This window comes from Microtus pennsylvanicus, chromosome 9, assembly GCF_037038515.1.
Source record: "Microtus pennsylvanicus isolate mMicPen1 chromosome 9, mMicPen1.hap1, whole genome shotgun sequence".
NCBI lineage: Eukaryota > Metazoa > Chordata > Mammalia > Rodentia > Cricetidae > Microtus > Microtus pennsylvanicus.
This window is the reverse complement of record NC_134587.1, coordinates 15,797,108-15,858,055: the sequence shown is the minus strand read 5'-3', so window position 1 is coordinate 15,858,055 and position 60,948 is coordinate 15,797,108. Positions and strand designations below refer to the sequence as shown.

At 41.9% G+C, this 60,948-nt stretch overlaps 1 protein-coding gene across 2 annotated transcripts; it reads right to left on the bottom strand.

Annotated features, from left to right (window-relative positions):
• Positions 1–5,438: 5,438 nt before the first annotated feature.
• On the bottom strand, positions 5,439–39,779 carry Galnt3 (polypeptide N-acetylgalactosaminyltransferase 3). Of its 2 annotated transcripts, none has more exons than XM_075985000.1 (11): positions 39,646–39,779; positions 25,679–26,301; positions 21,713–21,885; positions 17,530–17,679; positions 15,639–15,873; positions 15,084–15,201; positions 13,434–13,634; positions 12,308–12,439; positions 12,028–12,129; positions 7,498–7,650; positions 5,439–6,515 (listed from the first exon to the last, which is right to left on the bottom strand). In XM_075985000.1, exons 2-11 carry the CDS (start codon positions 26,191–26,193, stop codon positions 6,393–6,395), a joined length of 1,902 nt encoding a protein of 633 aa, XP_075841115.1. In that variant the 5' UTR covers positions 26,194–26,301; positions 39,646–39,779; the 3' UTR covers positions 5,439–6,392. The 2 variants fall into 2 exon arrangements, with proteins under 2 accessions (XP_075841115.1, XP_075841116.1); XM_075985001.1 differs by lacking the exon at positions 39,646–39,779 and adding an exon at positions 37,650–38,925.
• Between the last annotated feature and the right edge of the window lie 21,169 nt (positions 39,780–60,948).

Below are 60,948 nucleotides of genomic sequence, written 5' to 3'. Positions count from 1 at the left end.
CTGTCCTGTTTCAGAGTTCGGGGTAAAAGTTGACTAGATGCCGGGGCAGCTTTCTGGACGCTGACTGACACTGGCTCCATGAAGTTAGTGCTCATGAGAACGAACTATTGTCTAGAGAACAGGACGGTCCCTGAATCCCACCCAGGTCTCCTCTTCTTACCCTGTGCTCTGTTCTGCACCCAGAAGTTCCTTCTCATTTTTTTTCCTTCACGTTGTGACCCAGTTACAGGGGACCTCATGGGTGACTGAACAGATACTGACAGCTGATCTTCGTTCAGCCTCCGAAACTGCTCAGCCTTTCTGTTCATCTGGAACCTAGCGAGAAAACAAGGAGACCGTAGGGAACAGCTTCTGGCAACAGTTAACTCCAGGATTCAGTCACAGTTGACATGGGCTTGGAGACAACACTCAGGAGCCGTCGACCACTGGGCAACACCCAGGAACGAGCCAGAGCCAGGTGGAGCCCAACCGTTGAGCGTTTGATGGCAGCTGACACTACATCCTCACCAGCTAAGACTGACTGCTCAGCTTTATTCCGTCTGTCCATCCGTTTTGTTCTTCCCTCCGGGGTTCCAGATTATTGTGTGAACAACTCAGTTCCTTTCAGCGAACTCTTTTCTCCTCGTAAATCACCCAGAGTTAATTTTGATGCTGGCGGTGAGAACTCTGACGGAACACTAACATAACAAGCATGCTAACACAGAGAAACAGGCATGGTGTCCCTCCTCGTTAACCAGACTCCACAGCTAAGTAAAAGGTTCTGGACTTCCTGTGGGGAAAATAAGGAGCTCTTTTGTAACATCCTGGATTCTAGTCATACTTTCAAAGACGGATACTTTTATGATGAATATCATATTTTAATGAGGAGATATTTTTGAAAGACTTACTGGAAAATCGGACCTAGTAATAATTTACATAATAGACGGCTGAGATTTTAGAGGGATGCCTTAAATCACATTATAAAGTAGCGACAGGCATTCGTGACTGACCATGGGAGAGCACATTGTGCCTGGTTTGTAATGAAGGAAATGGTGGCATTTGCTACATCATTACCTGAAAAGTGTGAAGACGTGCTCCCAACTTTTTCTCTTTAGAACTTTGTATTATACATGTTTATTGCAGTGTGTGTGTGCACGCGTGTGCATGTGTGTGCGTGGCATGGTGCTGGAGTGGGGGCCAGAAGACAGCTGGGAGTCAGTTCTCGCTTTCTGCCACATAGGTTCTGGGAGAACAAATTCACATCTTCAGACTTGGTGGTCGGTACTTGTACTTGCTGAGGCCTCTTCCTAGGTGGGACCACAGGGTTTCTCACCTCATCTTCATGGAGATGACTTTTCCGTGAATACAAAGGCATGTTCCCACACAGAGTAAGGCAACGATTTCAGGTGGCAGTGAGGTTAACACAGGACTAAGCGTGATAACCGAATGCTTGTACCACAGAGTCATCTGTTCAGACGTGTGTTGTTTTAGAACTAAAAGATGCACAGGATGCTGTTATGAAGACAATCCAGGGAAAAGGACAATTTCAGAAACATCACAGTGGTTTTCATAGGAAGGAGCCCACTGCTGAGCCTGGAGCACAAGCTGAGGAAAATGAATGCAGAGGAGGTAGAGTTATAGCAAGCGCTGACTGACCACACCCAGGCCAGGCAGGCCATAGACAGGACAGTGAACTGTCTCTTAGAATGTTTGGGAGCCACTGGAAGCTTACAAAAGCAGCTAGCCAATGTGTTTGTCTTTAAAAGGTAACTTAAGTTGCTGTGAAAAAAAAATCAACTGGAGAATGGTCAAAAGTCAGAAAAATAATTATAAAAGCACCAGAGATCATCTCCATGTATGGTTTGAAGCAGGGCATCAGGGTTACACAGAGAAGCTCTTGGTGCTGTAGATGCCAGAAATGAGTTTCTTTCTTTTCTTTTTCTTTATTTTTTTTTTATTGAAATGATCATAGGTTCACGACTGATAGTAGCACAAAGAAGGAAAGGATGAAATGTCCAGATGGCATGGCTTCAAATAAGGAAAGATGTTGTGGGATATTTGCACGCTGTGTGAAGATGTATTTCTGTGATTGTTATAATAAAAAGCTAATCAGCCAATAGCTAGGCAGAAGGAAGTTATTCCCAAGCCTAGTAATAAAACTGAAAGAGAAGGACAGTAAACAAAAACAAAATATTCCTTTCTTTCTAGAAGTTGAAGATGTATATTTAGCAGATGTTCAAGACAAGATAAGGCATACGGTTTTCATAGAAATGAGTTTCCTGAACAAGGAACAAGAGTAGGAGTTGGCAGAGTCAAGGGTCCCTGGAGGGAGCTCCCTGGAGGGAGCGCTTTATCAAATCAGTACAGAAAAGGGAGGTAGAAACTGCCAGGAAGCCATGGTGGTAGTAACAGAGGTAGACAGAGATTAGTGTCTTCTGATGCCTGCATTAGGATGAGAAGAGATTATCTTGATTGACAGGGGAGTGGAAAGTCCACAGTGGGTGGCGGGCCTGGGCTGTAGAAGGAAGCTACCTGAGCAAGCCAGTGAGAAAGCCCCAAGCTGAGGTCTTCTGTGGTTCCCACGTCCAAGCTTCTGTCTTGAGTTTCTACCCAGATGGGTTGCGATCTGCAAGTGTAAACCAAACAAACCCTTTCCTGCCCTCGTTGCTTTGGTCAGAGTGATTTTATCACAATAATAGACAAAGCAACCTGAGCACAGGCCTACAGGCCAACACAGTGTAGAGAGTTCTGCATTGAGGCTACCTTCCCAGGTAATTCTACGTTGTATTAAGTTGGCAATTAAACTAATGCCATTTAATTATCATGAAAATTTGGAGCCTATTTTCTGATGAAGCCATCAGCTTCTCCTAGAACTTTTATTCTCTGTAATATCATTGTAACATAATTATGGGATGTCTTCATTACTAGATTATGATCTTCATGGGACAGGGATTATTATTGTACATTACTAGGATTTAAAGCTTAATATGGTCAGTAAAACATAAAAGATATCTCATAAGCAATATTGAAAAGCAGAGAGCACAGTGCCACTATGTGTTTCCCTGTGGTAAAATCCTGAGAAGACCAACTTAAAGGCGGAAAGCTTTATTCTGACTCATACTTCAGAGGCTTCAGATCATGGGTGTTGACTCTTGCTTTGGGTGTGTAGTTACCACATTTTGGAACATAGATACTTACCTCAAAGCATCCAGGAAGCAAGGTGGGGAACTGAGGGGACCAAAACCCCTTCCGAGGGCACACACAACCTTAGTAACGTCACTTTCTCTCATCACACCACACCTCTGAACAATTCAACTACCTTCTAATAACGGTATAAGTCGGTGACGATGCCTGTTAACCCATGACCCTTGGGAGTTTCCAACCCAAACCCTGGTACTCAGTGTGCAAGGGAAGGGGAATCACGTGTCAGTGCAACGGTGCTGATTAGAGAAAAGGAGTGAAGACATAAATTCATTTTAAAAAGCTGTATGAAATATTTTAATTGAAAAAGGCATGCATATTTACATACATACACTTGTTCATTTTCTGCCTACCAACTCCCTCAAACACATGCCGCTGTAGAGTCAAGGCATTAATCGGAGTATGACTCAGTTCCCCGGAGCTCTAAGCATCTTTCACACAAGTCACACTACAATCACAGTGTCTTCGGGTATTTATTTCTGTTGTCAATAAAATGAATTGTAAGTTCGCAACTCACTTTAAAGACAATGAAATGAAATTCTCCTAAGAATTTAAACTTATTTTCCCAGAAATAATGATTTTCCCATTTATGTTTATGTTAATATTTATATTGTTTTATTGACCAGGGTCTCCTTTAAGATAGGCTGTCTTTAAATTCTCTATGTAGCTAAGGATGACTTTGAACTTCTGATCAGCCTGCCTCTGTCTCTCAAATGCTGGGATTATAGGCAGGTGCTACCGTTCCTGTTTTTAATGCAGTGCTGGGATTTAATCCAGAGCAGGCTAGGCAAGCATTCTTCCAACTGAGCTACAGCATTACCCTTCATATATGTTTTGATGACTATATATGTGCATTCTCTGGTAATATAGTGATGTAAAATTCGTCCCAACCAGCAGTTTTAATGCATTGTTTTCTCCTATGGCTAACTAAGTAGGCACCTCTCAAATTTTAGTGAGCCTGACCATGGAATTGACCCTGAGCCGGGCAGGATACTGGACTCAGCTATGGTGGCCTCTGGAATGGTCCTCTGGAATGATGGCAGCATGCCAGGTCTTCAGCCGAAACCAGACCATTTGTCCTGTCAGCTTCAAATTGAGCAAGAGTTCCCCAATTTTACACTTGAGTGCAGGCAAGTCATGCAAGTGGATGGCAGCCAGACTCTCTGAATTACTGCTAACACAGGTCTGGCAGTCAGGGCACTTTCGGAGGGACTCTCTCCACAAAGGGCCAGTCCCCAATCGAATTGCTGATAGGACACTCGAGTGGCAGCCTGAGGTAGCTGTGTCAGGTAAGGATCTTTCCTGTGGATATATTTAATACGGCCACAATGCGATCAACCCAATTTAAGTGACTTGACTTGGACCACGAGACATCAACGTATGATTCTTTGTGAACACCAGCGTATTGGTTTCATTTTTAAAAACAGGTTTTCCTCAAGATCATTCATAAAATTTCATTGAGAAACTGCTCCGCTTTGTATTGTTTTTAGGGATAAAATAAGTGTTGAGAGCATCCTTGGCTCATGAGTCTAGTGGAACAAGCTGAGGAAGAGAAATTGCACACCCAAGAAGCAACATACAGTATGCTTACTACTTCATGGCATTATTAGCTATAATAATAGAGAAGCGTTTATATATTAATGGGCTGCCAAAGCTAAAAGGTAGGAAGTCATATCAGTCATACAGTGCAACATGGTGGCATACTGCTTCATTCAGAATTGTGACCTTTCTCTCTACCTTAAAAGAGACAGCCGAACGGCAAAGTCTTACACTCCCTCTAGCTTTTGATATAGTTAGGAAAATGGTAGACGTTCCTTTAACTGAAATCTCTGCAAAGTAACTGGTTAGAGAAGGTGGAATTTTTAATCCAACTTTTTAAAACTTAATTAATATTTTATTATTTAATTAAAGCTATATAGTAAGAAGTGTTTTCTGTTGCACAACTGAGACCCTACTGGTTTTAAAGCAAATTCTATTTTGCTTCTGAAATAATACAAGACCTCTCTCTATATGATGGCCAAATAGGAAACGGTGACTTCCCAATATAATTTTATGGGAACATTAAAGAAAGCTACCAGGAATTCATAAATCTACCAGCACCTTCAATCCTGTTTTCATGCTACTGTCTCAGCTGGAGTGTTCCTTAGAAGAATCTGGGTCTCCACAAAGAGCGGGCAATTAATACGTACCATAAAACAATGATCCATTACAGATTCCGCCCACCCCAAATTGGACAGAACAGAAACAAAAGTTTGCACTAGTGTTCAGGGTTCTTTTTTATTGTCTTTTTCACATAGATAAAAGTAAGGCTACTTTTTATGGGAAAGATCCATTGCAAATCCACTCTGTATAATGAATCAACAACGACATTTAGAATTGAGTCAAGTAGACTGCATTTGAAATCCAGCATTATAAATATTCGGGATTAGTAAGTTGAGCTAAGAAAATAAGTCTACTAGAAAGGAAGAAGGAACCCCTGTAGCAACAGCTAATAATTTATAAATTTTTTTTTAAAAGTGCTCTGGGAAAACACACAGTGTAGCCGCTTCAAAAAAGCCATCTGGGGAAGACTCCCGTGCATCGAGTGCAGTGGGCTTCAGACTAAAAAATATCTGTAAATTTTCCAAAAATTGAAGTGTTAAAAATAGTCCTCTCCTTATTCAACTTCATGTTTATGGAAATATGTGACAGACAAGTAAACGAAGACAACAAAAGTTTACCTGGATTTTGGAACAGTAAATTCTAGATCTGTAAAAATTTCCTGGTTTGTACAGAAAGGCCAATGACTGACCTTCATTGATCGATTTCTACATAGCTATAAAAATACAGTATCAAATCTTTTTCCAGTTCCCCTACAACTGGGGGAAATATTCTAAGTGGCGAATGTGCGGATGTAGCTGTGCATACCCCCAAGGGTACAAGCACAGGTCACTTCTCTAGGAAAATTACTGTCTTTGTAAACATCTCTCTTCTACATCTGGACATTTCAGAATCGTCTTTGGTATTTCTAGGTGCTGAGCTTTCAGACAGAAACCCACAGGGTCTCTGCCGCGGAACTACGTAGACATCTTAAGACATAAATAAGGAAAATGCACTTGGAATAAGTTACAATTAGCTGCTTTTGCATAATTTTCAATAACTACAGTGTACGCCTCGTCACAGTTTTATGAGGAAGAATATGTCCTTTTCAACTCCTTAGCTTTAAGGAACACTTAATCATTTTGGCTGAAAATCCATTTCTGGAGTAGGTCTGTTGGGTTGCACGGCACTAGGTTTGGATGCTCTCCATTTGCTGAAAGGCACATCTTAAACAACGGGTTATACAGAAGTTGGTCCTGGAAAAAAGGAAACATACAACATACATTAAGTTTTAATGATTTACAGCTAAAAGTTAGATATGAAAATGACTTTACGGTTTCTCTAAAGGTGAAGGGAGATTTGCATAACAAATGTGTCCAATTCTCAACCTTAAGTCTAAGATCAACTAGAGCTGGTAAAGTATTGATGACTTTTGTTCATAACTCTACAGTTCACTTTACTGCTGTCTAGTCAATGTGAGTCACTTCAAAAACCAAGAGGAAAGTAGAGAGCGAACCCGAAATACATTTCAGGTATTTCAAATGGGCAACTTCAAAATCAGAAAAGCCAGTCTTATGGTATGCTATTATTACACAAAACTAGTTTTTGATAAAAAGTACTATCGTCAAGCTAAATCTTAAACATTTTTGAGAACAGGCGATCGGCCATACATTCTTTTGATTCCAGATTAATTTAAAATGTACTAAAATGGGGGAAGACATAACAATTCTATGTGAAAAGCACACTTTTTGTCCCTTTAAGGAATAAACATAGTTTTCAAAGTCTATTGTAAAAACTCTTTGAAAGTCAAGGATAAGGAACTAATTAATAGTTTATAGCCAGGCAGTGGTGGCATATGCCTTCAATCCCAGCACTCGGGGGTGGGGGGGGGCAGAGGCAGGTGAATCTCTGTGAGTTCGAGGCCAGTCTGGTCTTACAGAGTGAGTTCCATGATAGCCAGGACTGTTTTACAGAGAAACCCTGTCTCAAAAAACCAAAAATAAATAAATAAATAGATAAAAATTATAGAAGTTTTTCACCTGCTTAAGACAGGCTTCAGCTTTACGATTAGTAGCTCCCACAGGTACTAAATCCCTAGATATATTCTCTTATCACCGAGGGAGCACATAAAAATAGCGGAACTATTGAAGGTGAAGTAATTTGATATATGGCACAGTAAAGCAATTAGAGCTATTCAAAATAATCTAGTGAATGGCTAAATGAGCCACAGTCAGTCACCTTCTGAATCTCCCATATCTGTTCTCCGGGGGCGATTGTCCTGTGACCTTTATAGACACACGCCTTCAGCTGGACGACCCCCGGAGCGGCATGAAGACATAACTCCTTCTGGATGTTGTGCCGGATTTCACGCTGAGCGGAGTACTCAAAGTACTGTGGGAAGGAGAGTGACATTGTTGACAAAGGTACCTGTGTGAAAACCAACCAGCTCCCTACTAAACGGTAAGCTCCTGAGGTCTTCAACAACCACGATACAGAGGTCAGAAGTGTAAGCAGGGTCCTTGTGACAGAAGACAACAAGTTCTTGATATTGTCCATTGCCCTCAGGGATTACTCCCTAAATATGGGAACCCTTCCTTTCCAAACTAGAAACTGCAAATTCCATGGCAGAATGGAGGCCGGCAGAAAGCAGCCCGCAAAGTTCTAGAGAGCAGTTAAGTGGCTGCTGCTTCTCTCTCCCCCACAACAATCCTTCTCTCATGCATCTCAACTGAGTCATTTGCACTAATCCACAAGCTATCATGGACTCTCAGAGATGCTTCTGTCTCTGTGAGATGGGTATCAAGCGTCCCTGCCCATAGCATTCCTGAAATCACTAATCCAATGGGTTGATAGGCGTCGAGCACTTTCAGCAAAGACGAACACGCACGGGTCAGCACTTGGTACATTGTAGCTTTTTTTTTTTTTTACATTGTAGCTTTTTTAACTAATGTGTATCTCCACAACCAATTAACAGTCTCTTAAGCTCTGCTGAATTTTCTTCTCGGATGTCATTTCATTCATGCTTACTCCTCCTCCGTCTTCACTTCTCTGACACGGATCACCTCTTAATTTATCCTGCAGTGCCAACCTCTGACCCAAGGATGCATCGATCCTGTCAGCTGCTTGGAAGCCCTTTAAAGCTCTGGCTTGATAAATTGGCTTCACGAAAATCACCTGTGTTGCTCAAGGCTCCTCCCCACCCCTGCCCGCTATTTGACACGCGCAGTGTTCAGGACTTACTCTCACGGCAGCCACTGCCTCAGCTGTAGCAGACCGTGCTCATTTAATATAAACCAACCTCTAAAGAATAACCCAAGAGTTCGCTCTATTGCCAGGCTGTTGCTTGGAAATCCTTGACCCTTTCCTGGTTTGCTAACTCGTTTTCATTCCTTAGGGACTAGATGAAGTCCTATTTTACCTCTTTGTTTCTCTTCAGTTTTTCCCTTGGTGGAAAACTGTAACTTTCAAGACTCCCACAAGACACCAGAGCTAGCCTGTCCTATGCTACTAGAATTACATGCGTGGCTAGTTGGATTCTCTGTGAGCCAAGGCTAAGCATTGTATTATCTAGTGACAGTCACTGTCGTGGAAGACACTTTACTGTCTGAACTATTGTCCCAGCCCCATAATAAATCAAATATTTAATAATGTTGGCGGTTCTAAGGATGAAATGTGTTAACATAATTGATTATCAATAATGCAATAATGCCTGTTAGCACTAATATTTATAGAGTCCTTGTTGTATGCTAGGCAGGCACTGTGCTAGAGGAAACACTCCACAAACATGAGCAGAACCCAGAGCCTCCACCCCAGCTCCTTGTCTCAGTCTCACACTTAATTTCTCTCTCTCCTACAAGTAAAACATTAAATTGGTTTTATAACCAACTTTTCAGGGGGAAGCACTGTAGAAAGTAACTTAAGAAGGAGAAAGAAACAACACTCTAACTATTCCTGACTAAGTAATTTAAACTAAGATAAGCCTTAAGAACTCAAACACAAGAAGAAAGGCTATTACATATTATTATTTAAGGGTCACTAAGACGAAACTTGGAAGGAAAGGAAAACAGTTAAAAATAATTTGGTAGCAAGGACAAAGTAAATAAGTAACCAGCTGGAATTATGGGAGGCATGCTCTAGTGGAGAATGTGCATGAAATATTAACTGTCATAAGGCTGCAATGACATAACGGCGCTGGGCCAGAACAGTTTCCAATCCAGCCACAGAACAAAAAGAGTTTCTTTGCTTTGCATTCAGAAATACTGTTATATAAGGATTACAAGTCATAAAACACTATTAAATGATCAAAATGGGAGAAAAGGAGAAAATGCTCAAATTAAATGAGACATCTGAATTTTAGTTCTCAAGGAACTAAAATTTGCTAAATAGTTGAGGGAAATAATTGATTAAAATAAAACAGGACTGAAAGTGAGTTGAACACGGACACCAATAGACATGCCAGAGTGGACAGGGAAAAGCCCACTGAGGCCTCAGCCCTGCTGAAAGAACCATAGGCGACAGAGGGAAGCTGGGAGCCGGTAAGTGGTTGTGTTCCCAGTGCCAAGCATATGTACAAGTAACATTATGCAGAGCAAACAGGTTATATTTAGGAATTTGTATGTATACACATATATGCATGCAATGGCAATTAGGGAAAAAAGAGCCCATGAATCTGAGGGAGTGTGTGTGTGGGGGGGGTTATATGAGAGGGTAGAAAGGGAAGGGGGAAATGTTAAAATTTTATTAAATCTCAAAAATAAAAAATAAACACATAAAAGATATAAGTGCGTTAGGATGACAGAAGCCAGAGCCATCTTAAAATACAAGCCAGATCACATTATTCGCCCACTCAAAAACCTCTTGATGGCTTCTGTTGAGTTCAGAATCAAATCCATCTTCCTTAATAGGTTTGCAGAGCTCCATACAACCAGGTTCCTTATCAGCATCTCTGACCTCATTTCCCTCACTCCTTGCCTAGACCACTGCGTGCTGGCCATGCTGGCCGGCTGTGTTCTCTGAACCTCCTCTACATGGCTGCTCTCACCCAGACCTCCTTCAAGATGCTCTTCTCCCCGAATGCTTGACTCCATCTCAGATGACTGCTCCACAACGATCTTCTTTAACTCCAAGTCCAACCTCTGAATCCATCACTCACATTATCTCTTCCTGCTCTATCTCTGTTAGCACCACAAACTACATTATAGTTTTCACTTCTTATGAAAAAAAAGCTTCTCTGACACAGGTTTCACAAGGTCAGTCATGACTTTCAAATCTTGCAACAGGACAAGGTGTATGATGAAGTTATACAAATATTTTTAATAACTGAATTTCCTCCTCATATTTATTAAAGACAGCCTGTTCTATTGATAATTTAGAATTAATTTTATAATTCGCTATAAAAGTATCTACACAGAAAAAGATAATAGAAAAGCATAAAACTAACACTCACACACTATATTTTTAAGATAGTACCCTGCAGCAAATTATTACAAAAATAGTAGTAATAATGCATTTTAAGATAATTGTTATTCTGGAGAGACCTTGAGAGAAATGCCTAAGTATTTACAATCATGATAATATATTTACAAATGAGGAAATAAGCAAATTGTTATTTACAAAATAACAATTATTTCTATAACTATTCTTATGTAGAAAGAAAGGAAAAAAATTAAAAGATTGTATATGGTCAAATAAAGACTGAAACCAATTAAGCTGAATTTAATGAATAGGAAGATGTGCAGAAACAGACTTGCCAGGAGACACACTGATCCTTTCTTCCTAACACTGATACTTTCTTTCAAAGCCCTGTAGAAGTACGTACACAGTAGCACAAACATGTAAGCCTGTGAAAATCCTGTGCCAACACACAGACAATTCCCAGAAAAGAAAAAGTTCTAGATGTTTTTATTTGTATATCCTTCCTTATACTCTGCCTATTTCCTTACCATTCCACTAAACACCTCTCAATAGAAAGCCTCAGATGTTATCTTTCTCAGAAAAGTCCATGGGCCCCTCATCTAATCCTGAGGCGGTTTGATACATCCACAAAGTCCCTGGATTCCTTACTCCTGACCTGATGTTACTGACTGCAGATGCTGGTCCTACAGATTGGGTTCCTAATGGAGCTAGGAGCCAATGGATGAAGCTCACCCAGGGCTCACTTGGGGAACTAGCTGACTGACTGTGCAGAAAAACAAATCTTTCTCTGAGCTAAATTGCTAAGGATAAGGTCAAAATAAGCTAAAAGCTAGAAACTTAATAATTTCTACATCTTTAGTAGGCTAGGTAGTAACAGATCACATTTGCTCTTAATAGAAAAAATTGAGTGGAAACAAGGATGTCAGTAATCAAAGAGAAAAAAATGGGGGTCAGTGAGAAACAGCATTTAGATTCAGTGTCTGAAACAGTATCTCTGCCCTCAAAGGACTTTATAGTGCAGCTGTGCCAGCATTATCACTGGAAGCAATTTGCTATTACTGTATTAGTTGATACTGCCTTCCCCGGATGACTCCCAAAGCCTCCATACCGACAGTCACACAAGGTTGAAAGCTACATTAGACATACACAACATCAAATAACAATTTTCTGCTTTGTTTTTGGTCCTTTCTGTTGATCAAGTGGGTAACTCCAGATTACTTTCCCAGCCAATGGAAATACCCTACAACGTCATGCTTAGTTTGAAAACATCCGCACGGCCATGTGCCTTAGTGTCAAGCTGAGCTGCGACTTCTGAGGAACACCCAGCACCTGACTGTGTCCGGAAGCGCTCACCTGGTTTCCGCCGAGTCCATGGCACGTGTACAAAATCAACGGTTTGCCTCCCTGGTTATTTTCACCAACATCCAGACACAGAGGTTGACCGACACTCTTAATCTAAGTAAAAGATTTAAATTATATATATATATATATATATATAAATGCAACTGCACAGTTTCTATTTTTCAATTAATTTCAGGGAAGTGGCATTAATAATGGAAAACTCCAAAAGCAGTAAGTTAAAAGGTATGGGAGGGAATTTATCAAGGAAAAGGGGGAACATAAAAATACTCACATATCCAGATATAACAGGATTAAGGTCTGGTACATACACTTCTGGGTAAATGGTATTCAGGTACCATGTAAAATTTTTACACTGAAGGCGCTTCTTTATCTCAAATCTTTTTGAAAGGTCACCAAATGATTTCTGGAAACAGATGAGAGCATGAAGGGAGTTCTCAATCAAATCGGCTCTGATGAATCCTTCATACGGTCCTATTTGCATTGACATTTAGGTATTCGGTAAAACTCTGGATGCAGGATGAACAATAAATGGACCATTCGTTCAAGCAACGGGTGTGCTGCCTGCCTGGTCCCTGGTGGTTAAAAGAATCAAGTCCCCTGGAGGGCTGTAATACACTTTGCTTGTGGACAGGATGTCTAAAGAACAAAGGTCTCCCAAAAATGCTGAGGATGTGGGGCTGATTGTGGGAGAATTCTGAGCTCATCCCACCTCTTTACTTAAAAATGACCCGGAGAGCGAGGTGTGAGGAAACACGTGCAGGCAAACAGTGCTAAGACCCAGTGAGATCAATATCTCTTTATAGTCAAATGCAAAAAAATAATCCCCAAACCGCACAGTCGGGTGTTTTCTAATTTAAGTGTTTTAATCTCAACAAAATTCCCAACTGGAACTTGAGTTGAAAAAGGCAATTTTGAGTTAATTGTATTTTATTTTCCTTTATTTTCAGGGGCAAGGGAAACAATTAAAAATGCCGGAATTTTATAACACTGTTTAATCTTATTCTATTAGGAGAACATGAATAAGTTATATACACATTTATTATTACTATTTTATAATTATTATTATTATTACTATCATTTGTGTGTGTGTGTGTGTATACATGTGCCATGGCACATACATGTAAAGTCAAATGACAACTTAGAGGAATCAGTTCTCTCCTTCCATGGTGTCAGTCCCAGGGATTGAATTTAGGCTATCAGGGTTGGTGACAAGCTCCTGCACCAGCTTGATGGCCCTAAGCTATTTATTTTAAGGTTTAAAGTTTAAAGGCCTACCTTCAAAAATACTTTTTAAATGCCCCCCCCCCGGCAAGGTAATTCAAGCAAAAAAAAAAGTTTATGGACTATGGACAGTTAAAAGTCTTTAACTGTCGTTTCATTATTTGGCCCTCACTTACTTGCTTAACGATTTTTGCTGCATCTGTGTTTCTCCTATAAAATATTTCCTTGTATTCATCCATCCAGACTTCTGCAAGGCGAACTTGGTTGCGAGCAATCACCTGCGTGCCTTTTGGGAAGGTATGAGGGCTTTTGCTGCGAAAAACATGTCCAACAACAGAGCAAGGCATAATCTCCAACTGCCCACCACATTGCCACACCTGATAATTAATGATATTTGTTTAAATTTACAGTATTTGGGGAAAAAACTGTTGCTTTAAGTTTACCTTTAAAATATCAATAAATACAAAATAGATTTATTAGCGTGTTATAAAGTCTCTATGCCAGTTCAATTTATGCTCTATAGATGTAAGCAATGGTTTTAATAAACGAAATGAGAGATACAAAGAACAAACGCACATCTTCAGAAAGTAGGTTTACAAGAGCATGAGTTCTGAGTCCTTCATAAAAACTAATTCCAAGTTTTCTTTTTGGCCAATAATTATGCAAGTGTTCTAATATGCAGAGAAAAACAAGGTTCTCTGGTGTAGCTGACGTCCCCCTTAAACACATGGCCACTTACTGAAACTACACACTTTTTCCTAAGAAATGAACTAGCTGTCTGGGTACAAAAGAACCCAGACTCTATTTCCTCTTTGGATATTCAATTTGGTATTAAAGAAAACCATTCGAGAAAGCTATCATTGCTAGAATATAACCCAATATATTTTCAAGGGAGTTTATCATATTGAAAAGCCCACGTCTATGTAGAATGTGTCTAAAATTCGCGGTAGTTCTAAGTAAAATGTCCTACTGGTTGGCGCCGCCATCAACAATCAGTAAGAGAAAAAAAACTAAAATGAAGCCATGCTCAAAAGTGGACGCTAGAACTGAGACAAGTGGTCGAAATCTCTTTCTTACCCCATTAAAATAAATCAGATGGCTCAGTGACATGTTCAGTTCAACAAGCTGCACTGAGACTCAGCCTGGGCTAGGGCTGGAAGCAGAGTCAGTTTTAAAAAGACCCTTGCCCTTCAGCAGTTCAGATGTGGCAGGGCCCACTACTGCCGGTGTGCAATGGAGCCAGAGCCAACACATAAACCCAACTCCCAGGGCTTTCCCCCACCACATTCCCACCTAAAGGACAAAAAGTGAGTGGCACGGTTGCCACAAACATGAGGTCATGAAGTCGAATATATGAAGCACATGTCATGACTACTAAAAGCCTGTTTGGTTTATATTAATTTATGACATGCATTATGAAAAGAACAGTTCATATGATGCAAAGAGTTAAGCCTAGTGTCCTTTACGGTTATAAATAAATGTTTTCCATACTGACTCCCTTGATAATCAACTCATTTCCTGAAGCACTAGGTTTAATTATATTTATCTTGGCTGGAATTCAGTAGCTACAAGTGCATTAATTGGTGTTATTGCCTGGACACAGGAGTTTAACTGATTCCTCTTGTTACACTGGCAACCATGAATAAATATATCAAGTTACAACTTAAATGGAAATAGCCTCATTGCCAATTTTCCAGCAATTACATTATAGAAAGCACTAAATGCATAAAGACAGCATACATCTGCAACGGTCTGTATGAGCCGATCCGAACACAATACATCACACTGTTTGACATGTATGCGATGTTTAATCTCCATAAACTTACTCTGAATGACATTTCTATATTTTCACCTCCCCAGATTTCCATTTCTTCATCGTAACTTCCAATATGCTCAAAATATTCTTTAGATATAGAAAATAGGCCTCCTGCGAAGGTGGGGGTCCTGAAAAGAAACACATCGGCAAAGTTTGATACGGAAATTGAACAGGCTGAAAGGCTGTTTCAAGAACCAAACTGACACTAGAGGTGAAGAGAGATTACATTTTATCTCTTTTATGTAGATATAGAATAGCTGAAATTTTTTTCCTCACAGTTAAGGTTGTGGGGGAAGTAAGAACTTTAAAAATGTCATCTTTCATATTACCATTTCCATCCTTAACCTGCTTTAATATTCTTAAACTATAATTTATGAGGACATGAGAATTCACCTAATCTCAATGGTTTCTCCTATTGTGCAAAAGAGCCTCGTACATTACTAGTCTACAGATAGAATGTTTTTTTTTTCTGTTATTCAGGATTATCACACAAACAAAAGACATATGCACATGCAGCGTTCGGTGCTCCTGGCGTGAAGGTAAGACGTGGCGGCAAGCAGCTTACTTGATTGGGTAGGTTTCGTCTTTCCTCCTTTGCTTCTCATGATCAGGAAGCGATTCCCAGCCGAAGGAGAGGCTCCAGTCAAAGTTTCCACGGTTATGGTTGCTTCCATACGGAGAAGGCTTGTTGAACTCAAATGTGTTTAGATCTATGGATGCAATGTCTGGACTCACCACGGCAGTGTAGTTCTCGGCTATTCTGGCCAGCAGAGGCTCCAACCAACCATAGAAGCACTCACCTGCCCAAAACAGAAGCTATGGTCAAGTTCATGGAAATGGTGAAAGAGTTTCCTTTGATATTACAGGAAAGTTTATAGAGAAATTAGAAAGAAAAGATCATCTGTGTTCTGAATATACACGCATGGGTGATTTCTTTCATCTTAATTATAATAGGTGAAATGATGTAATTAAGAGTATATGGTGTGTTTTGATACACACACGCTTGTAACATATTGTTAAAAGTTTACTATTATCAAGCCAATTAAGCTATCTACCCATCACCTCACGTGGGGGGGGGGCGTTAGGGAAGAGAAGGGGGAATACGTGAGACCTACTTCTAACCATTTTAAAGTACGCAACACAGTATTAACTATAGACACCACGCTGTACAATAGACCTCTATAAGCAGGGACTTCTCAAGGGCTCTTATTGTGAGAATAGGATTAAAGAGGAAAAACAAAATCAGGAAAATTCTCCTAAAAGATGAGATTTTCCTCCTGGCATAGCAGATGGGCTCTAATGTATTTACCATCCTTATTATGGGAGCCCTTTTCCTTTAAGATAAACTTTCCATTTAACCCTTAAAATTATTCTAGCTTATTTAAATTTTTTGTCCCTTTGACCCAGTAAGGCATAGTAACTGAAAGCTTAATTTTTCTTCCTGGGTCTTAGGAGAAAGTAAGTCAGGATGTTAGGATATTTTGAATTCAGTGACTAGAGAAAATCACCCAAAGCTACTATAGTCCTGATGGAAGGGGGAAAGGAGCAGAGAGTCCCACGAAGGTCAGAATTATGCTCTTGGTCCACACTGCACCAGATCACTCTCCTTCCTAAGCTAAATTTGTCAGCCGTGGCCTGAAAGGATCACTGTCTAGCAGGGGAGAACGCCAAGTCAGATCTTACCGCATTTTGGATTGGAAAAGGAAATACCAGAGAGTGCCATTGTCCTTTGAGAAACTTCCAGATCTCTATTCAATTTCCAAAGGCTGGATTAAGAGCCTATCAGATGCAATGGCTCTCAACAGAAACCAACCCCAAAGCCTTTCTGTAACAGTCAGTGTACCCTTCAACCCGTTCTTGGGTGGCGAGTTATCTACGAGCTAGGCAGTTCAAGTTTAAGCATTCATAGGAAGAGCAAAACTCCCCAAACTTATAGCTCCAGGGACCAAGCAGCATTTGTTAATACCTAGCATATCCATTGTACATGGATGAGATAGCAGGATAGCCCTTGCTGGGCAGAACAGATTCAACACATCTTTAATAGAAAAAAAAAACCCTATAAACATTACAAGTGGCAGTATTGAGACAAAGTTCAATGATAGTACTGATCATGAATACTTAGGTAAAAAATTAATCTCACAGTGTAGGAATGAAAAACTGCAAGGAGAAATTCCTTTTGCTGTTCCTTTTTCTTAGGGCAGAATGAACACCTGGGGTGAGGGAGGAGCCCTAAGTAAGAATCACCTGCAAGGAAAGCTGGGCATTAAAAACACTGAGGTGGTAAGGGCTCTATATGTGAAGTTTGTATACAGAGTCGTTAGCCGTTAGGCCTGCCAGAGCTAACATCAGTAACATATGCTATTCAGAAGAATACCACGAGACATCTAAAGAAAAGTAACTTTGAGATGAAGGGGCAGAGGGAGAAGGTTACGAGCCTGCTATGCACAGGCACTTACAGTGAGCATCCAAAAACGTGAGCGTCTCCGCAGTTGCTACTGCTGCCCCTAGCAACCGAGCAGTGATGAGGCCTTTTCTTTCTTGCTGTCTGACTATTTTCACTATAGAAAATTGTTTGATATACTCCTCTAGTTTTTCATGTAAGTAGTCTGTAAAGAAGAAAAAAAATTCCAGTTAACTATTTTTTTTAAAAAAACATGTTTATTTTTATATCTAACACCTGAGAGGTAATGAAATCATGAGGCAGTGACCCTTCTAAATCTATGTCAACATTTGCTCATTCTGCCAGTAAAAGCATCATGACATTACCCTTTAAGTCTTTGAGGAAAATGAGACTATGTATACCAATTATAACTCACGTCATGCCTACGGTTATAATTTGTACTTATTCTGTCCACTTTGTAGGAAATCCATGCACTATGTTAGGGACAAGTGAGAGGCCGACACGGAGAGGACCCCAGGAGTTCAGAAAGCTCGCAGGAAGAGCTGAGCCGAGTGGCTTTCAGAGTCAGAGAAACAGATTTTAATAAAAAATATTCAACCAATATTTAAACTGGCACTAAAGTTTGAGAACCATGACAAGGAATGCCAGGCAATCAATACGGTTCACTAGCGGTGAGACAGTGGTCAGAGCAGCTCACTACCCACATGCCAAGCAAAGGGCAAGCAGGGGTAGGTTGGGGACACTTCACCGTCAGCACAAACTTGAAGAGGCATGCAAGGTTGCTAAAAACAGACAAAGCTATATAACATAAATATCTCAGAATACTAAACATCTGAGGTTGGATAAGATAAGTAAGGAGCAAACGTGGAGGCAAAAAGGTAAAAGGAAACCGGAATCAAATCCATCTAGTGCTGTTTAGACTTGTGGGCATCTTCAGGCAACCCTTTCACCATCAGATAGATTGTCTTTGTCGCTGTGGGCCTTTTGTTTGCTCCAGAAATGGTCTTGCCAGACGTGGACAGGGTGGTCCTTGGGCCTCAGCTTGCAGATTCCTGGCATGACAGCCTTATACCAAGGCATCTAGCTTGCCATTACATCCTTCAGTTCTTGTTAATATGTAATTTAGCTTAAGCGACCTAAGCTACAGAGGACCCAAGTTCAATTCCCAGCATCCACATGCTGGCTCACAACTGTCTGTATCTCTGCTCTCGGGGGATCTGACCCTCTCTTCTGGCCTCCTTGCACTGCATGCATGTGACGTACAAACATACATGAGGGCAAAACACCCCCATTAAAAAAATGGGAATTTTTTTTTAAACCAAATATCTGAAATATGTTCAAATTCTTATCTGCCCCCTAAATTTTATCTAACCTGTATTCCGTTTGGGAAAGCACAAAACTATATCAAATCAGAAGTCCTGGGTTAGAGGACTATTCCTTTGAACCGTTTGACTTTGGAAAAGTTGTTTTACCTTTTCTGTACTTAGATCTCTTATTTGTAGGGGGCATGTGACATACACAGCACAGGTGACAGCTGGGAGGAAGAGAGGGACCCAAGGGGACAGCAGAACACAGGCTCTATCAGGAGCATGCCAGCGCTGGTTTCCGCCTTCACTAGGATTTAACTACCTTGTTGGTACCCAAATATCCTCATCTTGACTCTGTTTTTCCTCCAATAAACTGCTATCAGGGACTAGTTTTTACTTCACAGATATGCGGGTGGGGGCGGGGAGTGTGGGTATGTATGTGCGTATGCGCGTGCGTGTATGCATGTGCGCGCATCTTTTTCGAAGACAGGCTAGCATCCTAGGTTAGCTCTGAACACCGGAGCCTCTTGCCTCAGTCTCTGAGTGCTGGGCTCACAGGCGTGCAGCACCCTCCTAGCTGTTCCGTTTCCACACAGTCATATTTTCCAAGTGGGTGCTCGGTGAGTAGGTTTCAGATGGAGTCTATGAGACAAACTACAAGAGCACCAAAGCATACATTTTGTTAGGAAAATGGCTCGAGTTTATTGTCAAGTACTTATCACTATTACGAAAGGGAGCAGGCCTTTTCGGCAAGCAGATGTCCTTCTCTAACCTCCTCTAGAGGTGAAGGGCCGAGCAAGCTGAGGGACTCAAGCTCCTCCAGTCCCTGCTACACGACAGGCAATGATGCTGTGGGGGAAAAGACACCATGAGCCATGGGGGGAAAATGTGTCTGGCTCATTAAAGAGAATTTTCTGAAGGCCAAAACAGGGGAGCTAATCATGGTGTTACGTGAGAATGTTAAATGTTAAATCGGTATGAGTCTAATGTAATTAGGTAAGCCTCATGCTTACATTGAAAGTGATTAGGAAAGAAAGCAAACAAGAAATGGTTGAAACAGAAAGACAATGAACGGGTGTGTCTTCGTTCCCACGTCCTTTGCTTCAATGGTTGTTTGAGCTTTCAAATAAAGATGCATGTTTCCACTGAAGGCCCTGCTGGAAGTCAATCTGCCATGCCTCCATTGTCTCACACTGGGACAATCAAGCAAAATAAAAACCATCTCCGAAAAGGCATTCAAAAATTCAAAGGGGAGAAAACATTTCCAAGACTATGTTAGTGCTGTGTTTTCTGTTTTTTTTTTTCTTTCAGGTAAACTTATAGGGGATGAAAACCTTAATCAAGCATGACTTAAGACCCACTGGCCGCTGTCCAACCAGACAGGAAGAACCACAAAATCGGATTATAGAGCAAAATACCAGTTAGTTACAATTAAGTGGTAAGGTAATAGCAAAGGGTATTGGAAATCCACAGATCTCTAGAGTGTGTAACTTCATTTCCTTTTCCTCCTCTTGCTCCATCCTGCTTTTTTCTATCTGATTGTTTGCTGCAGCTGCAGGCAGCAGCTGGCACTGTAGGCATGCGGCACCACATCCAATTGGTGGAGTCTAACTTGAATCCAGGAGACATGAATCATAAGACTTCTTCATTTGGAGACCTGGTCTCTCGTTCATGTAAAAATCTCTGGAACTGAACAATTTTTTTTTCTTCTGCACAAATGTTTCTCTCTGTTGAGAATATAACTCACTCTATTCAGAGTGAATTTAGCTGGATGCCATAGAAATACACAGAATTGAATGTAGACGTGATGAGCGAATAGTTTCATTTTATGGCCACTGATGACCGTGTTTGGACTATGGATACAAGCAATGTGACCTGATGAGTACCTGCTTTTCCTTTCCTCATGTACAGAAATGATGGTATATGTAACAGCACTTTGGATTTGGTGGGGGCGTGCTGTACCCATTTTACAAATGAAGGAACCACGAGGAGCTGGGATTCAGCCTCTGGGAATCTAACTCCAAACCTGGCTTTATACAGGAGTCAAATTTCATAATCACTGAAATAAATTGTTTTTTACTTAAAGGAATTGTAACTTTAAAAAAGTAGAGATGGGAATATTTATAGACTTATGATTCCAATTTAAGATACTTAACTTAGTATCTCATTATGATTAGAAACAAACATTCAAAGACCATTGCAAATTTTGAAAGCAATGCTAAATTAATTTTTCAAAAGCCCAGGTCTACAGACACACTTCCCACACAGCGGTTGCCTGCCATGCCTGAGGCCTGTACTGGATCCTCAGCAATACAACGGGGAAATGCTCAAATAAAACAGAAGGGAGTGACGGTGTGGCGTCAGGTGCTCACACCATTACCTGTGAATTACGGTACTCACATCAACTCCTTCATATTAAAAAACCCAGTTAGGCTCCAGTTCTAAATCACACCGTGGGACGCATCATATAATCAATTGCATATTCATTAAATTCGCTGCTGTTTTCCCTTTCGGTGGTTTAAGGTAATGCCATTACTTAAATTTGATATAGCATGATAATATCTCCATTTTATGAATAAAGAAACCGGGGCCGAAGAGTAGACGTGACAAATTCACGCAGCTGGTTGGGACCAGAGGTGGGGCTCCAGCCCAGACAGCTTTACTTCAAGCTCACATCTGGGCCCCTCGCCACCCGTTCTCTATAGTGAAAGCCATGTCCCCTGGGGGGGGGGGGACACTGACGAAGGTCGCTGCTCAGAGAGTCCTACAACCCACAATGTCCCCACGTGGTGTCCTGGAGCTCAAACTTCACCATTCGCCATGCCACCCAACCCGTCCAGGTTCCGAGACGTTCCCCAGGGAGTACAACGCACACCAGGCACGCTTTGACCGTGAGCACAAGGATTTACTGGTAAGCATCCACTCTCTTACCGTCTACGCTGGCGTCGTCCACCAGGATGATCTCCTTCAGCAGTATTGCAGGCGAAGAATAGAGCACGCTGTGGACGGTGCGGAGCAGCGTGGACCACGCTTCGTTATGAAAGACTATTATGACGCTGGTGGTAGGCAGGGGAGGGCAGCGCTTAAATTTCTGCTCAATACATCTAGGAGAAGTTAAGGAAGCGGGAGAGCAATGATGACTTCTCCTGATTTACTTCACCATTTCTATACCATCGCTAAGTTATCGTTATTTAATCATTATCACCCGAAATGATGGCAACTCAAATAAATAAACATAAATAAATAAAGCAACTCACATAAACAAATAGAACCAGACAGCAATGCTTATTCAAATAGGACAGTCTCTTAATGGCACATAAGTATAACTAGGTTGAAGCAAAATTCTAGAAGCAGCTTCTTCCTCCTAATCACGCTCACTGATACATCCTCCTAATCACGCTCATTGATACAGGCGACATAGGTCAGGTTTTCTACACTGTCCAGTTTTAGAGAGAGACCTAACCCACAAATGAATCAATGTGCAAAAATCAAAATGTCTAACTATTGTTCAATACAAATTTTTTCTTGCTTAAGTCACACATTTTTCTTAATGATTTCAGCTGTATAACTTCATTTCCCAAGTTAATTTAATCAAATTTAGTTTATATATGGAATCAAAACAAGAAGTAAGCTCATCCACTAAACCTAGGTTCTTATCATCAAATGCTTAGGACCATTTGACTATCTGTGTTAAGGAATTCACTCTGAAAATGTGCTTTGCTATTTTATTAAGACCTATCACTTTCAAATTATCTTTTAACGGGACATACTTAGAAATTTAAAGGTCTATATATCCGCGTTCAAAGGTTTATGCTGGGCCAGTCATGATGGTACATGACTTGAGTACCAGCATTTGGAGCAAGAGGCAGGTGAATCTTTGTGAGCTTGAGGTGATTCTGGTCTACATAGCAAATTCCAGGCCAGCCAAGTCTACATACTTAGACCCTATCTTTAGGGAAAAAAAAAGTCTTATGCATATTACCATCTGTTACATTGATATACACAGGGAAAGGATTCCTAAGCGGTCTTGATTTGATTAATTAGTGCTAGTATCAATTACCTAAAAGTATCACAGATTGTTATCCAATTCACTTTTGCAACATTGTCTTCCTCATAGAAACATTATTTACAAACTAATTTGGACAGAAAGGCAACTGTGGCTCGGTACAGCCTCCAGCCCTTGAGAGGAGATGCCATGCTGAACACAGGCACCAATCTTTGGAACGGAGGTGAGGACAGAGCGGGGGCATTTACAACCCAGGGCACGACATTAACTGTGCAGAAGATAAGCTGACAAGACAGCAGTGTCTGTAAGGTCATTGAAATGTCATGCAGGACTGCTCCATTGGAGGCCGTAGACTATACCATTCCCCCACCCTATAAAAATAGCACGCAAACAATCAAAGATTGCTGCTCAGACTCAAAGGGAAGGAGGTAAATGATTCACTCGTAGAGATAAGATCCAGCACACTTCAGTTGCTTTGAGTGGCCAGTGGGCCTTCTCCAGCGTGGCAGCTGAGCCTACAAACAAACCAGCAGGTCCTCTCATGAAAACCTTCATTAACCATACCTTGGTAGAAATGTGCTTGGGATGCTTTCCCAAAAGCAGGTCAGTAGGGTGAGATGTTTATGGAAGAAAAAAGGAATTAGTCAGAGGTAGCTGTGAAGCGGACCTATCAAGAAAAGTGGACAGGGAAAAGAGAGGACAGGGAAAAAAGCGTAGAATGTCACACACAACTACAGCAAGTTACTTTTCGTAAATTGAATTTTGAATAAACTACCGAGTAAAAATAAAACGCAAACATACATATTCATTTTATCATAATGATACAGAAATAGATTCCTAAATATAAGTTTATATTTTAATACATAAAGGTTTATAAACTAACGTACAGTTCTGGAAAATCCCACAGTATGACATTTTCTCATGTTATAAGGAAGGAAGAGAATTTGGGGATTAAGGATTTTTACTTACCTTTATTTGCTATATAGTCAATTAATACAATAACAATTAAGAATTACATGACATTAAAGATGCAACAGACAAAACTGCACACACACACAAACACACATATGTGTCCCTAGTAAAATGTTACCAATTTAATTGTGGGAGGCAATCCCTCTGCTTAAGTAAGCTAGAATTTATTTGCCTGGCAAGTAACTATTAATGAGAATTAGTAAAAATGAAAGCGAGAGGGTCACAGGCCAAGTGTTGATTCCATCATTAATGCAAGCGATAAAATTTCTCAGTATGACTTTATAAACTGCAATCATTCTGAAATAATGTGCACAGTAAATTTATGCTACAAACCGTTTCATATCATTTAAACTAGCGCAATCAAATAACCTGCTGCAGAGACTCTACATTTACTGTAAGACAATTTGTAAAATTCAGCATTTAGAAATCGCTTGAATTATAAATCAGGTCATCATCTGGCTTTAGGAGACACTAGATCCATCCACATGGCTGCTGAGCCTTGAATAAAACACTAGTGAGATTTTCAGAAAAGGGGGGAGGTCCCCGCTGATACTAGTTATATTTAAAGAAACAACTAGCCTTTAGCACTCCCCACAAAATGTTATCCAGAGAGTGGCTGAGAAGCAGATCTCCAACTCCAAACTAATAATGGCTGTTAATGTGCTCAGCTGGTTTTTTCTCCCTCAGTAATTAGATTACTGAACGTTACTGAAGTTTACTAACACTAGAGTTAAAATGCTCATCTTGAGAAGATAGTAACTGACATGTAATGAATAAAAATTATGCTAAATGAGTTTTTATGGGGACTGCTTTTCGGTCACCAAGTCTCCCAGAATCAGTAAAATGAAATAGTGCATCTGAATCTATTGATAAAAGAGAGAACCATCTTCAGAAACACTAGGGTATTTTATAGAGCAACCATTTCTTCCTGCATTTACTCTGAGGGGATGGGCAACTTAACCTTGAACCACACCAATTAGAATAGAGTTACATCATCCTTCCCCTGCAGCTTCAACCTGCAGGGATGCAGGTAGTCAGAGTAGGAATTCACAGCTGCAAATCTAGTAAAAACTCTCTGCGTGCAGATGTAATCTGTTAGAAACAGTAAACGAAATATGTAGTAGGCACCAGTTGCTTACTGTTTGCCTGTCTTGTGTTCTTAAAAACTCATGGATGGTTCGAGAGTTCAGGAATTCATCCCCAACCCCCATTGCAATTCAAATACAGTATTTAAACCTCACCTTACAGATAACGAAGTGCTTAATTAAAGGCACAGAGAAAGATTCGGTATAGTTGAGACAAATATTAGAAATGACATCACTTCAGAAGGCCTATTTGCCTCTAATTCTATAGCCATGAGAGCACACGAGCAGAGCCTCTGAGCAGGTGGAAGTGACTTGTAACAACGTCCTCTCTAAGAAGGAAGTGTAGAAACCCAGGCCTTCTGAGATCTAATCACGTCTCGACAGTACACAGAGTGTGTGACATACTTTACAAGCCAACACACTACCTAATAGCTTCAAAATCTTGGCACAGTTTAAAAAACATTTCTATTCCATAGCATGTCAGAGAATTGAGAACTATCCCTTCACTTCCTCTATTTTCTATAAAAACTGTCCAAATGTTCCTAAGTGGATGAGGAAATCATAGCATTTTTTGGGGGGGGATTTCCCCTTGAGTATACATCAGATCTAGAACACGGTTTTCTAATTCAGAAGGTGCATTTCCTGTCTCCACTGCCAAACCAGCAAGAACTATGGATACTCTGCCTCAATAATTATAAAGAAAATCAAAGGAGACATCAAACGAACAGCACTGGCTGCTGTTTTGCTTCAGAGTGCCTAAGGAGCCAGCCTGAGTTAGCGCCTCTTCCTTGAAAACCCTGCTGAAAAACAGTAAGGGAATATTCTTCAACATACTCAGGCGGTCGGGTGTCAGGTCCAAGGTCGCGGTGTAAAGAAATCCTGTCACTGGCAAAGGCGTTGAAGCAGTGCTTGGTCTCCCCGCGCTCTTTCTCCTTCTGCTCCTCCAGGCTGAGGTGGGAGACTTTGAAAGGCTTGCCGGAAGCACCAGGTGCATTAGAATCCTGAGGTGGGCGGTCGAGGACGGGTTTCAGCTCGGCTGCTGTATAGTACCCTTGCAGACAGGGTCTCTGAGGGATGTCGATGCTCGGCTTGACGGGTGCTCCTATTTGCATCTTTGGCATTGCGTCTTTGATATTGTTTACAGCTTCGAGCATGAAGTCAAACATTTTGTTTTTGTTTTTCAAGTTTCTCTCCATCTTTGATTCCTCCTTGGAATATTGAATGCTTACTTCTCGTTGCATTAAAATCAAAACGACCAAAAAGAAAAAGATGACCACACCAAGCTTCCAGAACTTTTTGTAGTAATGTTTTTTAATGTGCAATTTTACTAGTCGCTTTAGGTGAGCCATTCTGGCATTAAGCGCTTGTTACTTGACAGATAACAGCTATGGTTTTCTTTGTTACTTATAGTTTGTATCATAGATTTGCTGGTAAAAGGTTTCTTTAAATAGTAATACCTACAAACAGAGATGACAGATGATGTTAGTAGTGATTCTTTTCTAAAGTCAGGGTACAATTCATTACCTCAGCCAACAACTGAACATGAGCTGCAATGTCCTCTTAGGGCTTAAAGAACACGTAGACATTTCACCGTCAACAAAACGACACTTTAAGAAAATAGCTATGGTCATTAACTGTGATTGACTGTGCCCTTTGAAAGAAGAAAACTTTCTTGCCAGGAAAAAAACCAAACCAAAACAAAACAAATCAAACCAAACCACACCACACGTTTTGTTCACTCTGTCAACAACTACTACCACTATATGATACACACAAAATGCTGCGTTGCAAATATATTTTTTCAGATTTTCAAAAAGGATTGTCTGAGCTTGCTAACCAAGGGGTCAGCAAGGGGTCAGAGGCCTTCGTGAAGTGGATTATAAACAGGGCAGATGCATAGGGAAGTCATGCTGGCGTGCACTGCCAAACAACCTCAACAGTGACCTTCTTTTCATGTGCTTGGCCATTAACCAGTGAAGCACCGCTCCAGCTAAGCAAGCTGATCAAGAGGCTGCACCTGTAAGTCGGCTGGCATCCTCTCCCAGATCTGCTCACAGGGCATTGCTGTGAGTCAAGGCAGAATGGCTACACGTCTTACTGGAGGGTAATTTACAACTTACAATCAAGTTAAGTCATTGCTTTTTCCAGCTACTTCAATAACTCGGGCAAATGCAGAACCTAACAGCACAATGAGAACTGTGTTGGCTTTGCTTGAGGTGTCTCTGGGCCTCCAGCATCTGAAGGCAGAAGTTGGCCTGAGGAAGGGCTGCTTGCAACTGAGCATGAGATGAGAACACTGCATTCGTTAGGCCCTGAAGTGAACCAGTGAGTGGAGGGCAGCCTGAATCAGGCTGGAAGTTGAGTTTCTTCGTGATCCTTGAAAATATGTTGTGTAAACTGGGTGGTGGTGGTGGTGGCGCATGCCTTTAATCCTAGCACTCAGCAGGCACAGGCAGGAGGATCTCTGTGAGTTTGAGGCCAGCCTGGTCAACAGAGTTCCAGGACAGCCAAGGCTACACAAAAAAGCCCTGTCCTGAAAAACCCAAATAAATACATAAATAAATACGATAATAACAACGTAAAAGGGCTCAGTATAATTCCAAGCCATTCCCAACGATTACCAGTGGTGACGAAAGGAACATTGCCTGTTTTGTTGTCCCACAGTCTAAAAATAAGGAAATGTCATTTGTAACAGTGAGAACTGACTTGGACACTTTACTGGGCATTTGCTCCAATGCTATTATGTAATTTAAAATAAGGAAAAAAAATTAACTTTGGCTCCAAAAGATAGCTCATATATGATGTCTGTTGCCCATAAAAGCGAGACCCCAATGTTTTCTGGGCATGTCTAGCTTTAGGAGCTTCATGGTAGAATAAGGTGACCAGACACGCTTCCACCTGTCTTTAAACCCTCCGTGTAGTTGTCTAATCTACACTTTGGCCACAGCATCCCAATGCTTCCCCTCAGGGCACAATGGCTGAGGGGTCAAAGTAATATAGGGCAAGCCAAGGGGCACAGCAGGGTCACGTTGGAACGCTGGCAGAGGTCTTAGAGGAAAGCGCCCAGGAGTGGCTGACATGGCTGAACAGAATCTTGAGAGATAAAAAACTCTTAGGCAGATTGCCAAGACAGAGAGGAGAGATAGGCTGGCATATTTAAAGGCTTGGAAGTAAAGAAGGAACAGCCTGATCCAAGCCGAGGTGGGAAATGTCGGGAGACGACCCGGGGAGGCCGGGGAGAAGCCAATTCACAGAAAGCCTGCGCATCTTCTGGGGATTCCAGAATTTACCCTTTTCTACTTATCTTAGGGGCTGATGACTTTAAGGCACGATAATAATCAATCTTATGTATTGGAAAACCCAGCCCTAGTAAAAGTGATACTATCAGGGGTACCAGAAGGTAGAGAGGAATCTTAAGAGTCTAGCCACAGAATTAATTACATTTAAGAGAAGAACAGGAGCGGATGGCTACAGAGATAAGAGTTGACAGAGGCAGTGACCAGTTCTGAGACTGGCCAGAAACCTGCCTTGGGGAGTCCTAGGAGAGGCTACTCGCAAAGAGGAACCGGTTCCCCGGACAAGGTAGCTGCTGAGGGGCAGTGCCTGCTTTTGAAGTCAAGCTCAATTTTTAACGCGTAGCTGAGGCCAAGATAGCTCTGGGCTGGTTGCCTGGGACAGAGGGTAGAGAGCTACCTCCACAAATGACCAATTGTTTCAGGCCTTTGTGTGAGTCTGGGAAAGAGTTTGGGGAGTAGCTACCTAGGCTAGAAGAATCCAGCCTTACTGGCCAAGTCAAGTCCTGTAAACAGGACGGAGTGGGGGAGGCTGGCTCTCAGAAAGCTGTTCCCTGTGGGGGCCCAGCACTATAGCAAGCCATGGAAAGAGTCGATCAGCGGTATAAGTATGTTCACCAAGAGCCCTGAAGCCAGGAGGGGAAGCCCCTGTTCTGTTCAGTGTCCTTGAACCACTTTGCTGGCCTGGCTGAACACTGCATCAGTTGGTGCCGGCCAAACCCTTATGAGATTCTGCTCTAATAGTATGCACGGCAGACTAATAATTAAAGCACACAGACAGTATAAGCTGGCGAGCAGTAAAGGCTTTCCACTCCCCAGCCTTTCCTGTCCACTACAGGGTTCAGTGTTGTTCTCTGTGGATTAGGACCGCGGCAGCAGAGCTGGTGAGACAGCCTCCGTTCCTGCTTCCCAAGCCTACTACTCACAGCCACGGACAAAGCCCTCAGGTAGCTGGGGAGGGGTGCTGGCTAACGTTCATGGCCCATGGCGTGTGTTCCTTACTCTGTTTCATCAGTAAAAGCTTTCTCTCGAAGAGAAAAATCCCTCGGTGTATTTACATGAGATAAATCTCTGCAGGGTCTGACCCTTCTGAAAAGCTTAGATACACAGCCTCAGATTCCAGCCTCACCAGTCTTAAAGGCTCAGCTCTTTCAAGGCCATGGCCGCACAAAGCGTCGTAACTTCCAGTCAACCAATAAATACCTATATCCCTGGCCATCTCGTTCTAAACCCAATGGACAAACACAGTATCTACCCGTCGGAAGAATTTCCTTGTTTGGGGAGGGCATCTCTTACATCTAATGATGGGCAGGGCTGGATTCGGCGGCTGTCTGTTTTCAAGTGCTGCTGCGTAACTGCATTCTCTTCTGTGAATCAGTTCTGAGTTTTCTCTATCATTTGGACTAATTCCCCCCAAGAAGTCACAGATACGAGCTGGAAGGGACCAAGGGCTACTGTTTGGGACAGAGTCACCCAAAGAGCCTTGTGTTAAAGGCTCGCCTGCCCTCACCCCCACTCAGAGAACTTGAGGAAGGGAAGTCTAGCGGGGCAGCAGTTCCTTCTGCTACTTCACCTCGATGAGGTGCTAATTTGATATTTTCTGTTTCTAAGAATTGGTGCGAAAGTCTCAGGGCTTCCCAGGACACTCTGGAAAACGGCTGTTGGCACAGCTAGGGAAGATACTGGATCTGGGAACTGACACCGGTTTGGAAAACAGTGGAAACGAAAGCTCTTGGTTCTGACAACTAAAAGATGCGTATCTGTTCCAGTCCTTAGAGACCACTAGGCATCTGTCAAAAACATCTCAGCTGCCAGGACTGATGTAGGCGGCACGCACGGCTTTCTGGTGGTTCTACAGCCCCACCTTCCATTACAGGAGAAGTATCTACTTTGTCTTTGGTGGTTAAGGTGTGTTTGCCTCTTTGCTTCGGCTGCAACGGGATCCCATTAACTGCACTGAAATCAGGAAGCTGATCTCAACGACCCGAAGAGAGCGACCGCAGACTGCTTTATCCACAGGTGCGAAGGCACGGACTCACAGATGTATTTCACAACATTTAAGGGAATGACCCTGTGGAATGTGGCTGGAGGGTGAGTGTCTGGGATGCACTGGGTAGTAAGTCTCATCAGCCAGCCCGGTTAGGGAGGGGTAGAACACAACTCCTAAGCAGAAGGCCATTTCAGTTCATTTACCTTCCGTGGAAGGCCCAAGAGTATTGAAGGATGGGGATACAGAGGGCAGAGCAGTAAGACTCCTCGCTCAGCTCAGCTATTTTCACCTTTCTACGGCCTTCCTCTCCACTCCTGCCTGAATCTCAGTGCCCTGCCAGCCTGTAGAAGGGACAGCGAACTTTTCATAAGGAGTCAATCACTCCCGTCCTCCCCACCTTCCTTTTTTCTTTTGTTTAAATACCAGATGGCCTCTATTGCAATTTCTCAATGCTGGGGGGGGGGGGGGGGAGAGAAGGACAATGTATAAATAAATAAACATAAAGCACATCTGTGTTCCTATTATTATTATTATTTTGCAAGAACAAATTGTGCACCACATTTGGCCCAGGGGCTGTGTATTCCAACCCTTGCTCTAAAACTCCTAAGAGACTTGAATCTCAACATAGCAAATTCCCCCTTACTCCCTCCCTAGCTCTACCAACCTGGCTGTAACACAACCACATCCATCTTCAAATCATTCACAGCATTTTTAAGGTCGGGTGGCAAAAGGGCCTAATAGGAAACATAAAATATCTTTGCCTGCTGCTTCAATTTTCTCCGGGTCCCCAGCATCATCCTCGCCTCGTGCTTTAGCAATCAAAACTTCCTTTGTTTTAAGTTTACGTCGGACATAAAGCAGTCTCAGCCTAAAACATAACTGCTCCTTCAATAGCTGACCTCAGTGTGGTTTTCCTGAAGGCCATGAGCAGTCAGCTGTCACACAGGGAGGCTGAGGATCCCTGTGCTGAATGACAAGCTCCAAATAGGGAGGGTCCATAATCCTGCGGGATTTAAACTTAATTCCCTAAGCAATGGGTGAGGCCCTGGTGGATTTTAAGCAGTATGTTAACCAAAACCGAAAGCTAAAATGATCGCCCTTGAAAGTTGTGCAGGATATACATTATTTTTGGAGAAAGAGGAACTCAGATAAGAGGGTAGAGGCAATTATGGGATTATTAAAAATGATGTGAGCAAGACATGGATAAAAGAGATATGGAGGTTTGGAAAAAAGACATGAGAGGCAGCTGAACTCAGCAAACCATTTGATAGCAGGCTAGGGAGATTCAGTCTGAGCTGAGGATGACCTTTCGCTTGGTGAACGGAAGTTGCTGATGAGCTCTCTGCACTAGACTAGGAAAACTGTGTTAGACAGCAACAATGAAATACTGTACGCTATGTTTGCAGATGACGACCATCGTGAAAAGCTTAGCAGCAAAAATAAATTACGAAGGAAATGTGCAAAGGTAATAATGATTTTCTTAATGTGGTATCTTGACATTTTTAATGCCATAAACCATTTCTCAGGAAGATATGTTATACAAAATAGGAAAGGGAACAAGTAGGAAGGGTTGGTCACATCATCTAAAAAATAGCAACTCAGGAGATATCATCAAAGGAAGATCACCAATAGAAGTTTCAGGCCCAATTAGCAATGGCTTCAAGCAGGACAAGAAGACAAGAGAGAAGGTACCAATAATCTAATGTTTAGATTACATAAAACTAAAGAGGTCTTGGCATATAAAGAAGTCAGACTCCAATTAATATATGGAAAAATCAGGCAGGCTAGTTTCCTTAAATTAGTTAGGTACTAACAAAGTGTTAAAATCACTCTCTAAGCTAGCCACAGGACACACACCGGAAGTCTCAACTATTTGGAGGCTGATGGATAACTTATGTTGGGAGCATTTGAGACCAACCTGGCCAACTACAGACCAGACCTGATTATACCTCACTTAAAAAAAATAAATTTAAATTACACCTAACTTAAAAAATAAAGACTGATACCCAGCTGAGGGTGGAGGTACACATTGGCAGGCAGAGCGCTGGGAAGCCGGAGGCAAGAGAGTCCATCCTGGACCGCACAGCGAGCCCTAGGCCGAGCGGGGCTTATATATGAGACCATGCTTCAAACGCCAAACAAAACCACCTCAATGGACCTGGGTGGATGTGTAGTGAGCAGTATCTACAGAACCATAATAAATAAACATCAAACTGCAAACGAAGACCCAGACTTCGATGCGGAGGAAGGAAAAGCAGAGGTGGACATGTGAGTGGAGGAGATATTTATCTGCCATAATGAGAAGACTGCAGACAGTGCCAAACCCTGACCTGGGACACAGCACTGTCTGTGTATCATTCCGAGGGAGAACACTATAGAGGCATCTAAAGAGAGGGGGGACGGGTGACTGGATGCCTGACTGGACGCCGTCACTGTGGTGACTCATTTAGTAATCACACTTCACTTTCTTTGCTCACACATAAGGTAGATGGAAGCCCTGAGTTAGAATCAGACTTCCATGGCTGCGTCTTAGTTCTCAGAGCTAAGAATGAACCGTCTAGATGGCAGTGAATGCGCTAACCTCTCGGTTTTTCCCCCTTTCTCTAAAGGAATGGAGAAAAACAGTATATACTTCACAAGCTGCTGTGGAAATTTAATGAGTTCATACATGGATCTAATAGCAAGGGAAGGATAAAAAGACAAGCTCTCCTGAGGAAATTGGGAGCATGGAGACCATGAGGGAGGGTTGGAGGGGAGGGGAGAGAAAGGGAGGGAAGCAGAGAAAAATGTAGAGTTCAATAAAATAAAGAAAAAAAAAGAGCTTCTAATCAATTTCTTACATCAGTAGATGATACATATAATGTTTGTATGTCATATCCATGAGCGCAAGCAGTTGTGCCCAGTGTTCATAAGTCTTATTATTTCCTTAGAAAAGTGGATTTTTTTTGTCTATAGATACAATCAATTTAAGACTAAAAAAATTTCTAGGTTGGAAAAAAATGTAATGAGTTACATGTAGATTGCTGAAAGTATGTTGGACAAATGAGCAACAGTAAACAAAGATCAGAAATTACTAAGGTGATAAACATGAATTATTACATGATAAAAAATATAATGGCGGTTAGTAATTGAAAACATAGTTCAACCTGTGGGGTAAACATTAAAGCTGACCACCCTCTTCTGGGAGGAAATTCATTATAAAGGTTGATACACAGCCGAGTACCAAGTAGCTCGTTATTTCTTTAGGCTAACATTTAGTGTGTGATTGGAAGGGAGGGGAGCGCAAATTCCAGAGAGAGACAAATTCCAGCTATAGTTAGAGGTAAAAACGAAGAAGCTCAGATTGGAACTCGAAGGCTGAGTATTAGCTGACAGGCCCAAAGGTAGGGAGGTGCTTGTTACAGGCAGAAAGAATCACACTTGGCAATGACTTAGAGGCAAGAAGAACCTGGCAGTGAAAGAGGTTGCCAGAGAAGCAGGCAGGAGGGGGTGGGGTGGCAGCAGCTGAGTCATGCCCAGACTTTAGGCCACATTAAAGGGTTTGTCTTACCCTAAGGGCGTGGAAGGGCTTTGGCAAGGGGTCACTGTGGCCAAGTATTTTGAAAAACTCTCATTCTGGATGCAGTGTGAAGAACAAACCAGAAAGAAGTCAGAAGTAGTTTGGAAAGGCTGGCCATCTGGCCATTTGCAAAAGTCCAGGTAAGGGATGATGGTCTTAACGGGCCTGGAGAAAAAAGGAATAGATTTGGAAAATGTGCATTTAAAAGATATAATTAAGAGAATTTGGTCATGATAGAAATTTTAAAGGAAAACACCTAATATCAAGGCCCCCTTTCTTTACTTTCTGTCTCCACCCTCTACTTTTGGTTTAGCCTAACCACACTATACTCAGGTAAAACCTGCCCTCGTATACTGTCTCAGCAGGAGTAATGTCCTCGATTGGGAAGTGTTTATAAACAAAAGCTGCATGGTCTTTCAACCACAAAGTTAACTTTTCACTTTTGATAATTGAATCTTTGCATACAAAGTCCCCAAATAACAGAATTCAAAGGAATGAGATGAGCATAATAGCAACCGAAGTTAAAAAGGCAAGTTCCGTGAAATGCTTCTCTCATATTGCTGGTCATTTCCTAATGCCCCCTCCTCCCGAGTGCTTTACCACTATGCCACCCTCCCAGCCACATCAATTCACTGCTTCATACTCCAGGCTTGGCTTGCAGAAAATGGCTGCATGTTTCGCAAACCATCCAAACGATGTTTGCGCCCGCGCACACAAACAGGTGCAGAAGCAGACCCACCAATAACCTCCAATCTGCTGAGACCTGAGAGCTACAGAAAACTTGAGATGCGCTCTGCTCAGAGAAGAAAGTAGTTCCAGTTTATGATTTTCATTTGTTTTGAATCATCGTCTCAGGGGTTCTGCCGAGGGTGGGTTTGAGGACGGCAAGAGGACACACTAAGATTCAGATAGGAAGTAAGTATAGTAGCCTAGACAAGAGCTGTTAACTCCCTGCTAAAGGGGAGAAGCAGGGGAGGAGTCTTAGTGGTGAGAAACCAGTAAAACGTTGGGCAGACTGAGTGAGCGATGGTTGCTGAGATGGCAACAACAAAGTACTCTGCTCCAGTTCATTGATAAACAAAACTAACTGCCCACATTCTAGGAAGTTCAGGGTTGAGGCCCTAGCAGACCAATGCACAGAGACGGACCATTCCCACAGATGACACACTTGTCCTAGGTGCATCTGCTTAGGTGAATTACCAAAAGTTGACAACATTCCAGCTCTCTTAGCCCCAGTGAAGGCGCAACCCTCACGACCCAATCACCTTCTAAAGGCCTGGGTCTTGTTTTGAGGTGGGTCTAAACTACGCAGCCTCGGCCAGCCTGTAGCTTGCTAGGTAAGACAGCCTGGCCTGAAACTCACGGAGATCTGCCTGTCTGTGCTCCAAGGGTACTAGGACTAAACGTGTATACCACCATAGCTGGCAGCTCTCATATCTTAACCCCAACACTCACGGAATTCGATGTCTACATATGTATTTTGGAGGGGCACAAATCCTCATGTGATAATTACTGTGGGGGCCTGTTAGACATAGTTAAAAACAACTCTGTATTTGTGGTCTGATTCTCAGATAACACCATAGGTCCGTAGTCTATTCCTCCAATCTCTAGAGCCGGATGTGTTTCAACATCAGAAAGTTTTGGAAAGTTAGGATAGTGACATGGTAATGCTGCTCCTCATCACGGCCGAGGGCAGCACTATCTAACCAAAGCCAGCACTATTTCTGCAGCAAGATCCACCCTACTAGTGGCGTAGATGGCAGTTTGGCAGTTTCCTGACAGTTCACTTGCTCAAGTTTGGCTAACAAATGAGTCACACGATTTTTTGTGGGTAAGACGACATGACAAGATTTCTAACACCTATAGATGGACTACAGGAAGTGAAACTTTCTTTTCTTTTTTTTTGCTTGTGACGTGATGACGGCCCTGCCTACACATGTGTAATCTCCAGTGATTAGGATGATAAGTTAGAGACACCCAGCAGGCCATCATACAGATGAGCAAATTAGTTTACACAGTTTGAAACTCAAACAAGGATAGGGAAAAAACGTTACAGAATGACAAGCCCAATTCAGAGAATGACTCAGGAAGGCTTCTGTCTAGTTATCAGTAGCCACTAATGACCCAGGATTCTGAGTCTTACATTGCCTGTGTTTTACCAGAAATTAAAGTACTTCGGTCTCCGGCCATTGCTGGAACTGATTAAATTCAATGTTGTCGTCAACAGTACATTAATTATGCTAAAATCACCCAAATTATATAATACTAATTATACTGTATTAACCAGATGCAAAAATGGATAGGTAACGGAAAACACTCCTTTCTTCTTGATCAGCTTTTAGACTAATAACTGATTTGTTTACTCCAAATATACTACTATACTCTGCGGACCAGAGAAATGAATGCATCTGGTACTAGCCATTCCCCAAATATAAAATGCAGAAATATTTTCTTCAGGAAAAGAGCTATTTCCACCAAGAATGCGACGGTGGGGTAAAGTTAAGAGTGTCTTTGAAAACATTAATTATCCCCAATCAGACTTCCCAGGACTATATCCCTACAAATCACTTAGGGATCTAATCTTGTTTTTTTGTGTGTGTTATTGTTTTTGTTTTAATATGAGGTCTCAAGCTATGTAGCTCTGGCTGGCCTGGAACTCACTATGTAGACTAGATTAGCCTCAAACATAGCTCTGTCTCCCGAGTGCTATATTTAAAGGCAAATACAACACCCCTGGTCTTAATCTAACTTACTGATTTATTACAATTTATTTTTTTATCTTTATGTGTATAGGTGCTTTGCCTGAGTATATGTGTGCAGTGCCCACAGAGGCCAGAAGGGGGCGTTAGGTCCCTTGTAATTGGTGTAAGTTTGTTGTGAATGGCCATCACAGTGCTAGGAACTGGATGTTTTCTTGACGAGCAGACAGTGCTCTGATCTGTTGAGCCACACGTCCAGCCCTTGAGTCTAATTTCTGAATCTAGTCTTCTATGGAGAGGAAGTGAGTCCTGTAATTCATCTCTTATACCTATTTCACAATAAATGTTAAAATATTAACAGAATATATATAAATATAATACATATATAAAATAGTAAATTAGACTATGCATTCCCTAGTAAATATTTTTCATAATCCCTAAGTCTAACTCAGTCATAAAACTTATAATAAAATTAGCACCAGGGGTGGAAGAATGACAGAATTACTTTTCTCAAACTTTCACTTGACAATTTTTACCATCAAAATGTCCTCACAAAACATTTCTAGTCGTCCCCCCCCCATCTCTACATACACCACAGCAGGGGAACCCATTTAAAGTATAATAATGTACAATGAGATTCTGTGTAGCCCCTAATGTCTGAGAGGTTATCCAGTGTCGATATGCTAGAGCCTCAAACTCTCCATTAAAAAAGGAGCGCAATATGATTTAACGAACTCTTTGTGTGTGTGTGTGTGTGTGAGAGAGAGAGAGAGAGAGAGAGAGAGAGAGAGAGAAAACCTTTAGAACAATGAGCCTTAACACATAATCAGAAAACACTTTTAGCATTACAGGTACCACCCATTAGCTGACATGAAATCAATCTAGTATATTAATGCATTTTTTTAAAAAAGCATCTGTGTTGCAAGGCTAGATATTGTTTTGTGAAACTCATTTCTTGTATGTACATACACCCTTGCCAATGTGTTGAGTTGAAACAGAATATTTCAAATTAGAGGACTGTGGGTTTAAAAAAATGTTTTTGCAGCACTGGTATTAAGGAAGTGTGCTTGAAACCAAACGTCTAGATTATTGCAAGTGCAGGGAAGACATTGGGTCTATGCCTTATAAAATATGGTTCCAGCCAATATAATAAAAGATCAGAACTGGCTAATATTGTCCAAACTGGCTCAAAAAAAAATAACAGTGTCTCTGAAATACCAAAACGGGATTAAAAATTCCAGCCCATATGGCCCCATCAACATACGCAACGTGAAATTCTCAGCCAGGGGAACGCATGCCGGCCTCCCGGAGACTCCGCAGAGCAAGGTGGAGAAGAGAGGAAATGGGAGCTGGACCCAGGACAACGGACCACCCTATCATTATGAAGCCCTTCCAGGCTGCATGAGAGAGAAGATCATCATCTTGTGATGAGTGACGAGAGTAGAGAGATGTCATGATCTAAAAGCCACCACAACAGGGTCCTCGCTAGCACTTGCAGCATGACAGTTAGGACACCCCTCGGGGCTCCTGCTAGTCAATTGGGATGGCTTGACTGGGCAACCAAGACAAGAAGGGAAGACCAAGAATGTTCTTAAGGCTTCATGAGCTTAGGGGAGGAAATCACCCCCCCCCCCAATACTTTACAGACAGAAACTAAGGCTGCATTGTTATTGCAACTAACAAAAACATGCTACATTTCCCCCCTAAAATTAGAGTCAAGATAGTCTGATAAAACCTGCCCAAGAGCCAGTGAAAACTAATAGTGTTCAAACAGCACTTAGCACATCAGTTTCTCACTATGGAGACAAGACCTTCTTAAAGGTAGGTGAGGCTCTTGAAAAGCCTTGATTGAATTAACTATTATGTGCTGCTATGATGTTTTTTTTAAAGATTTAATTGCACCTCATAAAAAAGTCCATCTGTATAGCCTAAAGCATTTTAAGTTAAGCATACAATCTAAATATATACTTTAAAAATTAGTAAAGGCAGAACTAAACACATCTAGGGAGTGGAATTACTATTTATTATTAATTTTTTTCTTTGAAAAATATGTTGGTTAAAAATGTATGAAAAATGCTTGGTAGTGATATATTGCCCAGAATGTTTCAACTAACCTGTATGTTAGGTTCAGATAATGGTGAAGGTTAAAAAGAAATAATTATAGGGCTCGGCCTTGAACTTAGATGCCTAAGAAACAAACTCTAAAGTTAGTTGGTTAGACTACAGATTTTTCTCACAACACAGAAACTCTGAAGCGCAAATGTAACTTTCTGGATTTTGACAAAGGATTCGAATTCAGATGTTCATTATGTAGTGTAACTTCAACAACAAGTCATGTTAGTAACATGTTCCTTAAAAAAAAAAATCAGAAAAAGAGGGAAGGGGTAACTTGATTTAATTCCCAAAACAGAAGGAAGGAATTAAGTCTATGTTAAGAGCAGTTTTAACCTTAATTTTTAGGCTTCCGAAAATCCTAATTAGGTAGACAGGAATTTGGGCTTGGCACTCCCAGGTTCAGACGTGGCAGGATGCTGAAACAAAGTTTTTTTTTTTTTTTTTGAACCTTTGAGTCATATGCCACAGGCACACCAGATCCGAGATACACTGGTCCTTAAGTCAACAGGTCCTCTAAGAGGAGGGTGTGCAGCCGGTGAACCGCAGCTCTATTTCCTCCTGCCACGAAGACCTGGACTCTGCCACCTTCAACCGGAAAGTGGGCGCAGCTCTGACTCCTGGAGTGCACCCGGAAAGTGCAGAGCGCGAATGCCCGCGTCCCGACCACCGAGCGCCTTCCAAACCATTCGGAAAGCTTCGAGATGGCTCGGAGCTGCCGCGGTTTCCAGTCTGGGACTGTCTGGGGGTTAGCGGGGAAAGTTGCCCGGCACAGCCACAATCCTCCCCGTCGTGGGTTTGGCCCCACTAGGTACCCGGGAGCGGGCAGGCAACCTGCTAACCCAAGTTGGGGAGCCTTGCCCAGCGCCTCCGCCGGAGATCCGCCTTCCCGAGGACCAGCCCGGGGTCAGAGGGACTTTCGGTCCGGGTAGAGCACTCGGGCTGGAGCTTTGCCCCCGGGGCTGCCGAGGGGCATCGGCGACAGGAGTGACCCGTGTCCCCGCCGGCCTCTCCCGCTCCCGAAGGGGGGCAACTGAAACCCGCTCTCGAGACCGGGTCCAACCGGCCGCGGGCAGCTTCGGGGGACCGTCCCGCAGCCTGTCCCTCTCCCGGATCGCGGGGTCCCCGCCGGCTCCGAGCCGGCTTACCTGGCAGGTGGGCAGGGCAGGCGGCGGGAAGCGGTGGCCGGCCGGGGGCGCTGCCCGCCGGCCCGGTGCCAAGTGCAGGTGGCGGCGCGGGCGACTCGGGTGGCTGGGACTCGCGTGGGCCGTTCGGTTCAACTCCTCCTCCGCCGCCGCTTCCTGCCTGCCCGCCGGGCCTCCCGCGTTGCCAGGCGAGGCGGCGGCCAAGGCTCCTCTTCCTCTGCGAGTCTCCCAGGTGAGCTCCCGCCGGCGACGTCGGCAGGGGCGAGGCCGGATCCCGCGCCTGCGCGCCAGCCCCGCGCCCCGCCCAGGTCCTACCTGAGCGCTCCAGGTGAGCGGCGGGCGAGCCGGCCGGGCGCGCGCCCCGCAACTCCTCCGCAGCCCGCGCGCCTCCTGCCCAGCCCCGCCGCGTTCGGCTCTGCGCGGCCCCGCGCCGCGGCCACCCGGTACCCGGAGCCCACAGACGGGGGGCGGGGAGGGGGGAAAGAACCTTGCGAAATCTGAGCCGCACTTCCCCCCGCCCCTTACGCGGCTCCCCTGCTTCTCCGCGTGGTCCAAAGCCAGGGATGCGGAGGGGACCACGATGGGACCGCGTGGCTTCCTCACGGGGCCCGGCCGCTTATCACCAGTTAGGTCGGTGAGCTTCCTCCCCTGGTAGCCTTGATTTCATCACTCCACTCACTTGAGCGCAGCTAGTGGTTTCCGTTTCTGGCCGCGGGCGCTAGGGTAGGGATGCCTCACGTCCCAAGGAGGCGCCTCCCCTCTTCCAAAGTAGAGCTTCTAGTATTTGGTCAAGTTTAGCTGATTTGAGGTGCACCACCAAAATCCCTTCGTAAGTTGCTGTCTGTTGCAAGGCGAGCCAATATCCACAGGAGAGGCATAGCAGCGCCCTTGGGAGAATCCTTCTGCCAGGGTTTTGGAACGAGAGTTTGTGGTTTCCTGGAGAGGGATTGTTTTTATTGAAGAGTGGTCTGAAAGACCAAGGTGAGAACCTAAACTCTTAAACATGGTAGGTTATGCCGATGTGTCTAAGACACTTAAGTCGTGTTTCCCCTTTCTTTTTCACAATGCCTTCCGCTCCTGGGACCCTGACACCCAAAACCAGGGCTTCAACTTGTCTTTACGCGGTCCTATGCAATTGTTATTTGATTGTTCTCAAAAGTATGTGGGGACATGAAAAAACAGCTAAGGACTTCAGTCAACGTGTTTGATCACATAGGGTTAGGTTTTCCTGTAACAAACAAGGAAGGCCTTCCTCCTACATTTTGCCACTGACACCGCTTTACTAGCTTATGAGTTTTATATGTGTCTTGAAACTAAGGTTTAAAATCATTAGTACACTATCAACAGAGGTTAGTTTTACTTGTGTACAACATTCATTTTAGCCAAGCACCATTTTATAGTCCTAACACCTATAATTAGCTTTAAAACTCAGATAATTCCTTGTTTTGCATATTTCTGATTGTTTTGTGGGAATCCGGGAACTTTTGTGCGACATTCTAGCATTAGCATCTAAAAGCATTTTTACTTTCCTTCTTTTTTTCCCTCCTAAAATAAAGATTTAAGAGACACGTACGTATTGTGTGAATTACCATAACAACTTTCCACGGTGGGTCTTTAGGCCCAGAAGTAAAAACATGAATTTCCTAAATTCATTTTATTTTGTTAGTTCTGTGAGGTTTTTGTTTGTTTGTTTGTATCTAAATGGAGAGAGAATCGTGCTCATCTTTGGGGGAATTTAGAGGAAAGCCTAGTGCATAACCACAACATTCCTGCCTCCTTGCTGTGCATAACCCACCCTGAATGAGGCAGGGGTGTGGCCGTGCCCACTGAGCAGGGCCAGAGCTCGTGGTACAGGATGGCATCCTAAAATCACAGGAGGAGATGCAGTGACACCAAGACCAGTTACAGCAGAGAGGGACTGGACAGGGCAGCTAGGGCAGGCAGGCCAGAAGACAGTGTGAGACAACAGGCCCAATGGTGCAAGATGAGGGGACAGAGGAGATGTGGGAGGTGTTGAGTTATGAGAAAAATTCACTGCCAGCTTTCCAAGGACAGAGATGGTACCCAGGTCATCAGTATTTCTGAATCTAGCCTTGCTTGTTCCCTTCACACAGTATCTGAACTACTATTTCACATCATTCTGAAAGCAAAGTGTTAAATTTAATTTCAAAACTTTCTTCTTCACATCAAAATTAGAATGCTAAAGGCTAAGAACAAGTATTATTGTGCTGAAAAATTTAATATCCGAAGTCTAATTAGATGTAAGAAACTTGAAAGTACCATCCTATTCGTAATTATGAAACCAAGCATTCATTTCATAGAAGTAAAATTAACATCTCATCGCACAATAAACTCCGGGAGGCTTCGTGCACATATGCGTCTCTGAAACAAGTCTACTTAATAGTATATATTTGGCATATGATTATACTTAAATGAGGAAACTGGGCAGATTTTACACAGGAGAGACGTGCCACAAACAGCTCTTCTCTCCTCAACACACACATGTATGTTCAAACATGTGGAGCTAGTCACAGACTGCTCAGTTGTGTAGACCCGAGGCACTCACTGATAAATCATTTCTGTTAACATTTAAACTCTTACCAAGATCAAGACTTGCTGTGTACCAGCTCCACAGGAAACGTGTGAACGAGTCCACCAGATGCCACGAAAACAAAACAAACCAATGTGTGTGGCACCTTTACCAAAATAGAGATGCAAAGAATGGCTGGCGTAAGACCACATAGAGGGAAATCATCTTGGGCAAGGGAAGTGGTGGGTTGGTCATCTAAAGTACATGGTTTGAAGTACGGCCAATTTTCAGATGCCTCTCCTCTCTGAGACGCTGCGTCAAGCTCTTTCCACTCTCACGAGGCATATTCCTTTCCACCAAGTAAAATGTAAATGTGTACAAAATTCTTTTACAATCAAATTCATCTAAATGCCATACTGCGAGAACTGTCATGAATTTAAGAAACCCTACATATATATATAAACATAATATATTATGTACATTTATATACATATATACATAAATATACAACAAGGAAGAAACATTGAAATAACTTACATAAAAATTACATGAGTAAAAATTCTTTGTAAAATATACGGTTTAATGAATGAAACTGTGGCCTTCGTGCGGCACTTATATATTTATTTATTGCTTGTTAATTGTTTAATTGCCGATTCAACAGGACTTGTTCACTGTAGTTTGAAGCATATGCCTTGGCTTAGACTTGAGAACAGTTTTACCTCATGCTATCCTCCTCCTGAGCTCAAAGCCTAACTGAGAGATTTGGCTCGGAAACTAAGCAGATTGGAGCAATTTCTACCACAAAGGAACAAAAGACCTGAAATGCTATTGTTCAAAGAGGACAACGGTGATGGCGTGTCTGCGAGGAGACACTAGCGTGTGAGCGTTTTCAAGATGATAAACCAGCTAACCCTGTATTGTACTAGACGACACGATGAAGTCATCAGAAAGAAGTTATTCATGTTTGAACTGTTTTGGACTTCTTGGGGTTTTTTGAAGGGGCTGCCTTAAGAATGTCGTCAGAATGACCTTCCGGGTTTTGAAAAGAGATAGACATATTTATGAAAGCTGTTTATTGACTTAAATTACAGTAGAATTGTCTAGTTAATGTTGTTTCCTTAATCATTGGCACACAGTAGGTGCTTAATAAATATTTGATGAAATATATTGAATAGAGAGAAGAGTTGCAGGCTTTTAAGCATTAGCATAAAAGCAAAAAGAAATGCCGTGCTGAGTCAGACTAATATTCAATCTGAGTAGCTCTGAATTCTGACAGTGGCACAAAAGGATATTTCATAGGAAAAAATAGGACAACGGTCTTGCATGATGTGCACCTCTGAGATCCACTCCAGATATCCCTGGCTGATACTCTTCCTAGATTGATATTTCTTTTTCTGGAAAATGAGTTCTTTTCATGGCAAAAGAATTCACACTCACTGCAGGAGTATTTGTTCATAGCAAGATGCATGAATTCGTGTGTGTGTGTGTGTGTGTGTGCGTGTGCACGTGTGTGCTGGATATTGAGTGTTGAGTTCAGGACCACTTCACTTATGAAGTAACAAGCATTCTACCACTTAGCAACACTCATGGTTCTTCAAACATTTTCTATTAAATATATTTCCAGATATATTTACTATTAAAGGCATTGTGAAAGTAGAAAAATGAACATAGAAAACAGCTTTTCAAATAAAAAGGCAAGATCATTTGGGGAATTTGTTTTATAGCCACAATTTTTTAAACATAATTTTCTGAGTCAATAGACTCATTTCAATATTATTTCAAGTGGCTGCCTGGTATCCCTTTGTCTGGTCCTATCTATTTGTCAGTTATTGTTGGACAATGATTCTTGCTTCCAAACTTCACTGCTCCAGACGTTTCTGGAACAACCGCAACCTTCATCTCTTGAAACATTTATAATAATTTTCTTTATTTCTCTTAAGATAGCTGATGGATACCACAAAAGAAGTATTTGGGTTGGATGGCATAGTCGGAAAGATGCTGAGGACTTTGGATTATAAATGAGAAGTGGAAGAATAAAACACAAACAAATCAGTCATGTGGTTTATCCTCTGAAGGCCTGAGGGGACTTTGGGGACACTTTCCACATCAAGGTCTAGTCAAGGAGGCTTCATTTCAGAAAGTATACAGGAAAAGAACTAAACCAGGAGTGGTACCAACATTCTTCAGCTCCACAGAGATTTGATATAATTGCCTCAACATTGTCGCTAGGATGTTAGACGTCACTGGAATCCAATGTCTTTGGTTCTTGGAAGAATGATGTCCATGGTGGTTTGAACGAGAACACTCTCCATAGACTCATAGATTTTAAAATTTGGTCAGGGAGTGGCACTATTTGAAAGGGTTGGTAGGTGTGGCCTTGTTGGAAGAACTGTGTCACTGGGGGTGGGCTTTGAGGTTTCAAAAATCCAATTTAAGCCGAGAGTCTCTTTCTTCCTGCTGCCTGCACTTGGATGTAGAACTCTCAACTCTGTCTCTAGTACCATGCCTGTCTTCACGCTGCTGTGCCTCCTGCCTTGATGATAATGGACTAAGCCACTGAAACCGTAAGCAAGTCCAAATAAATGTTTTCTTTTATAAGAGTTGCCAAGTTATGGTGTTTCTTCACACCCACCAAACGATGACCAAGACAGTGTCCAACAAGGCCTGTGTGGTTTTGATGGTTAATTTTGGTTGCCAACTTGATAATAGCCATGAAAGCACGCCCTTGGGAATGTCTGTGAGGTGTTTTCTAGGTTAGATTGAAGTAGAGATACCCATCCTAAATGTGAGCCACGCCATTCTATGAGCTAAGGCCCTAAACTTCTATAAACAAAAAGAAGAAATGGAGTCTAACAACAATATTCATTATTCCTCAGCTCTCTGCTTCCTGTGTCTGCAGCTGTGCTGTCCCTCCCAGAATGGACTGTGATTCTTAAAACTGTGAGACAAAATAAGCCTACCCTCCCTCCATCCCTATTTTCCTTCCCCCTTCCCTCCCAGTTGCTACTGACAATACAGTAACCTAACAAGTAACTAATGCCATCACTTGAACGGTCTTATGTGTGCCTTAGGAAATGTGGGTGTTGTATTGTGGAGCTCTGTCTTCCAAGGATATGACCATCAGAGCAGATCTAGAACCTCTCAAGAATCTCTTAACACTCCTTAGCTCCTCTCCCAGCAGCATATAACCCTGCACGCTGTCTTGAGATGTGCTAGAATATATAGAAAATAGAATGTTGGCTAGACTCTCCTTTTGCAGCTTTTATGAGTGTTCCCTCATGCTTAGTTGAGTTTTGGCTATGAATATTACTGAGTTTTGGTTAGTTATCCATGCTCCTGTAAGTAATTTCTCATGAATGCTTTTCTAAATAATCCCAGTTACTCGCTGGTTTTCCCAAGCTGGATTTGTAAGAAGTTGTTTATTTAGTTTGTTGGTGTCCTATCTGGAATGAATAGACATACCTGTAGGTCTCCCCAAGGAAAGTCATGAAACACTGTAACGTTCACATGTGGGTCCAGGACCTAGCAAGTGAATGACAGTTTTTCCTTACTAGAAGTGATGTGGTGTGATTCAGCTGGCAGAAGGGAAGCTGGGCTGCCTTTCATCCCCATTCGTCCTGTGATAAGAAACTCTCTCCCCATAGAGTATAATCTCCTATCCCAGCAGGAATTTATCCCCTTGCAAAGATAGCTAGCCATCGTCAGATGACCACTGGAATAAGAACTAGCCTCCAACTTTGTCTTTGAATGTGTGGAAGACTGCAAGTTGGGTACAAATTCTTCCTGCTCCAGTAAGCAAGCATGGCCTTTGCACTTCAGCTTCGTTGTCTCTTCCGCCAAGAAGAGCACTTCATTTTCTTGACTATTGACCTTGTAGTATTTGCACAATTAGAACTAGAACATAAGGGAAACATTTTACCTTTTTCTTTCTCCTCCTTGGAATGTGCTCCTGAGTGGACGGTGCCACAAGCACGGGGTGAACGAGTACGTGTTTGTGGGGAAGGGGATAAAACAGGGAGAAAGGAGGCAGAGAGAAGAGAAGGAGAGATGGGGGAGCGAGAACCCTTCCATCCTAGAAGTTCCAGTTGAGCACAACTCCCTGCCCAGTGCCAGCGGAGTGCGATCCGGTGGATAACCATAGGCAATTACTCCCCAAAGAACCATGTGAGCAGTTCACAAAGTTATGAGGAAACATTACTTCGTTGCTGTTTATGCTAGCATATTTTGGGGTTCATTTTAAGTACTTAAGTTTGATTTTTCAACAGACACAAACAGAAAGCTTCTAAGAGGTGAAGGATTAGATTTATTAAAAAGAGAGAAGTAAAGGCCCAGAAGCACGTCTGTAACATCTCACAATTTCGGAGTGTCATTGCTTAGGATGCTGCTTGTGCAGAACAAGACTTGTTTTCATGGCTTGCTCAGCCTGCGTTTTTATATAATCCTGTACTACCTTTTAGGGAATGCCGCTGCCCACAGTGAGCTAGGCCCTCCTTCATTAATTACTAATCAAGCAATGCTTCATAACATGCCCACACACCATTCTGATGTAGGCTCATCTTCATATTCGTGTCCCTTTCTACAGGTGTGTCAAGTTGACAATCAAGAATAGTCGCCACAACATTCACAGAAATTTCTGATTCCCCAATTTCCACTTTGTTAATTCAATAACAATGTGTAGAAAAGTGAAGCCATACAGGTTTATTTTTACATCCTATTTTATAATACATTCACTTCTATTAGGCCAAAACTAATTATTGTCATATAGATACTCCTTTAAACGTAAGAGATGATAAAATATAATATTATACAAAAAACAAATATATTGATTTTCATAACGAAAGTATTAAAGAATATAGGATCCAAAGATAAAAAAGGAAATAAAAAAACTATGTCAATACAATGCTTCATTTGGAGGTTTGTTTCTTTTGGTACATTAAATATACCTGAAGGGCTGGAGATGTAACTCAAGGGTGGAGTGCTTGCTTAGAATATACAAGGATCTGGATTTGACTCCTAGCTACACACACAAACACATGCACATAGAAACACACATGTATCAATAGTTATACATATATTGTATGTATATATATTTGTATATGTACATAAAATATAGTAAGGAGGATTTAAACATGCATATTTTTGTAACCATCTAGTAAGACAGTATGTAATATCTTAACACAAATAAAATGTTATAAAGTAATGTTTTATAATATTTTACAGCATAAATTTGTTCATTTAGTTATAATTAAAATATATAATCACAAATTTTAAGCTTACAGTTTGATGTAAAAATAGTCTTTAAAAAGAGCAACTGTTAGATGAAGGTATCCTTGAGAGCAGCCAAACTAAGGTGAGATAATAAAAATCTATTGATATAGATGAGAAATTGTGGGTTTTGTAGTTGAAGTCTCATTGAAGTCATGAAATGACGGCTAAGGGAAGGTTTTCAAATTTGTGTTTATTTCATGCACGCTGGTGTTTTGCCTGCGTGTATGTCTGGGTGAGGCTGTCAGACCCCTTGGAACTGGAGTTACAGACAGTTATGAGCTGCCATGTGGGTGCTGGGGATTAGCCTGAATTTTGTGGAAGAGCAGCCAGTGCTCTTAACAGCTCAGCCATCTCTCCAATCCTGGTAATATAAACGTTGTATTACCTTAAAAACATTTTCCTTAGATGTAAGAGTGGCAATGGTTTGTTTATATCCTTTTTATACTTTTACTAAGTATGGAACGTTTTCTAAGGCATATTCATTAAACACATGCACTGTAAGAAGAATCATGGGAAAATAGGAAGTATGAGCCTGGTCAGACTAGTGTTACTCTCTCCTGCGAGATGCTTGGGTCCCCACCATTTCCAGATCTAAGCTTTGTGATATTCGTTCTCTTTGCCTTCCTTCCTGTAGAATTTGGCCACATTTTCATTTAACATATGTGGGTTCATTTTGTGCATGTTTGAACTTAGGGCAGCAGTCACATGCATTGCCCATGCCGTATTTTTTCTCTCAAAAAATTAAACTCCTGCCATTTTGTGTTCTCCTGAACCATTCTGCTTTTGATGAATATGTAAGAATCTTGTTACATGTGTTTGTAAGAAAGAGACGAACCTGCTTGTATGTGGCTTCTGGTTACAAAGTATGTAAAGATCCCCCTTGAGCAAATGTGTAGGCTGGAAGTTGCTGTGTTATAAGTGACTTATCAGATGATGCCCAGTTGTTTTTCAGTGAGGTTGCATGGTGTGTCCTTGCAGTCTTACCGGAACATTCTTTAATAGTTTGTTACATGGCTACGGCATACATGTATATATGTGTAGGAGAAATATATTCTTTTGCATAAAATGGTCTTATGCTGCAGAAATCTGAACAATAGCACCGAAGCAGCCTTTGAAAAGAACCAAACACTGCAAAAGCTGTGGTTGATTGGGAATTTTGTCATTTGTTGCCAGGAAACAAAATATTAAGGGAAAAAAATGGGAAGTATGTTTTCATTGTGTCTTGACAGATGGAAAAACAAATGCGTTTATCTTCCACTTGCCTTTCGTCACGCTGCAGATGCCTCCATTTCAGGAGCCGGTGTAGGCGTTCGCTCCTGTTTCAGCCCTGGGCCTTGGTCTTTCAGACTCCAAGGCTGGTGTAATAAACAAGAAACCAGCTTCAGGCACGGGTTCTTCGTTAGCCATGTCTCCTAAAATAGTCAAAATCTGAATACTGGAAGGTGGTTTAATATATTTTTATCTCAACCATACCTTTTTTTTGGCAGAATTTTTTCTACTATAGCAATTTCATGCTTTAAGCTGATGGAGACCCACTACTACACTATTGGGTATAGCTCAAATATCCTAAAGCTTTAGACTTTACTTAACTAAAACCCACAGGGCACAGTACCGCCAGAAGTAGATTCTTTTCGTTTATAGCTAAGTTTCTTTAATCAGCGCACGCTCATAAGAAGAGTGATATCCTTTTAAAAAGAACATTTGGCAAAATGCAAAATGGGGAAGGGTCTTCTATTATGTTCCCTTTGCATAAACATGCTATTCCAAAGCTTCCTAATGTTATAAGAGCTCCAAATTATTTAATTAGAACTGAGCAAATGGTGATATCTTGAACATTCCTTGAGTGGTTCATGCCAGCCCTAATGTTTTTCTGATTAATGTCTGTGCCTTTTATGGTCTGCTGCACTAGAAGTGGGTATTTCATCAGATGTTCAGTTCAACCGGGCAGTACATTCGCTAATGCACCTTGTAAGTACCAAGTCAGTAACCAGAAATACTTAGGAACAATCACTGCTATCAGCTTAGTGCAGTACAGCTAGAAATGTACCACAGACCTCTACTGCTAATCACATGAAGAATCACAGAAAATTTCTGGACTTTTCAAAGCAGAGTATATGGAAGTCTAAATGATTTGTTGGTTGGTGTTAATTTGTTGTTGGAGAGCTACTCCAAACAAAGATGGTTTCTGCAATCCAGTACTGCATAGTTATTGATTATATAAGCCATTAAAACTTCAAACCTCTTAAATTCAAATAATGATGGCATGGAATGAATACTAAGAAATGCTTTTCAGGGATACTAGGCGTTTTATGTATGTTATTCCATGATTTGCATAATGCCCTTGAAGGTAGGTAATAGTGTATCATGCCACATGAGGTTTAGAAAATGATACAACTTCCCTAAAGATGCAAGTCTCGTGAACTGACGAGTGAGAACCCACCCCGTGCAAATGACTACAGGAGACTGTGTCCATAATCACATACAACTTTACTAAGATACACCTTATATTAGTACCTCCCTCTCACAGCAATGATCTCACGTGGTTGAAACATTAAGCCCTAGACATAAACATTCACGAGTAACAATGAAATGTCTTGTATATGTACTGGGCCATGGTGCCCTTCGCTATCCCTTTCCCCAAGAAGCTTACGGTGTGGATGAAGGGACAATACATGAATACAATTATTTGCAATCAAAAGCAAAATGTGTCAAGTGCCATAGAGAATGTACCAAATCAGAGTACAAATGACAGATCTTCCAGTGGCCAAAGGCATGAGTCTTTATAAAGACAAGAATGTGATTTTTGTGAGAAGGCAGAAATAACCATGATTTTCTAGCAGGCATGCCTTTCATTCCCCCCCCCCCCAAAAAAAAAAAGAAAGAAGGAGGAGGAGGGTTTGTGTGTAATGGGGCATGGTCCTTGCTTATAGTTCTGATTGGGCTAAGGGAGGGTTTGTATATAGGTTAGAGGAAAGAATTTGTGTTAAGTATTAGAGAGGGAGGAATTAGTGTAGGCTTGCAAACAGCAGGATCATTCATTTAACAAGAACTCCCGTGGCTTCTCTCATGCCAGGTCTTGTGATAAGTCATGGACCTCGAGTGAACAAGGCCACTCTATCCCGTTTCCTTCTGTCACCACTAAAGGTCAGTGACAGGAGGACAGATCAGGTTTCTCTCACTGAGAAAGTGACAGCTACATGTCAACCAGGGGCAAAACCCAGAATAGGGAACCGATTTGGTGCCTTGCCTAATGTTTCTTAAACAAACCTCCTTTCAAAACTAAACGTTTAAGGATGACATTACTAAACATTGATGTGGGATTCCCTTCGGTTAATAAAGAAGCTGTTTTCGGCCAATGGCTTTACAGAATATAGCTAGGCTGGAAAAGATGTATAATTGTATATAAAGAGTAGGTGGAGTCAGAGAGAAGCCGTGTAGCCCTGCTGGAGAGAGACACAAGAGGGAACTTTACCCGGCAAGCCACAGCTACATAGCAATCCACAGGTTCATCGAAACGGGTTAATTTAAAACAAAAGAGTTAGCCAGAAATACACTTGAGCCACTGGCCAAACAGTATTGCAAATAATATAGTTTCTGTGTGGTTATTTCGAGTCTAGGCAGCCGGGAACAAATGAGTGGCCTCGGATAAAAGATCGTGGCCTCTGACAACAAAACGTGGCAGAGTGGATGGGGAAAAGCTCATGAAGCTTCAATACTACACAAAGAACCACAGACAACTAAGGAACGCTGAGAGTGGGGGAAATAGTCTTCCCCAGAGAAGAGCACAGCAGTTGGTTACCCATTTCCAATGGTCATCCCTGAAAACATAAGTACAAGTAGCATTATACAGACTGAGAAGGTTATGTTTAGGAATATATATGCATATACATATATGTACTTAACAACAATTAATGAAAAAAAAAGAGGCCATAATTTGAAACAGAGCGAGGAGGGGTACATTGGAGTGTTGGGAGGGAGGAAAAAGAAGGGAGAAATGTTGCAATTTTAATCTCAAAGACAATCCAAGGCATTTTGTTTAGGAATAGCTTTAGGTTCTATTACTACTTGTGATGTAAAAACAATGTACCACGTTATTATTCAGAGACTGTTATAATGAATCTGAACTTGGTCATGTTTGCAATGCTCAAAACATTTTTGACAGCGTTTTCGAACAATGATAATTTAGAAAATTCATCTGAATTGTGATTAGAATTGCTGTTTGGGGCTGGAGTTGAGGTCAGAGGCAGAGTATATGCTCAGCACGCTCAAGGCTCTGGGGCCAAACCTCAGGACTAAAGCCATCAGTAACAGTATTTCTCCCTTAAGCCCCTCCCACTCTCCTTCCAATTTCCATTAATAATGTACATTCTCTATAATGTAAGGAATTGACGAACGAATCAATTTAAAATGATCACTGCTTGATTATCAGAACATGCCAGTCAAGTTTGGGAAAGACAAACACATTTCCACACTGAGTTGCTCGTTCCAAACTGCTGCCGTACTAAATAGACAAACATATTGAGAGATGTCTTTGGTACCTTTGGATGTGGCTCTGACATCTCCAAATATAAAAAAAAAACAAAATGTTATTTGAATTAGAAATTTTTCTAGAGAGCAGATAATGAGTGTTGGAAATGTGAGAAGCCCAGTCTAAAAGGAACTCAGGAAAAGGGTTGCAAACCAGCCAACCTTGACTGTACACTTCTCCCCGTATGAAAAAATGCAAACTGGCAAGATTACGCTAATGGTTTTCTATAGACTTAGAAATATAAAGTATGGGCATTTATACTGAAGGTTTAGAGTTGTGAATTTTTATTTCTGAGAATAGCATTGTCTCAGTAGAAATTAACAGTTAGGGAAGAGCTTCCAAACAATCCAATTAGCATGGAAACAGCTCACAGGAAGAAGAGAGTAATTACTCAGATAGAAGAAATCAGACTGCAGCCAATTTAAAAAATTAAGTGGAACGTACTAATGCTTACTTTGCTTTAGCAGCTCAATGCATGGCATGGAAAGATGTGGAGGCAGCTGGTAGGATGTATGTACCAATTGCCTGCAACATATAGCGAATAATTACTATAAAAGTTTCTCAAAACAACTTGATTAAAACCATCACTTTATGTTTTGCCTTTTAAAATTGTACCTTGTTTCAAAATCAAAATGCAGGATTTTATGTTCCCCAATGTATATACTTTCTAACTGGGCATAGTGGTGGCACACGCTTTATCTCAGCAAGCAGGAGGCAGAGGCAGGCAAGCCCTGTGGTCTATGTAGTAACACCCTGTATCAAAAACCAAATTCTAGATGGTCAAGATTCTCTCCTGTAAGCAGCACAGCAGCTGCTTTTGTGAGGGGTTTTTTATTTGATAAGGTATGTTTTTACCAGAAAAACCTTCTGAGAGAAACTCCTTTTTAAAATTATCTCCTTGTCAGTAACGTCCTATTCCCTGTACCTTTTTATTCTGACTTCACTGATCTAGCAACTCTGTCACCTGCTGTTTGTTAGGAGTGTATTTGGCTGCAAAAGAGATGCCCTTCAATGGAAGAATGGATGAAGAAAGTATGGAATATATACACACTAGAGTACTACGCTGCGGTAAAAAACAATGACTTCTCGAATTTTGCATGCAAATGGATGGAAATAGAAAACACTATCCTGAGTGAGGTATCCCAGACCCAAAAAGATGAACATGGGATGTACTCACTCATAATTGGTTTCTAGCCATAAATAGGGTTCACGGAGTCTACAATAGGCGAATCTAAAGAAGCTAAGTAAGAAGGTGAACCCAAGGAAAAACATATAGTTATCCTCTTGGATAAGGGAAGTAGACAAAATTGCCGGGGAGAGAAGTGGGATCTTGGGGGTGGGGTGGGATGAGGGTTAGGGGAGATGGGGAGAGAAAAGGTAGGAGGGAAGGAGGGGGGACTTGGGGAAACAGGAGGATTGGGATAAAGGAAGGTTGGATAGGGGAGCACGGAACCACAATTCTTAGTTAAGGGACCCACTTTAGGGTGGGCAGGAGACTTGACCCTAGAGGGGCTCCCAGGTGCACAAGCTGAGGTCCCCAGTTAGTTCCCTGGGCAGCTGAGGATAGGGAACCTGAAACGACCCTACCCTAGAGCAATACTGACGAATATCTTGCATATCATCCTAGAACTTGCATCTGGCGATGGTTGGAGATAGAGACAGAGACCCACACTGGAGCACTGGACTGAGCTCCCAAGGTCCCAATGAGGAGCAGAAGGAGTGAGAACATGAGCAAAGATGTCGGGACCATGAGGAGTGCACCCACCCACTGAGACAGTGGAGATGATCTACTGGGAGCTCACCAAGGCCAGCTGGACTGTTACCAAAAAAAGCATGGGATAAAACTGGACTCTCGGAACATGGCGAACAATGAGGGCTGATGAGACGCCAAGGACAATGGCACGCAGTTTTGATCCTACGCAATGTGCTGGCTTGGTGGGAGCCTAGCCAGTCTGGATGTTCACCTTCCTAGATATGGATGGAGGGGGGAGGACCTAGGACTTACCACAGGGCAGGGAACCCTGACAGCTCTTTGGACTGGAAAGGGAGGGGGAGTGGGGTGGGGGGAAGGGGAGAGGGGTGGGAGGAGGGGGAGAAGAGTGGGAGGAGGGGGAGAAGAGTGGGAGGAGGGGGAGGGAAATGGGAGGCTGGTAGGAGGTGGAAATTTGTTTTTCTTTTTTTTTCTTTTCTTTATTCTCCTTTTATCAATAAAAAAAATTAAAAAAAAAAGAAAATAAAAGAGAGCACAAGTATCGACCTAAATAAAGGTTTATTTTTTAATGGAACAAATCTGTGCTGCCAATGGTTCGGTTACTAGGCAGTGTCAGTATGACCTGTATCGGATTTCGTTTTCTGTTTGTACATCTTTGTGAATGGTGCTGGCTATTCTACCAGATGTTTGTTACATGAGACATCTTCTTCAATTCCCCTAACTGAGGTCTGAACAAGGATCTTTTGCATGTTCTGTAACTATTCTTCCATTGATCACATCGCCAGCTCCTGGTTGTCATACCAGAAACACAAAATGTAGGCAGCTATAGTAGCTTGTCTAACAAGGGGAAGCTGCATAGACAGAGAAGACTAGGAAAGCAGAAACCAGTTTCTCCAGCTTGCGTGCCCATTGATTGGCAGATATATGGATAACGGCGTGACACATACACACCACGAAAATGCATGCAGTCTTAAAGAAGTATCAAATCATGCACTTTTAGGAAACCAGATGCAATGAGGAAGCATTATGTTAAAAGAAATAAACAAGACTCAGAAAAAGAAAAATAATATTTTTCTCTCATATGTGGAACCAAAATTTAAATGCATATGTGTGTGTGTGTATGTGTGTGTGTGTGTGTGTGTGTGTGTGTGTGTGTGAGAGAGAGAGAGAGAGAGAGAGAGAGAGAGAGAGAGAGAGAACTATAGAGGGGACTATGAGGAGGAGAAAGAGATCTGTTAATAGAATCTGTACCATGTAATAGGAAAGCAGAAGACAAGAAGACCTGGAGATAGGAAAGAACCAGATGGAAGGGAAAGTATGCAGGAGCGAGGATGAGGGTTGGTGGAGAAATGAATGAGAGCCTGGCATAAAGTCACAAGTATGAGGATGGTATGGTGAAACCTATTGCTTCGTGAGATAATTTACAAACTTAACATTAAAAAAGACTAAAAAAATATATATTTGCAGGGAGTGTGGTAGGGAGAAGAGCATTTCTATGTACAGCTTGGCTGTCCTGAAGCTTGTTCTGTAGGCTGGGCTGGCCTCAAACTTAGAGATCCACCTGCCTCTGCCTCCCAAGTGTAAAAATTTTAAAGATTAGGATTGTGTTTATTCTCTTTCTTACATACAGGACTGAAGTCATAACATGGGATATTCCCAAATTTCACCCAGTTGTACAAACGTGAGAGGTTCTATATGAAACCAGAGAGTAACTATGTGAGTACAGGAAGATAGATAGAGAGATAGATAGATAGATAGATAGATAGATAGATAGATAGATAATACATAGATGCATAGATAGATACATAGGTAGGTAGACAGACACATACATATATACATACATAATACATACATACATAGGTAGATAGATAGATACATAGGTAGGTAGATAGATAGATAGTAGATACATAGGTAGATAGAAAGACAGACAGAGGTAGATATGGAGATAGATAGATACAGAGATAGATAGATAGATAGACAGAGGTAGATATGAATATAGATAGATAGATAGATAGATAGATAGATAGATAGATAGATAGAAGATACATAGGTAGATAGATAGGTAGATAGGTATGTAGATAGAAACATAGGTAGGTAGATAGATAGATAGATAGATAGATAGATAGATAGATATACATATTTCCATTATTACTCATCTCAGAATGCTGAGGAAACTGCACCCGGCATAACTTGATAACTTGAACACCAGAACTTCGCAGTTCTAGGGGACGATCCAGGTTTTGATGAGTCCCCTTGTTTGGATTTGCAGCATGCTTCCTCCTATTTTTACTTAAGGTGCAGAATTAATCTGTTTTCTCTTCCTCGTTTTATAAAGAAAATAACCTTATAATGAGCTTTCCCATACCACTTCATAGTTTAAATCTTGTCAATTCCCAGGGATCCCCATCCATAGTCCATAAAAAAATAAATGTCTAAAAAATGCTGTGGAAATACGAGAGTGTGTTTGAGTTCCACGTCTTATATCTTCCAGTGTGCAACAAAGTTGTAGATGCAGGAAAAATAACAACAGAAAAATAGTTCTCATTTTAATTCAGTTTAGGTGAAGATGAAGAAATTGTAGCTACAACCCAAGATGTGCTGAAATTGTACACAATCCGTGTGCTGTTCATCTTCTCTCTGATGAGGTTGCATGCTCATAGCATGACCCACGTTACTGAGCTTCCCCAACAACCCACCCATCCATGAGTCTTATCTTATGAATAAGAAATATGAAAGCCGAACCTCAACATTAGGAGGCCAAAAGCTAGCCAAGCCAAGGAAAGTGGAGCTCCAGTTTGGGCTAGAACTTTTTTGAGTTCCATCTGAGTCAGGTTTTCACACACAGCACAAACTGCTACAGACTCACTGATTGAGTTTGTGGGGGCAAAAAGACAGCTTCTCTCATTTTACACTTCTGCTGCATTTTAACCCCCTGTCAATTCCTAGAGCTCTCACTGGGGTCTTTGGTAAGTGGTTAGAAAGAAACAAGATTAGATTAGCTTCTTGAGAGATCAGATAAGAATGTGTGTGTTTGTGCATGTGTTTGTGTGTGTGTATGTTTGTGTGCATGTGTTTGTTTGTGTATGTGTTTGTGTGCACGTGTTTGTGTGTGTGCGCATGCACATGTTTGTGTGTGTGTGCATGCATGCGTTTGTGTGTTGTGTTTTTGTGTGTGTGTGCGTTTGTGTGTGTATGCGTGCATGTGTTTGTGTGTGTTTATGTGTTGGTTCTGGAGTTGAAGTGCTGCTTGCATCCTTGTGAAGTTATGAAGAAGGATGATTAAGATAAAGGGGTGGAAGAAAAGAAAAGCATCAAAGATGGAAAATAGGAGACAGAAGAGACAAGAAGAGAGGATCGTGTGGTGTTCCTCCAGGACCCTGGACGCTTCGGCACAGTACTATGCTGTGCTGTGGCTCAGTCATCTCTGGTGTCCAGCCAAGTAGGTGGTTTGGCACGGTTCATCACAGTGAGCAGAGTCCTGGGGAGTCAGGACAGTGACTGAATTACTTTCCCAAGCTATTCTTGCATTCTAATCCTACCCTGAAGGACTTTGGTTGTTAATCTCAAACCACATAAATATTTAACTCTGAGTTATGGCTCAGAGTCCCGCTTTCTAACAGGTGTCGGGTTAATACTCCCAGTTTGAACAGCAGGCTGAGATGAAGCCGTGATGACTTCCTGCTTGTGCTCCGTGTGCAGCGGTTCGAAAGCACAAGTGTCCAAACTTGAATTTCTTTTGCACATGCTTGCAGGTCCTGTTATATGGCATAGAATCTCTGAGACAGAACAAAGTTTAAGGCTCAAACATCCATCCAAGATTTCAATCTGCCTTTTTTTTTTCTACACTAAAACAAAGAAAAAAAAGTCATGACCTAAACTGGTTTCCTAGCCCCGTTTCGAACTTTTCTCCATTCCTGTACAACACTGCCATTTATAGTCCTTTCTGAATGACCATTCAAGCTAGCTCAGGCATTCTGCAGTAACAAATGTTCTTAAAATGTCAGTGACCTCAAATGAAAGACTTCTTTCTTGCAATGCTATGTGCCTATTACAGATACACTTGACTCTGGTCTACAGTCCTGAGTGAACAAAAAGTCCCTCCCTGGAATATACACAGTCTCGGGTCAGGTTACTAAGAAGTCACATTCTGGCCATTTCAGTTTCCATCTTTTATTGGCCAGCACGAGTCACATAGAATCCTCCCACTAGGAAGGCTCTCTAGAAAGGAGGCAGGACAAGCCAAGTTTGTCCTCCAAAGGAGACTGTCTCTTAACTCCGTGGTTTTCAAGTGATGGCGCATTGTTTCCTAGTATGTCATCCAGTTCCCCAGCAGCTCATATGGTCACGTTGCTGACAAATTCAGTCTCTTTGCCTATTATCACACATATCGGAATGTAGAGGTCTTTGAGCATTTCGAGAGGGTCTATGCCACATCCCTGGCTGCTTTCATTCATTTGTCAAATTACAAGTAGCTGTGAACAGAAAAAAAAAATGTTTTGGAAAAAAAAATGAACACTTTTGTTGCACAGGACTAATTGAGAATGTGAGCTTTGAATGCAATTGGTCTTATCTCAAACCCTAATTCCTCTAAGTATTAGCTATATGACCTCAGATAAACCTATTAACCCCTATGCTTTAATTTCTGTCTACTAATAACAAACATGTTGTGAAGGAAATCAAAGAAATAATCCCCTTCAATTCCATTCCCAGCAGACCTAAAATAAAACAAACCAATGGCGAATAAGTGGGAATAACGCCAAGCATGCAGGTAGGAGACCTCTGCAATGCAAACCTTAAATCTCTGAAGAAAGGAATTGAGAAAGACTCCCAATCTCATGGACTGAAAGAAATAAGAGTGTGAAAATGACCATCTTCCCCAAAGCAACTTAGAGATTCAGGGCAATCCCAATCAAAATCCCCGCACCATTCTTCATAGAAATAAGGAAATAATACCCAAATTTGCGCAGAAGAATTATGTGGAAAAAGATCCCAGGTAACCAAAAGAATGCTTAGTGAGAATGATGTTGGAGCATTTATCATACTTAATTCGATCTCAATTTATGATAAGAATAATAGTAAAAAAATTTCCTTACCTAAGAAGGCTGAGCTCAGAGTTATCTTTATCCGGCTTCACTGAAAGGACTAAATGGCAATGGGGCACAGCAAGTGTGTGCTCTGGTTCAGCGTAGGGTCTAGAGTTCTCTTCACTTTGAACATCGGCCTTTATAGCATCCCTTTGGGCTCCCACAGCTCTGCAGACCTCGTCCTTCAGGTATTCTGCTGTCCTGAGATCCCACTGCCCAAAGCACTACCCAGACTCACCCAGCAGCTCTCTGAGTGTTTTCCGAGAATGAGCTGTACTCTGATCAGCTGGAGGTGCTTAGGCCTCCCCCTCCTTCAGACCAAGACCAATGTGGAACTGGTAAAGCACGCGTTAACTGCAGAGCGAGAGGTTTCACCGAAACATCTTCATACATTTACTGTGACCTCAGTAACTCCCTATCTGCTACTCCTTCCTATCCCACCCATTTCCCCTTCCGCATCCTAATCTTTATGCTTTTAATGTCAGGACTGCTTCCTTTGCTCAGTCCAAATGTGAGCGAAAACATGTGACATACTTGTCTTTAAAAATAAACTTATTTCACTCTCTATGGCGATTTTCAGTTCTATTTTCGCGCCAATGACATTTTCATTCTTCCTTATGGTGTGCATGTCACTTTCTTTTGAGCCATTCGGCCATTGATGAGCACCTAAACTGATCATGCATTTTTAACAAGTTCCCCAGATGGGACTGCCAGATAAAATAGAAGACTCCCAGATTAAACTGAACTTTCGATCATCAATGAAGGACATTGAGTATGTCTTATGCAATATTTGAACATAGTGAGAAATGATTTGTTGTTTATCTGACATTTAAATATAAACAGGTGTTATGTTTTTAATTGCTAAATCTGATGGACTAATCCTAAGGATTCCAATCTTCCTAAATTTGAAGACCGCTGACCCACGATATTTGACAAAAAGTTAAAAAAAAAGATCCTCAAGTTTGATTTTATGAGCTTCCCTTCAAGGAAGGAAAATAGAAAGAAAAAATATTTTTCAAGCATCAAAAGTAAGCATACTGCAAAATAAAGATACAGGTTTTTCTTCTTTAGTGCATCAACCTTTGTTTTCCGCAGCTACATTAGGGGATTAGCAATCTGATGGACAAAGAGAAATCCACTTCCCTATGTCCCTGCTTCTGCTCTAGTTTTGAGTTGGCTTAGACTGTCTCCTCTGTTTCTTCCTCTGCCTCCTTCTGTGCTTTCTGCCCCTTCCCATCTTTCTCTTCCTCTTGTCTAGACATCCCCATGCCATGCCAATCACACATATTTCATCCAGTCTTTCTTGTTTAGTCTTCCTAGAAGGCATCTTTGGTATTTCCCCCTCAGTCTGCATTTCCTTCACAGATACCAGAATATCTTAGCACATAGCTATCTTTCTTCTCACATGTGCAGCCTGGATTCCCTCCGTTTTTATGCTCTGATGGGAACTTCCCAAATTTCTACCTTTCCAGATGCTTCCACGAAGCAGAATTACATGGGGTTTAAGTAGTTTGTGTACACGTGCAGGAGTAAATACTATCTTAATTTTACCATAACCCCCTGTACTTATTAGAGTTCTCCAGATGAAAAGAGCATTTACCACACTGGCTTTTTAGGGCATGGACTGGGTTATTGTCTTAGGATTTTATTGCTTTGAGACACCATATCAACTCTTATAAAAGAAAACACTTAATTGGGGCTGGTTTGCAGTTCCGAAGGTTAGTCCATCATCATCATCATCATCATCATCATCATCATCATCATCATCATCATCATCATCATCATCATGTTGGGAAGCGTGGCAGACATGGTGCTGGAAAGGTAGCTGAGAGTTCTAGATCCCAGTCAGCAGACAGCAAAAAGAGAGAGGGACACTAAGCCTTGCCTGGGCTTCTGAAACCTCAGAGCCCACCCCCTGTGACACACTTCTTCCAACAAAGCCAAACCTATTCCAATGAGGCCACACCTCCCAATAGAGCTGCTCCCTGAGTCAATCGGGGCCATTTTCATTCAAGCTGCCACATTCCACTCCCTGGCCCCTGTAGGATTACAGCCATATCCAATACAAAAGCAGTCAGTTCAGCTTCAAAAGTCCCCATAATTTATTATCTCAGCCCTGTTTAGAAGTCCAAAGTCTCTTCGGAGACTTTTGGCCATCTCTTAAATGTAATCTCCTATACAATGC

Coding starts and splice junctions, on each gene's coding strand:
- Galnt3 (XM_075985000.1), bottom strand. CDS start 26,193: ATGGCTCACCTAAAGCGACTAGTAAAATTGCACATTAAAAAACATTAC. Junction 12,440..13,433: donor CAGCAAAAATCGTTAAGCAA/GTAAGTGAGGGC, acceptor ATCTGTTTCCAG/AAATCATTTGGTGACCTTTC. Junction 7,651..12,027: donor ATGGACTCGGCGGAAACCAG/GTGAGCGCTTCC, acceptor TCCTTCCCACAG/TACTTTGAGTACTCCGCTCA.